This window comes from Acartia tonsa, chromosome 3 (genome assembly GCF_053477335.1).
Source record: "Acartia tonsa isolate MP-2025a chromosome 3, ASM5347733v1, whole genome shotgun sequence".
NCBI lineage: Eukaryota > Metazoa > Arthropoda > Copepoda > Calanoida > Acartiidae > Acartia > Acartia tonsa.
In genome coordinates, this window is record NC_137262.1 from 21,926,318 (window position 1) to 21,998,406 (window position 72,089).

The following is a 72,089-nucleotide window of genomic DNA, read 5'->3' on the forward strand; positions in this document are numbered from 1 at the left end:
AGCTGGCTTTCCTAGTATGGTCGGTGCTCTGGGGATATGGGCCCCTCCAGGCGAGAGATCAAGGTAAATAGATAGATAAACATCTAGAATAAAGATAGATAGCTGGATATCTTAGTATGGTCGGTGCTCTGGGGATATGGGCCCCTCCAGGCGAGAGATCAAGGTAGATAGATAGATTAACAGAGAATAGAGATAGATAGCTAGATAACCAAGTATGGCGGGTGCACTAGGTATATGAGCCCCTATATGGATCAAGGTAGATAGATAGATTAACAGAGAATAGAAGATAGATAGCTAGAAAACCTGGTATAAGTTCAGCAGTTAGCAAGATCTTATCGGAAAGATAAAAATACCTTACATACAAATGATATCCTTTTGATAGGATTGAACGACTAAGTTATAATGCAAACATTTTTAGGTTGCTGGGAATAACAATATCTGGTCTAAGCTTTGGTTCTGCTATTATATTTTTCATAGGTAAACTTTTTTTTCTCGTATACATTCGAATCCGGTGAATAGCAACCGGATCTCATCCATACGAAAAAACTATGTCTAGCATCATATTATATCCAGCTTTCTACGAATATAGAAATGTACAATTATAAGATTAAAACTAGTTTTTTTTAGCCCCGAGGTGCCGAATGCACGGGCTAAAAAAATTATATAATTGTACATTCTATATCCGCGGAAAGCGGTTTATAATACGATGAAAGAAATAACTATTCTTTTTGTTTTTTTGAAAATATACTGATTTTTAATTTTAGCTGGAGGCATTATCAAAAGTTTTGGATGGGAATCAATATTTTATTTTACTGGAGCTCTTTCCATGGTTTGGGTGATTGTATGGTTTTATCTTGTCTATGATTCTCCAGAAAAACACCCTAGGTATACATATTATTTTTCAAATAAATTTAAGATATTAAAAAATATGTTTAGAAATACGACAGTAAATTTTAAACCACCAACCTTATTTTTTAATAATATTATTTAGAATATCCACAGAAGAAAAAGAATATATTCTAAAGAGCTTAGGTTCCAACGGCAAAAAGTATCATTTTAAATCTTAGTTTCAGGTTTTTTTCTCTTTAAATTATATTATGTACAATGCAAAAGTATAAATAGAACGAAAATTATGTTTGCATATTTACTCAGTTTGTTTAATTTTGTTTAACCGGTGTCTGCAAAAGTGCCCTGACGTTCACATTATTAGTCTCATATTAACCATACGGCAAATAGCAAAAACCTTAAGTTTATGTAAATGGAGAGAAAATGAAATGAGATTATGATTTACGGAGTTTTATTTGAAATATATAAAAAAAATAACTTACCATTTATTACAAAAGTTTAGGAAAAATATTCTTTTCTAACAAGCCAATTAATTTAGGAAAAATTTGAAAACTCCCTGGAAATCTATTCTGACTTCAGTTCCTGTTTGGGGTATAATTCTGGCCCATACTTCATTTAACTGGGGAAATTATACCTTAAACCAACAGGTATTATAATATTAAGTTTTGAAATGTAAAATTAATCTATGATAGAAAAGGTCATCATATCACTTTTTTAATTATATCATATCATAACCTAAAGTAACATGAATTGTGTGGACTGTGGATGTGTATTTCTGATAAAATCTCGTATAAAAGGTTGTTATCAGGGAAGTTCAACATCATCCTAGGATTTAGGCTATTTATAAAACAAAAAATAAATGTGGTGAATTAAATTTGAACACTAGGGGCACAGCAACTATTTTATAAGATTCATTTAAAAAATGGCAAATTATACTTAATTTATCTAATAATATTTTTAATTTTTCAGTTACCAACATATTTTACAACCATTTTAAGGTAAATTTATATTTTTATGATATTGGTTACTGTCTAAAAAAAAATAAAAATAAATTTGAAGAGCAATATGTTTGAAGTTTTCCTGTATCAACAACCATTCTAAAGGTTTGTCAGCTATTTAAGTTTAGAGTGAAAATGTTTTTAATCTTATTGATTTATTTTTGCAGATTTGATCTTGAAATGACTGGTCTTCTAACATCTTTGTGTTTCTTGCTGCAACTGTTTGTTTGTATGTTTGCCTCCTGGATTACTGATTGGATAATACACAAACAATTCTTGTCAACTATCTGGTAAAATTTAGATTTCAAAAAAGAACATTAAATTTTACTTTATCAAAGTAAGTGCAATTTATCCCCAAAATACTTAAATTACAGAAAGCTAGGTCCTGTAGAATTAAATTATTTATATCCTATTTATATAAAAAGTCAAATACAAACAATTTATTACCTTTATTTTCTTATTTTTTTCAGATTTTAAAAATCATTTACCTTAAACATTTTTAAAATTATTCTGCTTATATTTCAGTGTCCGTAAGGTCAACACAATTATTGCAACTTGGGTTACTGGTTTATGTTTTGTTTTTGCAGGTATTTTCATTTTAATATTTTGATAATAAGCAAATATTTTTTTAGATATATTGTGGGGGTTTACCTCCTTCCCACCTGAAGATAATCCACTATTTAGTTATATTTAATTAATATTTAAATGTAATTTTTAATTTAACATTTTTATTGTTGAAAAAAGACAATAATCAGAATCTTCACCATCTACCTTTGTCAGTTCTGCCACTGATAAGATGAAATATATTTATTAAGGTTATTCTGGTTGTAACACAGCCCTGGCAACCTTCCTGTTGATATTAATTTCTGGACTAAATATTCTTGTAACTCCTGGCTGTAAAGCAAGTATTGTGGATATTGCTCCGGCCTATTCAGGTATATAATACAAAGCCGCTAGTTTTCAGGGTTGTAATTTCACGTAATTTCAACCAATTTTGACTTTATTTTATGACATTAAAAGTTTTAAATAGTGATCATCATTATATACTACGCGTGTTGTCAAAAAATTACTCAAAATTTGGACAGGGCATGGCTTCAAGCTCGACTAAAACGAAGGACATTTAATTATTTTCTCACTGGTGATGCGTGCCTTTAGCAATAGAGTCGCATATATTTCTTTGGCCCATAAATAGGCAGAACTTATTAGTTAAACTTGCTTACAAAGTTGTGCGATCAAATAGTCTAATAATTGAAAGTAAATCAAACAAATTCATTGAATATTTTTTTATAGGCATTGTGTTTGGACTTTCGAACACAATAGCCAACATGCCTGGATTTGTTGCTCCGCAGGTCGCGGGTTTTATACTCCGAGATAACACCATGCCCGAGTGGCAAACTGTCTTCTGGCTTAGGTAAGGATTACATTACAAATTAGAATATTTGGGTATAGTCCCTTTTGTAACATCTCACCTTATGGGGTAATTCTTCGTATTTTTCACAGTAGCTTTTCTCCTATTGCTAGCCTGTGGGGCAATCACCTAACCCAATATAACCTAACCTAACCTAAAATAACCTATAAAAAGCCAGTTAAAAAATACGACGAATTTAAAATAAGGAGGTAGTGAGTTTTTTCTTTTCTTTATGCTGACGCCTATAAATGGCCTTAGGGAAACCCAATACCCAATCAAACCTCATCTTATATAGCTAAGTAAACAAATATTACCATTAAGACTACCCCTACCCTTATTATCAAATGATATTAACATAAGGGAGGGGGTTGTGTGCTCCACTAAGCTTTTGAGTGAAGTTGCCAGAATACCTTCAGGAAATAAATTGAAAAATTCTCAATTTTTTTTTATTTCAGTGCTGCTGTTCAAATAGTTGGATCTTTTCTGTTTCTGTTTACGGTAAATTTATATCCTTCAATTTATTTTTGTAAAAAATGTTAGCTAATGATTTTTTATAGTCTTTTTTCACCTTTAGCCCTCCACTTTTTAAATTTAAGTATGTTAGATATTATCCAAAGGTCAACCAGCTGATCAAAAAATTTATCAAAACTGTTTTCCAGGGAACTGATGAAATCCAAGACTGGGCTAAAACAGCAGATGACAAAAGACTGCAAGATCAGAAAAATATTCTAGACAAAGATAAACCTAACAATGGTGCAAATGATAAAGAAAACAACATTCCTCACAATATAACTTATGAAAATCAAGATGCTGAAAGTCAAGATAAAATCTCAGATAAGAATGACTTTGAAAAAGATACAACGAAAATTAATGAAGATACAGATATTCGAAGCATTGGTATCATAGATAAAGATGAAAAACCTTTTTCTGAAAACCTTAATGATAGGGACTCATTTAAAAAGACCCATGACCTTGAAGCAAATACTATTGTTGGCAATGAAATAGAAGCTCTGACTGTAACAGATGAAACTAAATCAGAAGAAATAACTAAAAATACAATAAACGCGGATCTATCTGTAAATGACAACAAAGAAATTGATGAAGAAGATGGTGAAATTCTAAGGAAAGATGGAAATGAAGAAAGGTGTAAAACTATCATAATTGCAGATACTACTTCAGTAAACGATATTGATGAACCTTTAGTTGAAATCAAAGAAATCAATATGTCTACTGACTCGTTGATAAAAGATATTGAAAAAGAAAAAGTATTGGCCATTACATATGCTAACAACTTCAAAAATGAAATTGACAATGATGTAAGCAAACATAAAATCATTGACATTGTTGACTTTTCATTTGAGAACAGAGACAAATGCATTGCTTGATCAAGGGATTCAAATAAAAACTTAATTTAAATATAAAATCTAATCAATAACTGTTATCAAAATGCAATTGTACATACTGTAAATAGAAACTATATGTGTTCTTTTTCTATATTAGAAAACATTGTTTTGATATTATTATAAATAAATTTTTAAAAAAGTCTATCCTTGTATATATCTTTCTTTGTCTAAAGTGTCTAAATGTGTAATCCTCTAATTTTATTCCATTTCTTAGAAAATATAAAGAGGGTCAAACCATATGGGTAATTATCAACCTCCCTTATACCTGAGATTGTTTTGTTCATATCCAAAAAACTACACAGACATAAACTCAAAGATTAGAATATTTAAGGTATAAATCAAAATAATTTTAAATAAGGGGAACTTTTGAACACTTGAAGAAAATAGAAAAGTATGTTATCAATGAATTAAAATACTCAAAATGCACCGCTAAATCTTTTACTTTCATTAAAATTCTAAGGAAATTACGAAATACTTAATGTAAATTTGTAATGATATTTTGAAATTCAATCTGTTTAATAGCTAGTTTACCCATCCCTCATTTAAGCTTTTGATTCCTAAAAACTAGTAAGGGGGGGGGGGGTAAGTTCTGACACTTTTGCGTATACAGTGATTATAGGCTTTGGATTTTGCCTCCAGGTTCAGGTGCTGTAGGCCTCCAGGTTGTCTCTGGACAGGTAAAAATGAAAAAAGAATTTATTTTAAAGAGTTAGAAGTCAAATAATAAAACAAGATATGCATCTTTTTGAATGTTATTTGCGCATTTGAAGATAAAAGATACATATTTTGTTTTATAAGTTGAACTATAACTTCTTCAAAAAAAACTTTTTTTCTTCATCTTTCCAGAGACAACCTTGAGGCCTGCAGCACCTGAACCTGGAGGCCAAATCCAATTTTTTTTTTAAATTGGAAAACTACACTCCAAAAATAAACTTTTTTGTTAAATAATCTATTCTCTCACTCCAAAGACAAAGCATATAATCACTGTTTACGCAAAAGTGTCAGAACTTACACCCCCCCCCCCTTATTTTACCAGAACAGCAAAAAAATTTATGTTAATATATATTATTTCGCAGCCGGCTGTAAAAAACACTTTCAAAGCCGAAAAAAGATAAAAATATATGTTGACAGCTTTCGACCCTTTTTTACTAAAAATAAACTTCTAAAACCCTTTTTTCTTCCAAAATTAACCCCAACCTAAAAAGCTCAGAATATATGTAATTTGGCTTCAAGTTAAATTTATCAATTTGATATTTGAGATAAATAGATTAACAAAGAAAAAAATCACTAAACTTTCCATTTGAAAATCAACTTTTCTACCCTTATATTTAACAACCTTTGTTTATAGGTTCCTTTTTACTTAAAAATTTCAAACTGTGAGAAAAGCTAAAGTTTATAATAAGAATAAGAATAATAAAATCAAAATCATACAAATCTCTTGGGGCCAATAGAACTGGAATTATTCTTTTATTAATCATTTATTATCAGTATAACTGTCTTTAATACGATGTGATACATTAACCAATAATGTTAAGTTAAAACTTTTTGTATTTTTGTACAAAAAGCATTTTAAGATTGTTCTATTTGCGCTAGATATAAAATTTATCATAATTTTAAAAGTGAAGCCTTTCTGTAATTAGGGTTGACCCATCTGTACGTCCGTAAGGGTTAGGTCTTTTTTGTTTGGGCATGTTAGAATTGTCCTATCAATTTCAAACCTTGCATGATGATTTATTATATAGGTACAATTTAGAAAGCATAGCAACTATATAATCGTTACCAGAAAGTCCATATATCCATTTAAAACATGCAGGTTTTTTACTTTATTTGAAAACATTATCGTATGATATAATTATTAAAATAGATATTTGCATGGTGATTCCTGTAGTACTTAGGTACGATAGAGAAAGCGTAGCAACTCCTTAATTGTTAGCAGATTGTCTTTATGTCCATTTTAAACATGTTCATTTTTAACTTTTTTAACAACACATTTTTATGTGATATGATTATCCAACTGATCTGATTTTTGGGATTACTAGGACAACAAAGTACAATGTTATAAGCAAAGCATCTCTAAAATCAAGTAAAAAAGTAAGTATGTCCTTTAACATCATAACGTATTTAAGCATTTAAAAAAAAAAAATTACATTGTACTTTGTTATTCTAGTAATCAGTATCCCAAAATTGTTGTTGAAAAATTAAAGATCATCTCGTACTTTATTGTCCTAGTAATCAGTACGGACATTCTGGTAACAATTAAGGAGTTGCTACGCTTTCTAAATCGTACCTGACCACTACAGGAATCACCATAAAATGATAGGACAATTCTAATATGCCTAAATAACAAAAAAAGCTATATATTCCGAACGTACGGATTAACCCTAATTATAGAAATGCTTCGGATTTAAAAATAAAATAGCCTAAATCACCCCAAAACCATATTAAGCTTTCCTAAAAGGAAAACTTAATAAGTTGTTGAAATCGTAAGCTTCAGACAAAAAAAACCTGCCAAGAAATTGGTGTTAATGATATTTAGGTAAAATTGATTAGCATATTATTTCTGGATAATTGTGCTGTATTTGTAACTCAAACATTGATGCATTTTTTTTACATCTATTGATACAAATAGCTTATAGATCTTTTCTATGATTAGGGTTGATCTGTCCGTCCGGATAGCTTTATAATTATATGATATAATTATCCGATTGATCTGATTATTTTGAATACTGATTCCTAGGACAACAAAGTACAATATTATAAGCGAATCATCTCTTTAATCAAGTCCTAAAAATGTAAGTATGTCCTTAAACATTATATAGTGTTTTGCAGTATTTTAACAAATTTACTTACAATTTTGTGTTCACTTTTTTACTCTTATATTCTGATTATTCAGTTCTGTTAGTGTTCGTTTGTCCTCCTGTTTTCAGAGCTTCGCTTTTATGGATGTGGTCATCCTTGATTGAGAAAAGTAACTTGTATAACTATATACAAAGAAAACATTGATTGAGAGTTTGCTCCTTACATTTGGTTTTGGATATTATAACCCCCATAGGGCCTATATGAAATATTAAAGACCATAATTCCATACAATTTGGGGTCGTAGATTCCGATTCTGGGGTCCATTTTAATCTAGCTGACCTCCTTCATGACGGAGGTAATAATAAAGTGAGAGAAAAATAGACTTTTTTTGATAGATTGCAGGTTCTTACGTATAAATTGATATATAAAGATAGTGAGATAGAGAAATAGATGAGGAAGAATTTAAATAATTAGTTTAAAGAGTTTTTCATGGAGTTGCTATTCATGCTTTATTTATTTTTAGTTTTATAATTTGCGATACCATAACAGAGAGAAAGAGAGATAAAGAGAACGTTAGAGAGAGAGAACGACAAAAGGAGAAAGAAAGAGAGAGCGTAAGAGAGAAAGAAAGAGAGGGAGAGAGAGAGTGAGAGATAAAGAGAGAAAGAGAGAGAGAAAGAGAGAGATAGGCAGAGAGAAAGAAAAGGAAAGGGAGAAAAAAAAGGACAGAGAGAGAGATAGAAAGAGAGAGAAAAAGTGAGAGAGAGATAGAAAGAGAGATAAAAAGTGAGAGAGATAAAAATAGTATGTTAGATAGAAAAAGAGAAAGGGATAGAGAAAAAATCCATTTTCTAAGAAAGAGAAAACATACAAAAAAGATCAAATAAAAAGATTAAGCTTTTGGGGATCTAAGGGGCGAATAAATTGATGTACATCCCCAATGATGATAAACAAAATTACTTCTTCTGTAGATTATCCTGTTAATTTGATTTTTTGAATAATGATGTTTATGACAACTAAGTATGATATCATAAGCGAGGCAACTCTATAATTAAGTCCTAAAATCGAATTTAAGACCTAAATAAAGTATCCTGTATTTATGCAATTTTGGAATAAAATTAAGGACAATTTTGCCAATTACAGCTACCGTCGTGGAAATTTATGCTTTGAGATTTCTAATATGAAATATACATAAAGAAAAACATTTTTCTGAAAAAACTGTTTTTTTTAGCTTCAAAAATAAGAAAATTACAGCCGTTTCAATTTTTGAAGTAAAAAAAGACCTCAAATCAAAGGTTGTTAAATAAAAGGGTGATGGAGGCGAAATTTAATAATGACCCACGGAAATTCATTATCAAACAAGGGACTTGCACAACAATTTTTAGCCCTCTAGCTCAAATAGAAACTGAGATAATACCCTCCCCTTCTCCCCCGACTGATAAAGGTGCGGCAAAGGGCCCGACTGTTAATAGTTAAAACACTATAACAAATTCAAATTCTTTAAATTGAATTAAGATAAAAACTGGCTTAATACGCAGAACATTATCATTGAGTTGACAAACAGACAAGGAGTCAAAGAGCAGATATTCAGTTCTTATAAAAATGAAAAAAATAAGAGATACAATATGCAAAAAACCAACTAAATCATAAACTTCAAAAACTAACGTTTTGAAACATGAACGACAGACAGACAGACAAAACAATGTATAGATATTAGATGTTCATATGCCATATGCCATAGAATTAAAAATTCACTTTAAATTTTAGTGGTCTATCTTCAATAGCAGCCAAAAAAATCACATTTCACCTATAAAGTTAAGGAATGACTGACTGATGGACGGACTTACAAAGTATAAAGAACCTGGATCTATATACCCAGCCATTCTTGTTGACAATCTATAGATATGCAATTTTAAAAGTTTATATTTACTTAATAGCTTTAATAAAAGTGTTCGTGGCTTGGCTTACATAATATCGACAATTATGTTTACATGAAAACAAAAAAAAATCTGGATCGATGGTACTTTAATTCCAAATGTCTGTCTGTCCATCAGACACGAAGTGGGGGAAAAGTGATTTTCTCAGGTCCTATTCAAGATACACGATTGAAACTTTTTGTCAACATTCCTATCATTCAGGGTGCTTTTTATTAGTTTTTTTGCTATTATAAAGTTGTTCGGTTTAAACTCTAAAAATTTAGATTTTGATTGATATATAAGCATTTTACTCTAAAGAGAATCTTTTCTTTATACGAGTTGCTTTTCCAAATAGAAACAATGTACTGTAAATCTTTTTTCTTAGACCTTTTTCTAAATTAATATTGAAATTTTTAGATTTTTCTTATACAAAATAGAAGAGTTACCTTAATTTTTCTGGCATAAATTTTCACATAAAGCATTTTTTGAAACTATGTACCTATCATAGAGGCCGCATTTTTAGAGATAATGAAAAACACCTTTTACAAATTTTATGTACCTTTTTACGATAACAAGGACATTTAATCATTTTTTCTGTATTCCTTCTGGTTGTGTCAGAAAAACGGAAAACGCAGTTTTTTTCTGAATCACCATGTACATGTTAGAATTATCCTATCGATTTCAAACTTTGCATGATGTGATGATTCTTATGACAGATAGGTAAAATGTATAAAGCGTAGCAACTCTATATAATCGTTACCAGAAAGTCCATACGTCAATTTAAAACATCCCGATTTTTTAACATTTGACAACATTTTTTTGTATGATATGATTATCCTATTCATCTCAGTTTTGAAATAATGATTCTTAGGAAAGCCATTCAAGTATTATGAGCGAGGCAACTCTATAATTAAATCCTAAAAATGAAAGAATGTCCTTTCACTTTTGCAAGTTATGGACAATTTCGTTTGACTTAGAAATTAATGACCTGCTTATTAAGTTCTGACACTTAACAAGAGTCACTGTTCGTTTGTCCTTCCTTCTGATTTGAGAGCTTTGCTTTTATAGATGTTGTCATCCTTGTTTAATTATTATTTAAGATTTTGACTTATATCTGAGGACTATATTAGCAACCTAAATTGACGACAAAATTCATATGTCACAATATACACGTATTCTATATCCATGCCTGTAGCACATAGGCATAATAGCAACTATATGATATCTGCTAGTTTTACCTATTTAAATACTTAATTATAGACCCAAAGACAATTTTGAATAATGCTAAAACAAGGATTCTAAGGGATAAGACAATGGAGTAAATTGATGTGCAACGTAATTATATATGAAGAAATTCACAATAGTTTTTAAACCAGCGAATGAGCGACTATCAAAAGGATAAGAATTTTTCAATAAATATACATTCCAAATCATTATGAATAAGATTTCCCTGTGACGGCATATAAAAATTATTGATTTAAAAGTTTGGACAGTAATAGTAATTGAAACCAACCAAACAGAATTTATAACAGTACCTAAAGCTTTTGTGCCAACGAATAAGATTACTTGGTTAAAAAACTTTCAGTACAAGTGCAATTTTTTGCCGAATGTCTCCTCCATCCCTCCCTATGTCACTTTACTATTTTTGTTCATATTCCCGTCATTTTATTCAGCTCTGTATTTATGGCTTTTATCATCCTTGTTTCTTAATATATTTTCATTCTTTGGACTTATGTAAAACTTTCCTGTAAAGGAGAACCATAACGGCTCAGTGGTTAGCAATATCCTTATGTACAGACCGACAAACAGGCAAACAGACAGACAGACTAACAGATAGACAAACAGACAAACATCTTGTTACTTTATTGTAAGGCCCTACATTCAAAAAAAAATTCTTTCTTTCACTTAATAATTATCTTCTTCTCTCTTTCTTTTCATCTCCTTTTATCTCTTTCTTTCACTCTCTTTCTCCATCTCTTTCTCTATCTCATTCTCTCACTCTCTCTTTCTCTCTGTTTAGACGTTTAGGAAATAAATAAAATAATTATAGCTTTTAATCTAACTATTAACTCTCTTTTCTTTTATGAATGTTGTCATACTTGTTTATCACTCTTTTTTTTCTCAAGGATTAAATTCTGAACGCAAAGGAGGTCTGTGTATGTGTGTGTGTGTATGTGGAGAGAAACAAATAATGAAAGAAAAAGCAATGAATTAATATCACAGTTTTACTACAGAAATTAAATATAAATGAATAAAATATCAAATTATCACACATTCTTTGCACTTCTTTTTATCAGGAATTATCTTCTAGTTTAGAAAGGAAGCTACCCTGTAATTACTTTAACTACTCTTTAAAAACACGCACACAGCATTGATTAATTTTTAGATTTTATGCACTTCTTTTTATCAGGAATTATCTTCTAGTTTAGAAAGAAGGCTACCCTGTAATTACTTTAACTACTCTTTAAAAACACGCACACAGCATTGATTAATTTTTAGATTTTATGTTCATGTCCAAAAGGTGTCAAGTTTTATGATTTGTTTTCTTTTTTGAAGCACAGCTAATTAATCTAAATAGTCCAACTGTTTTTCACATGTAGACTATTGAAATTTGCTTCACTTTTAAAATCTTACAGCTGCGCCCCTAGCATAGGTTATTGTAGATATTGACTTATTACAAGCCTCTGAAATTAAACAAAATTGCATTTTTAATAATATTTTATTTAGTTTTTAATAGTTTACAAGAAAGGTGAAACAAATAAGATAACAAAGTAGCAATATATGTTTTGCTTTCCCGCATTTTAGTAATTGTTCATTAGCGTAGCTACTCTATAGTAAGAGATTATCAATACAACCAACAGTCTACATTCATTAAGAATACATTGACTGACAGTCAAGAAACCTTAGAATTGACGCAGTCTAAATTGCCAACTTTTCGGTCTCTTACATGCTTTTTCTTTATAATAACTTCTTTTACTCAATCACTTTGTCTGTTCGTCTGTAACGCTATCTTGATAATTAGATTTACACAGCTGCTATTAAACAATTATATCACTGTGGGGCACATTTAATAATATAGCATCACTAGTATCTGAATATTTACGAGCTTTACCTTTTTCAATTGTAAATCCATGTTTTTTTTTGTGCTTTGCTACTTATGGATGTTGGCATCCTTGTTTACTTTTCTTGTAAAACTCAAATAAATACACATTTAATCTTTAACATAAAACAGTAATCTATGATTACGGTTTTGACCCACTAAAAAACGTAATCTGCCATTCCACTTTCCCATCTCTTGGTGATGATATCACCAATGCCAATACGATTTTTGAAATGTACCATTCCACTTTTAAGAGAGGCGAAACTGGAATGGTGGTTTACACTTTTAACATCGACATGACTGAAATCATACATACTATTTCTAAATTATGCTAATCGTAGTGTATTAAATACTATTTATAATTCAAAAATGTTATGTAAAATAAAATAAAAACTAGAATATACCATTACTATTATGTCGATTTAAATAAGGAAATCAATGTTTATGAATACACTGATAAATGTACCCTCCAGTTTCGCCTCTATTGAAAGTGGAATGGTACATTTCAAAAATCGTATCGGCGTTGAACTTGATGATATCATCACCAAGAGAGGGGAAAGTGGAATGGTAGATTACGTTACTTAGAGAGTCAAAACCGTAATCATAGATTATATTTCTGCTTATATGAAAATGGATTCAACTCCCTAACTGTAAAATCTTAAAATTAACCATTTTAATTATTTATCATTTGTTTCAATATTAATGTATTTGAAATTTAAAAGAAGGCTTTAACTTATAATTATAATAAATTATTTGCTTAGTAATAAAACAACAAGGATGACAACATCCATAAGTAGCGAAGCACAAAAAATTGTGGATGGGAATACATAGAAGTAGATCTAAAGTGAATTTATTAAAATCAAGAATAGATTTATTGAAGAAAATAAACACGAAATCTTGTTTTATTTTGTATGATGAAGACGGTTAAAGTAAATTACATACTAGATGCACAAAACAATGGGAAAAAATATTTTGAAACTTTTAATGCAAAAAAGTTTTAAAAAGTGGACAAAAAATACCAAAGATATGGGGAAATATGTCAAACATATAAAAATAGCCAAAAACCTGCTAAAAGGCAGTTTGGCCGCCATTGTTTCTTTTTTAAAACGCAAGAAATTTAACTTTAATATCTTTAACTGAAAAGTTTTTGAAAATTGGACCATAAACACCAAAGATATAGGGAAAAATGTGAAAAGTATAAAAATAGCCAAAAACCTGCAAAAAGGCAGTCTGACCCCGTCATTGTTGTTTTCTTCAAATGATGGGAAATTTAATTTTGATATCTTTAACTGAAAAAATTTTGAATATCGACCACAAACACCAAAGATATGGGTTAAATTTGGAAAATATTGTAATAGGCACCAGTAATTCAAAAATTATATTAATCGGATGATTTAATCACATAAAAAATTGTTGTTAAAATGTTAAAAAATCTACATGTTTAAAATGGACGTACGGACATTCTGGTAACGAGCATAGAGTTGCTTTCTAAATCGTACCTAACTACTACAGGAATCGCCATGCAAAGTTTGAAATCGATAAGATAATTCTAACATGTATATTTCAATAATTATATCATACAAAAATGTTTTCAAAAACAGTGAAAAACCTGTATGTTTTAAAACGATAAGTTTTGACAAAATAATACGTAAATTTGTTGCAAAACTTCTGTTTAAGGACATACTTACATTTTTAGGACTTAATTATAGAGTTGCTTCGCTTATAATATTTTACTTTGTTGTGCCAGGAATTATTATACAAAAAATCAGATCAATCGGATAATTAGATCACATAAAAATTTGTTGTTAAAAAAAGTAAAAAATCAACATGAACGTACGGATATTTTGGTAATGATTATAGAGTTGCTACGCTTTCTAGATAGTCTAACTACTACAAAAATCACCATGCAAAGTTTGAAATCGATAGGACAATTCTAACATGCCTAAATTAATGAAAAAAGCTATCCGTTACGGACGGACGGACTGACCAAAAATGTAGAAAAGCTTCACTTTTAAAAAATCAACATGTTTAAAATGAACATACGGATATTTTTGGTAATGATTATAGAGTTGCTACGCTTTCTAGATCGTACCTAACTACTAAAGAAATCACCATACAATAAAGGTACTAAGAAAGAGAGGTAATCAGGCTCCGCCAATAAAAATTCCCTGTGAGAACCCAGCAGACCTGCTATTGGGTAGAAACTGTACACATTTTGGTATGAAAGGCCTTATTTTTTTTATTTCTTCCCAATAAAAAAGTCGGCTATAAACGGTCGAATTTCTTAATTAAAACCCATAGATCAATTCGTTTCAATAGTTTTCAAATTTAGTGCGAGAGTGATGTTAGGAACACTACTCCTTAGTTAGTTCTTTATAGATTTTTATACATTAAAAAAATAGAAAAAAATAGGGGAAAAACTATCAAACTTAAATAATAAAAAACGAGTCTAATCCCTTTCCATTTTTTATAAGTGCAATTTAAATTTTGAAATTAATTGTCACGATGCATTTTTTAAAAGCTAATGGCTTTAGTCCAAGTTTTTAGAGGATTCGCTAAAAAGGTGGATGAGAGTAACCCTAATATGAAAGATTAAAAAAATATGGCATAATTGAGTGTTTTTTCTTTCATTTTTTCTTTCGTCGGTTTATATTTTACGCACTGATATCTTCCAATATGAAAAAATAACTACAAGCCGATATTAACACTTCCTGAAAATTGAGCATAAATTATTATTCTATATGTTGACGAGATCTTAAAAGACATACCATGCACAAACCTATTTAATTTTCTTTAAATATCTTCTTTTAATTAAAGAATCTGGTTTGCGTACACTTAAGTAATCAGTTCTTAATTAACAAATATTTGATTACATTTTTTTAAAAGATAATGTTGGAATCTGAAATAATTTTCTCAAATGCAGAGTAAAAAAATTAAATTGTTATGTGCATTATTATTTGTAATGTTTATAAAATTCTTTAATTAGTCAAAAAATCTGTTAAACTAGTTTTGGTTCTGAATAAACATGCACGCGGCGATTAAAACTTTTTAAAAAATAAATGATTTTTAAAACCGTTTAAGATTCTACCTTACCTGTTTTTTTATTCTTTTTTAACAGAAAGATTTTAGCTGATTCTAATGAGGTTTTAACTGTTACAATTTCTTAATAAAGAAACCATCTAATAGTTCCTTTATCACTATGATCAATTTCTTTACTATACATTAGTCTTCTTCCCTCATAGTTCTATTCACCATACAAAGTTTGAAATCGATAGGACAATTCTAACATGCCTAACTTAACGAAAAAAGACGGACGGACGGACCGACCCTAATTATAGAAAAGCTTCGCTTTTAAAAACTGCCTGCCCATTAACATTAGATTTTTATTCTGTTTATATCAATGAAAAAAGTCAACAGTAAGCTTTGCTACTACATATTTGTATTTGCCCCAAGAAAATTGTAATTTGTGTTTTTTAACAGATTTTTTCTGAGGATTTTTAGTGGAAAGGGTTTATTTTTCAGGAAAAAAATGATAAGCAATAAAAAGAGAAAAGGGGAGATTTATAGGTATGTAAATAAAGTAATTATAATATTTAAAACAAAGGTTGTTAAATAAAAGGGTGAAGGAAGCAAAATTTGACTTTGACATACTGTGGGTCTGAAATGAACTGAGATAATAGGGGGGGGGGGCATTCACCCCCCCCCCCCAATGACCGATTAAGGTGGGACAAGGGACCCGTCAGTTAAGAGTTAAATGAGATGCCAATTAGGTTATATTATGAACAATGTAAATATATTCAAGTTACTAAATATTATGCAATTATTCCTTGTCCATTTACTCTTCTCTATATCCATGGATATCTTTTGAGAAAAAATCTTTTAAAAGTTACCCTCTTGGGAATTAAGTGACATCTTTTTACAACCTACATCCCAAGTAACTGTTAAGCAATTAATCAAAGCATTGAACAAATTCTTTATTAAACATATTTACATTCTTCTTCTTTTTAAGGCGGGTTTTAAGAGCAACAAAATGCTTGACTTTTAGTTTAATTATTACTTAATTACTTAAACATTTTCCTGTATTTAAGTAGTTTTAAAAAAAAATACTTGCAATTATGCATTGACTTTTATACATTTATGATCTGAATATTCAGATCTGGCCTCTACAAGTGTTAATGTTCGTTTGGTCTGCCATTGTCCTTGTTTTTTTGGAATAGGAGCCGAGAAAAAATCACGTTGGAGATTGAGTTTTGGATTTATACAGTAGCTTTCCTGCTAAAAATACAAAAATGTTGTTTGTTAGGCAACCTGATTTTTTGAGCTTTGCTTTTATTGGCATGACTGTCCTAATTTAACAAAAGAAAGAAGGGAAGGGTCAGTTATTTTTAAACAAGGATGACAACATTCTTTGTCCTAAATGGTAATTTTTCTTATTTATAGCCCCTACATGGAGGGGTTAACTCTACAGGGCACTGACCAAACCTCTTTCCTAACACTGCGTGGTAAATCTTATTTTTACCTAACCTAACCTATCCTTGAAATTAGTCCATAAAAAAAGGAAATTGTGTTAAGTGGTTTCGAAAATCATTTTAAGTAAACTATGATATCAGAATTAGAATCGTCAATGATTTTCTTGGTGAAAGAAATTTTTATTTGTTGAAATCAGTCCATAAACAAGGAAGTTGAGTTTAGTGGTTCAGAGAGTCAATCTAGGTAAACCACGATATCAGATTTGTAATCTCCAATGTATTTCCAGGTAAAAGAAAAAAAATGGTTGAAATCAGTCCATAAACAAAGAAGTAGGGTTTAGTGGTTCAGGGAGTCATTTTAGGTAAACTACGATATCAGATTTGTAATCTCTAATGAATTTCCATGTGAAAGGAAAATTTTTTTGTTGAAATTGGCTAATAAACAAGAAAGTTGGATTTAATGGTTCAAATAGTCATTTTGGGTAAACTACGATATCAGATTTGTAATCTCCAATGAATTTCCATGTGTAAGGAAAAAAAATTGTTGAAATTGGCTAATAAACCAGAAAGTTGGATTTACTGGTTCAAATAGTCATTTTGGGTAAACTACGATATTAGATTTGTAATCTCCAATGAATTTCCTGGTGAAAGGGAAAAAAATGGTTGAAATTGGTCAATAAACAAGAAAGTTGGATTTAATGGTTCAAATAGTCATTTTAGGTAAAATACGATATCAGATTTGGAATCTCCAATGAATTTCCAGGTGAAATAAAAAATATTGGTTGAAATTGGTCAATAAACAAGAAAGTTAGGTTTTATGGTTTAAAAAGTCATTTTAGGTAAACTACCAAACTAGAAGCGATCATGACAAGTTTAGTGATTTTTTAACTTAATAATTTGAAAAATTTATTTTTATTGATTTTCCCTTATTTAAAAAAAAATTTATTTTCCTCGAAATCTGAGAATGGTAATTAATCAAAGGAATTTATTGAAATATATATGTGAAAAAATCACCAAAAGTTCCAAAAATCTTGCAGCCGGCTTTAAATTTATATATGGAGTTTTACTATATAAATGCTAAGAAATTTTACTTAATAGCATATATTCTTTCATTTTCGAAGCCACTTTTTTTCACAGCCGGCTTCAAAGTAATATATGTTGGATTTTTAATGTTACAAATTTTTGGCATTATACTTTTCTATATTCACTAAAAGTAGCATATTCAACTTGTTCTTAATAATCTTTGGTCTTGGTAAATTTCTTTTTTTATTTGCCAGGGGTATGTTAGTCTGTACAGCCTTTCTATTATTTTCCTATCTCTATAATTTATTTCCATAAAATATCAGTCTATCCATAATTCTTTATTATCTATCCTTCAAATGTTCATGAAATATTGAAGGTCTAAAGAAATATATCTTGTAAAAGTAAATTTGCAGGCTCGGTAGCAGCAATCAAGCCAACCAATTCCTGTTCATAATAGCTCAAAGAAGAATTAAAATACAAATATCGAAATTTAGGATATACAAAATATACGTACAAAATTTTGGATAAAATTTCTTGCTTTTTATTACATTAATTTGATAAAAGTAAACTTAAATTTACCAAACTATACAATACTGAATGATTCCATCATTATGCCCATTTTTTAACTTTAAAAATATGGGCAATAATGGCGGTTATATATCAGCTTCGTGACTTCTGGTGAACCTTGTAAATTTGTTGTACTATTACTGCAGTGGCAATCATAACACAAACTTTATTAATTTCAAGGCAATACTCTCCACCCAATTCTGAAACAACAGTGGGAAAAAAAAAGATTTTTGATATCTGCCATCAAATAATAATATCACCTGATTATTTCCCTCACAAATTATCCTACGACATAAAGAAACAAGGTTACATGTTTTTTCGATAAGAACTCGCTGACCACTGAATCTTCCGAATTCTTTATTTTATCGGGATGGGCTTAGGTTCTTTTATTTCAAAATTTAGATCTTCGGGTGGTTTTCGACTATTTTTTGCCCTCTTCTTCCCCCTTCGAATAAGTCATATTGCCTAAAATTATTATTAGTGACGGAAATTTTTGCACTACAAACCCTGGTAACCAAAATAAACGGGACCAGCGGAAACCCCCACTGAAAAAACAGAATTGGGCAAATTGTTGCCTTTGATTAAAAATTGATTATAATGATCAATTACACTATAGTAATTCTAGTAAATAAAAACTGTGCTTGTAATGTACTGTTCCTACTCTCTTCAGTTTTCTCTCTTTTCCCTCATTTAGAACTTTTTTAAGGTGACGAGAGATTGGCATTAAAAATAAATAATAAATGCCGCAGTTTTTTTTAGAGTTGTATAGCTACTCTTAACTTTGTTGGTCCTATGGCCTACCTGTTTGTCAGGCAGTCCGAAAGTTGATAATAATTCTTATGTAAAAGTAACAGTATGACTATGTGCTTGTTTGTTAACCTGTTTCTCTGCATGTCAGTCTTTCTGTCTGTTTGTTTCGAAGGATCTCGTTAACCACTGAACCAATATGGTTTTTTAATACATTAACCCTTAACGGTCGGGGGTGGGGGGGGGGGGGGCGTTGAACGCCCCCCCATCCGGTTTTTTCTATCTCATTTTCTGTGTGTGAAAGATAAAGAGCCCAAACTGCGCGACTTTTTAAGTTTGGGTATGACACATAACCGAGAGTTGGAATTTTTTGAATATCTCCATCCTGGCAGGCACAGGATGCCAGCAAACCTGGCAGGGTCATCCAGGTAAAGAGCAAAAATATTTTTTTGACTTAAAAAAAGCATTTTTATCTTACCAAAATACTAAAATACCCTCTAGTAGTACATCCTCATATTAAATACAGGTGTTCAAGTCAATTTCAGGTTCCAGGTATGATCCTGCAGGTCCTGATCCTCCAGGTCTCCAGAAATCTTTAAATGGCTGCTGTGGCCTTAATTTTTGACTTAGAGACTTCAAATTTTAAACTTAAGCTTTTCTTACATGTCTAGTAGTCTACATAACGTATTAAAATAAATATCCGCCGCTGTTTTCCCGCCGACCGCCGACTGCGGCGGCTGGCAGCTGCCAAGTACAGCTGCGGCCGCTGAAATTTATATTTTGATATTTGAAATATAAAATTTACATTAAGATTAACATTTTCTGCAAAAAAATTTTTATTCTAGCTTCAAAAATAAAAAAATTACAGCCGTTTGAAATTTTTAAGTAAAAAAGGACCTAAAAACAAAGGTTGTTAAATAAAAGGGTGAAGGAAGCGAAAATTGACCTTGACTTACTTAGGGTCGGAAATTCATCATAACACAGGGGACTTACACAAAAATTTTTAGCCCTCTAGCTCTAATAGGAACTGAGATAACATGGGGGGGCGTTGAACGCCCCCCCCCCCCCCCCCCGACTGATTAAGGTGACGTGCGGCAAGGGGCCCGACTGTAAGGGGTTAATAAGTTTATTTCTGTTATTGGGGAGGGTACAACCACCCTCCAAAGAGAAATCGCCTGCCCCTTCCAAGACAATGATTCGATTGCTTTCTCCATTTAAGGATAACTTCACATAGGTCCTGGCTGTCTGGGGAGCGGTCGAATTCAGAGCCCTAGATATTGGCATTCATATCAGCAATTCAAAAATGTCATAAGTATATAGGTATGTCAGCCATACCTAATATGATTTATTGCTAAAGGGTAAACATAAAATTGCAATGATTTAATATTCCAATATTGTTGTAAACTCATTGTTTCAACGAGCATCGCTACTTTTGAAAGAATTCGATCCTGTTTTTTACCTAACCTCAGGTCAAACTTAAAAATTATGGTTGTAACTTTTGGTCAAGGAAAATCAACCTTTGAAGGATAAGCACAAATTAAATTTAAGTCTAGCTTTTAGTTTTAAGTAGCTTTGATAAAAACAAAGCTTTTAATGATTATTTATCAAATTTGCGACACATAATCAAAGACACTTGTGCTAAAAAAGACACTATATTATTTTTATAAACTTGAAATTTGAAGGCATATAAATCTAAATTGTTTTTGGTTGATCCTCAAGCTTAGCAATATATAAATTTGGTCTTATTAAATGCTTAGATTAAATTCATGGGTTGGATGAACTTTGATGATTTAGAAGATTATAAGAATACTGGCTACTTGTCTGTAAAGGCTTTGATTTATAGGAGAATAAGCTGCACATTTGGATAGCCAAATAAGATGTTTCTGAGATAATTTGCTCCAGATACTTTTTAATTAATTTTACTAAGATTATATTACAAAGAATTATTCGTCTAGATTAAAAGTTCTTAGCCATTTTCCGAAAAGTCCCTTCATTACTCAATAAACTTTGTGGAGGCCCCCCGAGGATTTTCCAAGCAATTAATAAATCAACAACAAAGTCAAAACTCTTTCCATAAAAATAAAGTAATAATCATATTTTTTATAGAATGGCACATAATAATGAAAACAAAGAAAATATGAAAATTAAATAGTTTTTTGAACAAGGAGAAACAAATTAAATAAAAGTAATGACAATAATATCCATAATATTAATCAGAGCAACAAAACATACAAACAACATTTTATATAAAAAGAACAAAGCTAAAGTTTTACAACACATTATCATAAAGTAGCTCCCCCTCCCCTCTCCAAAAAAAAAATTTAATTTTCCTCAGCGGGGAGGTATCCTAATTTCTACCCATAATTGTTTGTCCCTATTCTTATTTTGAAGATTAATCTATAATGAAAATATATAAAATAATTTCATTACAGAGATGAATGCGTTAAAACCAACAATGAATTCATGAATTTTTGTCACTGGATATTTATGGTTTGCTTTAATTTCTTATATTTACACAAAATTAATGTAGCGTAATTTTTAGCATAGATAAGATAGCCGCAAATATACAAAATATAAAGATATCTCATAAATATAATACACAACCTAAAATACACAAATAGATCTTACCAAAAAAACTTTTAATGTCTTTTTTTATAAAACATTAAATAACTTCATAGTTAAAGAATGGATTAAAACTAGACAAAATGAATTTGACTTCATCCATTAAATTTTTGTGCTAAAGTCATTAGATTATAATATCTTTCTCTTGTAAATTCTTTTTGCTTCTTAATTATGATAATATAACCATTTTCAAGGGACAAAGATTCTTGATAATAATTTTAAGTGAATTTCTTTCTCAACGTTGCATCACAAAACAAGTTTACCAATTACAAAATATTAATATAGCCATTACAATAGTTTTGTTCTGAATAGAAGCAAATGTGAAGCAAATAAAAGGATATTGAGAGATATAATTGTACAAATGTAAATAAAAAGTAGCTACGCTACATAAAAAAGGTAGTCAGGATACATCCCATGAAAATTGAATTTGTGTAATTGCAAAAAAGTGTTTCTAAGAGAGAAGGGTTCATTAAGGAGGGGGTGAAACGATAAAAGTAAACAGATAGGGGGAATATAAAAAGTTTCATGAGATTTGGACATTGGAATGGGGGATCTGATAAACAAAAAGGGGAATGGGGTAAATTTATGATTTTGTTGCTTTGGAAAATGATAGGACACTATCGTTGCTTTCCACATTTCTTTTCATGGTGGAGCTATATTTACAAATATTTATATTTATCAAAATAATTATTTAAGTTGGAAAGGTCTAGCAGGTTCCGTACCCTTAAAAAATGCCATTTTTTGCAGGGCCCGCAGACGAGCTCTTAAAAACAAATTTGGTTTCAGTTAGGAAGATAATTTGCCTACAGGACTTATATAGTTCTTTATTTATTAGCTATATATTCTTTTTAACGCAGTTTGACATTAGAATACGTTTGCGTACAATATTTCATTATAATATATTTAGAAAAGATATTATTTCTAAAATAAACGAAATAGTCATATTTTAAGACTGAACATATTAAAAGTGTCGAACTATGACGTCAATAAAAATTAACAATTAACCAATGAGAGGCCGCTATATATTTTACCATTCTGAATACTGGCTTCTCATTGGTTAATTGTTAATTTTTTCTGATGTCATAGTTCGACACTTTTACTATGTTCTTTAAGACTTGATCAAAGAAAAATATTTAATTTGTTTTCCCTCCGCCAAATGACTTGTTATGCTGACAGAAATGTGCAAAGCAACTACAAGATATAAGAAGAAGAAGTGAGGGAATAATGAGTAAATAGACAAACCCACTTCCCCTACACCTAAACCCTTGCCCCTCCCCCCTCCCCCTGCAGACCAACAGTAATGTCAAGATAGCATAAACAGTTGTAACAAAACTTTGAATTATTCATCAGCATAATATTTTCTAAATTTGTCTATTGCTTGGTGACCAAAATTTTGGTTGTGCTTCAATGTATCTATTATTTTTATCTTAAAAAATTAGGGTTTATACAAGATTTCTCTTGGAATTTACGTTTTTAATGTCTAAATAGACCAGTATTTATACTTTTTCTTATTTTCAAAGTTAGAAATGTAAACTTTTTGTTACTAATCAGGTATTTAAGTTAAACTCTTACTTTACAAATAAAGCACCAATAGTCAAAAGTATTTTATATACCTCCCTTAAATGTTTTACTTTAATGAGTTGTCTAAATTATGTTTCATTGTTTTGGTTACTGGGGAACAATTTTGAAAAGTGGCATTGGGATCTGCCAAGCTAATTGATGGAATAAGATAAGTCTGACCAGAGAGGGACAGTACATTCAGCTGTTTATTACCCTAGTCTAAGCTTTCATAGTAACGTTTCTTTTTCGTTGGCTTAACAATTTTGGAGACTTTCATTTAATTTTGATTGGATGTTTCATAGAGTTGTGTGTCTAAACGTTTCATCTACTAATTGTTAACCAAAACAGGGGTACTTTGTGTATCATCATTGCAAATGTACATAAATTTATCGGCATTGTCCCTATAGATCCTTGGAGCATAACAGACAAACAGACACATGGACATAATAATTTTTTTAGTATAGATGCTCAGTGGTCACATAAACCTTCATACAACAGTTACTATAAAAGCTGAGAAAACAGACATTTTTTCTTAAGAAACTGTATGTCCTCTTGAGCATTACAGACAGAATGACCGTTTGACGGACTTAGTGATTTTTAAAATAAAAATTATTTGGTAAAGGGAATGTTCATTAAAAAAATTAGCCGTCTATAGCAATTGCAACCGAGTAAATTAAATTGTTCCTGAATCATTGATTGCTGGAAGACATATTAAAAGGAGAAAAATCGTCTAAAACTTTCCTGGGATATATTTGAACCTATCCTAAAATGGAAAACTCCATCAGTTCAGTTCTAGGCGTGTCTTTGCTGCAAAATAAACTTTTAGACCTTCTAATTTAGCTTCTATTGACTTACAGACAAAGACTGCGTTGCCAGCCGTTTGGTATCTACTTGCAATCAATATTATTTTGTCGAAATATGTCACTTTGTTACTTAGTAATGAAATTTCCCATTATTATTGCTTTGAACATAAAAGTTATTAGACCAAAATTTGTAGAAAATTGTGAAGTATTTTTCTGATATGAAACTCCCCTAAAGCCAATGAAAATAATATAATAATGATTAATTTTTTGTTAGGTGGTTAAAATTAAACAATACTTTTTATGTGAAAAAAAACACTTTGTATTCAGTGTATTTTAAATTTCATACTGTACGACAAAAGTTAGTGTAGGTCAGCAAACAATCACCTTTCATTATTTTTAAAACTATTTTACTTAACATTGTTTTAAAAGAAATCATGTATGAGAAAATTGGAAAAGTGAGTCAAAGATGCTTAGTGGTAAAAACAAATAAAACAAGGATGACAACATCCATAAAAGTGAAGCTCTGAAACGGTAGGACAAACGGACATTAACACTTGTATAGTGCCTGAACTGAATAATCAGAATATAAAAGTATCGAAAGAGTCAATGCAAAATTGTAAGTAAATTTGTTCAAAAACTGCTTGATACTTGATAATGTTTCTGGACATACTTACATTTTTAGGACTTGATTATAGAGTTGCTTTGCTTATACTATTGTTCTTTGTTGTCCAATGAATCAATATACAAAAAATCAGATCAAACGAATAACTAGATCACATAAAAATTTGTTGTTAAAAAAGTAGAAAAATCAACATGTTTAAAATGGACGTACGGACATTCTGGTAATGATTATAGGCTTCGCTTTTAAAAATATGTGATTAGTATAAAATCACGAAATCTTTCTAAAAATAAACACAGTAAATTGTTTACTGTATGGGCTTTAGTAATTGGTATTTTGAATAGAAGCCAGGAAAATTTTCCTCATACAATTACAGACATACACTGTAAACTATAGAGTAGCATCGCTATTAAAGAGTTTAAAAAAAATCTGGTTTATTTTGTAAAATAGAATATCAATAATATCTATGACGATATTTCCTTTCCTTCATTACTCTGCTACTTCTTCATTATTCAAGGGTGGAGAGAAATCTTTACGCCCATTGAAAGATATTGAAAGGGAATGTAAGTGCCTTAATTGTGAGCCATCATTTATTCCTGGAATATGTGAAAATCCGCGAACAGGATTATATAGAAAAGATTTGAAATTGCTAGGTACACAACCACTATTGTGCATTTTAACAGTGCAGTAGTTTTAACGAAAAAAAGTTTCTGAGTTGAAATTTTATGTAATAATACCTCTCTCTTTTACTTTTACTTTTTCTTTCTCTCTCTCTCTCTCTCTCTCTCTCTCTCTCTCTCTCTCTCTCTCTCTCTCTCTCTCTCTATCTATCTATCTCTCTTTATTTTCTGAATCTTTGTTGTTATTATGAGTTCCTGCATAATAATAATTTGAGGAAGGTCATATGGAAACCCTGACTTGTCAACCTCATTATTATAACATTTACCCTTTTAAAAAAAAAAAATACTCGATTTTTTATGTTCACAATTTAAGAAGTTTATGAAATCTGATGAATCATATTTTCTGGTGTAGTTTAAATACCCTAATTTTCTACTTTAAACTTTTATTACAATTGTCCTACAATGAAAAATATTTCGCCTGTTTATATATTCAGGATGTTTGGTTTAGTTAACTATATGTTCTTGAGTTTAAGTTTAATCAGCAAAAAGATCCACATGGTTATGACTTTTGTACTTAAAGATAAGAAGGCGGTTTTCCTGGACCCTTTCCCCTTTATTTTGAAACAAATTGAAATAAAAGGGGCGAAGCCTCGAAAGAAGAGGAACAAAGTCTCTAAAACTGTAAAGTAACTTTCTTCCCTACTGACTTCAGAAAAGCATTTAATCATTATTAAAATACTCTAAATAGATCATGTATTTATATATCATGAAAACTTCTGTAAAGAAATTGTACGCAAAAAAAGCAGGAAAAATAATTTAGCTTCCTGTAATAAAATGAAATTATTCAGTAAGAGTACACTTTCAAATAAGTTGTAAATAATTCCAATAGTGTAATAAAATATATTGATAATCTATAGCTAAAAACAATTATTACATAATACGTATCTAATTTCATTCTTGTAGCCAGCCCATTGAAGTTGTAATACATTTTCTTACTTTAAAAAGATTTAGTTTTCTGGGGAAATGGATAAATAGGTTTTTATAAGTACTCCTAGATGCGGCCAGGGGTGGTTTTATCCTGCACAAAGTTGACCTTCCCCATAAAAAGAAAAACCGTGAGCTCCATGATCTAGAAAAACTAGCTGTAAAAGGTTTATATAACACATAAATTTTTTATTTAGAAAAAACTGGGGTGCTAATTTGTCTTAGACTGTATCTCCCCCCGGCCTGCTAAATAGCCTAAAGCCTGGCCTGGAACGATACAAACAAAAACTAACTTTATAATAAATACATAAAATAATGTATAAAATATTTTCAGATGAAAAAGATTAAATTGGTGGATATGAGAATATTTCTACCAGTTATCTCCCTACAGGAAAATTATTTCATTCAAGTTTTTTTTTGAAGCGAGGCTTTTCAAATTTTTTATACAGCTGCATTAAAAATGCATGGCTGCAAAACCTTACTTTTTAAATCAATTAATGTATTTCCTAATCCTTATACTAAAGTAACAGGATGTCTGTGTGTTTGTCTGTGTGTTAGTACCGAAGGATCTCGCTTACCGCTGAACCGATCGGTTTCTCCTTAACAGGGTAGCTTCTCATAAGTCCCGGGAAGGTTTATAACTATTTTGGGGGAGGGTACCACCACCCTCTCAGGAGAAATCGCCCCTAGAAAAAAATTACCCCTCCCGAAAAAGAGACTTTAACGAAACATAAACCAATTATTTCTGTAATTAGATATTTTAAATAAAAAAAAACATTCAAAGTGCCACTAGAGGCCTCTAGGGGCGTAGCCGCTAGTAAATTAATAAACTAAGATCTGGCTTTTGTCTTCTTTGATTAATAATATTTTTATTTGGAAACTAAGATTAATGTATCATTTACAAACACTTACAACAGCTTTTTCTATTTTTATAAAATCTTTGTTATTATACTTAAGTTTGTAGCAGAACGCATTTTTATCTAATTTTAGCCGCCTGTTTTTCATTTAAATAGGAAAAGTTTATTTTTAGAAATAGGTTGAACGTCTGGAAGTCTAGTCGATGATAAAATATGTATTTTTAAAATCGAACCTTTTTAATAAGTGTTTTCGGTACGTTCATCTATACGTAATGGATAGCTTTTGTAGTAAATTTAATCATGTTAAAATTGTTCTATCGATTTAAACTTTGTATATTAATTTATGTTACATTTAGGTACGATTTAAAAACGTAGAAACTCTAAAATCATAACCAGAAAGTCCTTATATTCATTTTAAACATGATATTGTTTACTTTTCAAAAAGCAATATTTTATATGATATGATCATCCAATTTACTTCAAATTTTAAAATTAAGATTCCCAGGATTAACAGGCATGTTATTTGAAAAGCATCTTAAGTTTTAAAATGTAAACTAAGTATGTTCATACTAAACATCTTGAAAATGCCTTTTAGAAACCCTACCCTGTTTAAATGAAGTTATTATGATGGATTATAACACACAAGTATAATTTGTCAAAAGGGGGCGGAGATTTTGGAGATTAAATCCAGTCTTGCACCAAATATAGAGGAAATTCAGGGGGAGGGGGTAAGACTTTAAGTAACAAGATGAAATTTTTCCGGTCATGAGCTGGTTTTCCGGTCATGGAGTATTAAATCTTAACTGGTTGTATAAAAAAATCGGAAAACTCAGTTTTTTCTGACTCACCCTGTTTATAAGTAATTTTAGGATAGATTAATAAAAAATTTTGTTGAGATTTATCAAGAATGTTGAAAATTAATGCTGACTATTAGATATGTAAAGATTATTCTTGTTAGTTAATGACGTTAGTCACTGTGAGCTAAAAATAGATTTTTAACAACGATTATTTTACTTTGTTAACTAGATTTTATAGAATTGTCAAAAGCTTCAATCAACGATAATATTAAGTGTGACGTACAGGTTGGATTACGGACATACCATATTTATAGAAAAGCTTTTTAGTAGCGAAGCTACTCTATAATTCACTTTGTCCGTCAGTCAGTCCGTAACGCTATGGAGGAAATGGGATTTACTCAGCTCCTATAAAAGATATAATGCTGAAATTTTTTGACAACATTCCTATTAATAAGGAGCACAATTAACTATAAAACATCAATGGCGCTCGGACCGCTTTTAAGCAGGTTTTAGGCTATTTTTGTATTTTTCACATTTTTCTCCATATCTTTGGTGTTTATGGTCCGATTTCCAAAATTTTTTCAGTTATAGAAAACAAAATTAAATTTTCTGTCTTTTAAAGAAAACAACTATGACGGCCAGACTACCTTTAAACAGGTTTTAGGCTATTTTTGCATTTTTTTACATTTTTCTCCATATCTTTTGTGTTTATGGTCCGATTTCCAAAAATATTTCAGTTCTAGATATCAAAATTAAATTTCCTGTCGTTTAAAGAAAACAACCATGACAGTCAGACTGCCTTTTTTGCAGGTTTTTGGCTATTTTTAATTTTTTTCTTATTTTTCCATTTCTCTTATGTATATGTCCGATTTTCCAAATTTTTTAAGTTAGGGATATAAAAATTTAATTTCCTGTCGTTTTAAGAAAACAACCGTATTCCCATCCATGAATTTTTGGTCTTCGCTACTTATGGATGTTGTCATCCTTGTTTTAAAAATAAAACACCTGAATATTTTATTTATTTATTTACTTTTTTTCTAAATGAACGAGCTTGCTTTGAGATACAGTGATTTTGTTGCTCTATCACAAATTGATATTAAGTTATATAATACCCATCAGAAAACTAATTCTTTGGTTGCATAGACTTTGTCTTGAGGATCCTAACTGTGAATGTTAATGAGTTACACCTGATTGTCAATAGGTTTATAACATCTTTAACTATAAATAACTGTAATTTTGACTTAAACAAAATATACAATCCCATAAAGATTTGAATGAGAGATTTTGATATCCAGATATTAAGTCTACACTGTGCAATAATAAAAGAAGATAATGGAACCACAATTGATCCCATGGCTGTTTCAAATATTTTAAAAGCATTTCAGGTAATCTTATCCTGTGTAACCTTAACAAATTACAGTTTTTGAAAGAAAAAAAATTATATTAGCTTAAGAGTGTAAAGATGCATCTACGCAAATCATAATTTGATGTTAGGAATTAACATATCAATGTAACATGCCAATAGTTTCAAGTTGTCATTGATTCGATGATATTGTCTTTAACCACTTAGTAATCAGTTTATAACTTTGAGATTTTGCTCATTTCTCTATTTATTTAATGTAAAATTTAGCTAATTTGAAAATATAACTGCGTATTATTCCAAATTTATATCTAAATAAAAAGCCAAAACTTTTTTTTTAATATTGTTTGTTTAAAAAAATGGGTAAGGTTTGAATGTTTAATGCAAAATCAATTTTTTTTTAAATTTTGCAAATATGTCCTTACACAGCACTCTTTTACAAATGTTAACCATATTTTTGCACGTGAAATAAACTTTTAAAAAAGTGTTGAATTTAAGTTTTAAATCAAAAAACTTCTAGAAATATATTTGACAATGTTTTTTATTATAAATGGTCCATAAAATATCATAGCTTTAAGGATCTCAAATCAGTACCTCCCCTTCCCCCCCCCCCTTAACAGATTTAGGCATGAAAAAAAATACTTGATTTTTTAAAAATAGGGGGGGGCAGGGGCGTCCAAGCTTTTTTTTTGGGAGGGGGTAAAAAATTTTAGGGGGGGGGGTAATTCGTGTTTGGGGGGAATTATATAACATAAAGTAGTAAGTAAGGTTTATTTGACTATAGCTTCAGATTTCATTACTTTTAATACTGAGTTCTCCTTTTTAGGAAAGCTTCACATAGATCCCATGATGGTTCCACACTATTATAGGTCAATCCTTTGAGTGGTTTTAGGCTATTTTTCTCCTCCCTTTTTACCCTTTAGAAAACACGAGTTTTTAGATGCTAAGGGCGCCACTACTATCTATAATACAAAGTAGTCTATAATACAAAGTAGAACGATGTCTGTCCGTCTGTCTGTCCGTCTGTCCGTCTGTCTGTCCGTCTGAAGCTTAAGATCTCAGTAACCACTGAACCGATTGGGCTCTACTCTTCAGGGAATATACCTACTGGTCCTGTGATGGTTTTAAGCTATTTTCTTGGGGGGTGGGACACTCCCAACCCCCCCCCAAAAATGAAAATACCCCCCCCCCCAAAAAAAAAAAAATTTTATTTTACTTTTGCTTTTTCAATCTAAAATACTTTTTTACTTTTTCTTTTTAAATCTAAAATACGAAAAATTAAGTTGATCAAACCTCTTGGGGCAAAGCCCCTAGAGGCTAGGGGCGAAGCCGCTAGTTCAAATATATAGTAGTATCTCATTCTTTAGAACATAAAAATACAATAATTAACTCACTAACCAATGAACCAATATGATTATACTTTAAAGTGAAGCGTCTTATAGGTCCTGGTAAGTTTTATAACTAGTTTTGAGACACCCTGACATCCTCCCAAAAGAAATCGCCTATAGAAATTCTTTTTCATTATTTAATGAAATGTTTAATTTAGTTAGGTATCTATTTTATGGAATCTTCAGTGCTTTACAATTACATCATAGATCCCCCCCCCCAAAAAAAAAATTTTCAGTAAAATTTTATTTTTAAGAACATTCAATTTGGGGGGGATAAATACCCCCCCAAAAAAAATTTTTTTTAAAGAACATTTATTTTGGGGGGGGGTAATTACCCCCCCCCCCCAAATGGTTTGGGGGGTAAATACCCCCCCCAAAATCGTTGGAGGTGCCTACGGCACCCCCAAGATAGGGGTAATTTTTTTTTGGGGGGGGTATTGTTCAAAAAATTTTGGGGGTGCCAAATGGCCCATTACCCCCCCCCCCCCCTTGGACGCCTATGGGGGGGGGGGGGGGGGTGATCATCCGGCACTCTAAAAAAGCACCTATTATTTTCCAGGATGGTAACTTTAGTTTTTATATAAAAAAAAGTAATCATGCTAATATTAATTTTGGTTGAAGGTTGGTTATGATAAAAGGGTGCGGCCAAGATATGGCAAGGAGCCAGTACAGGTAAGATTCTTTTTTTTGTCTTAAAAGGATTGTATATGTAACCTTTAATAAAATATAATATACTAATGGATACGCCCCTAGAGGCCTCTTCTTTAGTTTCAAAACACTTTGGGCTTAGAAAGAAATAATAAAAAAATATGGGGGGTAATTATTTTCTAGGGGTGCTAGTGCCCTCCTTTCAATATAGTTATAAATATGATCGGTCCAGAACCTATTAAAAGCTACACTGAAAAGGAGAACCGTATCGGCTTAGTGGTTAGGGTACAAACATACAGACATCCTGTATTTTTTTTAAAGATACAAAATACTTTTTTGCAATACGAAAAAACATGATTGTTGGACAGAAAAAAGTAATAAATTTATAACAAAAACTTTAAAGGGTGCTAAACTCTAAACTGCTAAACTCTAGCTGACTTCCATTTTTTGCCAGATTCAACTTTATCATGATATTTACTTTTAGCGTATTAAAAAAATATTTGTGACTTTATTAAGATAGTAAATTTTAACATCAACAAGGATTTAAAATAATCTAGGTTGGCGTTACAATGTACGTGCTTTCAATAAGCGATATTTCTGAGAAATTCATGGACTACACATTTGATATGTACTTCAGGTATAATTATTCATTTGCTACGCATTAAACATACCTATCAATCTTTTATGTTTACTTAAAACTCTAATAATGATTCTTATGTGTGTAGCCATAGTTTCTTAGTGTTTGGACCTAAGTAGTCATGGAGTAAGACGACACACTTTTGTCCAGCCAAAACAGCTATCAAGCTCTACGTTTAAGTACATTTTGAGTTGACCAACTTTCTCATGGTAGCTTCTCTTTATTACCTCACCCTAGCCGAGTATGGCAGGTGTCCCAAATCAAGTTACCGTAATGAATGACGCTCTCTGCCAAGGAGCTAGGGATAAGGGCTGTATTGGTTTATGTACGTGACTATAGGGTAGTCAAACCACTAAATAATCTCCCTTCTTACACAACCAAGGGGAAGTTTTGGGAATGTATTCTACTGAGAATTTCGAGTTGCCACCTGTTGACATCATTGCAGCTATTCAAATACTTTTGAATTACTGACCTTGATTAAATTGATTTTTATATTCTTGTTGTATTATAACAATGGCAAATCTACATAAAGATAAATATTTTCTAATCCTTTATGCATTTTTTACATAATTGTGTTTTAATGATAATATTTATTATTGTATTTTGTTTAGACAATTCTGGCAAGATGATCGACTCACATTTGATAAATCGGTAAGTTTTCATAAGCAAATTATAGTTGTATAATCTTTTTATATTTGATGTTTCTAAAATAAACAATAAAAAACAAGGATGACAAAATCCATGAGAAGCAAAGCACAAAAAATTATGTATGGAAATATGGATATAGTGATTTAAAAATTGATTTTAAAAATCATTAAACCATTCATATTTTTGAAAAATATTTTACATTTTTGTCATACAGGCGGAACAATCAAATTATATACTAGATGCTCATTGGTATGTGGAATCTTCATACCAAAAAATTTAGCAGCTTATCTTATATACCTATGTATAAAAATCACATATATATGAAAATTTAGTTATAGGGACATAAATATTAAATAAAATTAAGAAAAATTTTAATCAAATATATTTTTTGAATAAATTATATTTATTGAAAACCATATTTTTCTTTTTCTAAACTTAATAGAAAAATCATTTAGTAATTATTAGGTTTACCAAATTATCTGAAACAATAAGAAATAACTTTTTAAACTGTTTATAATCTAAATTATAAAGAAAGAAAAATAAACATAACACGCAAAGTATAGATTAATAAATAAAAGACGATTAATAAGAAAAGAAATAGTTTTTTACAGACTTTCAACTTTCTCATAACTTTTTTATTTTTAAGACAAGAAATAACCAGATATAAGGCCACAAAATAATATTTATATAAATAGTTTCTTATATAATAAGTAATTATCATAAACTAATGTTAATTATAAATCTGTTATGTAATCAAACAAAATGTATTTTTCTCGTATTTATTCGAATCCGGTGGATAGGAACCGGTTCTCATCTATACGAAAAAACTATGTCTAGCATCGTATTATATCCAGCTTTCTACGAATATAAAAATGTACAATCATAAGATTAAAACCAGTTTTTTTTAGCCCGTGCCTACTTCACCTTGGGGCTAAAAAACTGGTTTTAATCTTATAATTGTACATTCTATATCCGCGGAAAGCCGTTTATAACACGATGCGAGAAATAACTATTATAACTTTATATGATTTTGTATATTATGTCGCATTTTTTTTTATAAATTCTTAATTATTAATCCATTTATTTACATCAAACCCTTTTAAAAAGTGTCAAAAATCTCTTATTAATGGATTTTTTAAAAAGTGTGAAATAAAATTTTATGAAATATTAAAGCTGATCATTGGTTAATGTATTTAAAATCTATCAGCTTTGTATAAAATCAATCTAGTTAAAATGACGCCAAAAGTATTGTTTGCGAAAATAAGTTTGATTTACCCTTGGTTGACCTAGAAAATGATTCCCTCTAATTATACCTTATAATCCCTCCAACCATCCAAAGCACATTTTTCTCTTTTCTTTTCAGAGCTAGGCAGAAGCATTCAGAGCCGTTAATACTTTAATTGTTTTTTTTGGTTTTTTTTTAGCAAAAACCAACTGTAATAGCCATCTAGACTTTCTAAAGTATGCAGCTGCCTAGTCAAACTAATTACTACTAGCCGCGATAGCTATACAACAGCCGCATTGAATCCCATCTATTTTTTATATAGCTGTAACCGCTAAATGAATATTTAACCACATCCCCCTCTTACCTAAATTTCCTCATCTTCATCTGCAGTTGTTCAAATCTGCAGCCGTAGACTCTTGATTGGCGGCTCCTTGACCCGCCTGTTTTTTTTCTTACTTTTTTCCAATAAATTCCAATTTTAATCAGTTATACTTTATAACCTTGTAATTTAAAATTTCAGAAAATAATATTTAAAAAAGAGCTATTCTTACAAAAAAAACTTCAGGCAATAGCTAATAATTCCAATTTTAAGTCATTTTGTGCTTATTTGACATTAGCAGCGTGTTTGTTATATGGAATTATCTTGAAAAATAATTACTATTTTTTCTACTTTCCTACAATTATTTTCCTGCTTCTAATACTTGGTAAATAATCAAAGGAATAATAAAAAAAAAGTAAAGAATGAAAGAAAATAATAAGTATAACCAAATTAAGACAACCTAGTTACAGTGGCAGTAACAAGTTTTATTTTGATGATAATTTTGTTTCCTAGCTCGGCACAAACATGCATTCACAGATTTTCTTTATGCTTAACCATGGGTTCCAGGGGTAAAGAAAACAATAGGGGAAATACCTATTTTGTCTGTGGCTTCTTAAATTCAGTTTTTGTCAGGGTTATTTAGTAGGGTTTGTTTTTAAACGTAGTCTTGGTTTTCTCTGCAGGGTTATTCTAAAGGCATTCATGAGAACAAGGTTTTAAATATAATAAGTGGGAGTTAATACAGAAACAATAATTAATTTTTCAGTATTAGGCTTTTAACCAAAATGTTTGGCCTATGTTTGTGTTTATTGATTTAAAAGGTAATAAATTTTAAATAAACATGATTTTAAGGTTAATTAATTTAACCAATTAATACAATAAAAATCGAATCTTCTTCATATTAGTAAATTCTTAGATAAAATGATATTTTTTGATAATAAACACTTTAAGCATGTATTTTTTAGTATTAAAATGATTAAAGAAAGAAAAATTTTACAGAGATTTTAGATTTATACTTTTCCCTTTATTTGTGTTGTGATCAACTTGAAAATATTGCATTGCTATCATGTTTGCCAGTTTAGGTAGGGATACAAAAAAAACAATTAAATCTAAAGATCATTTTTTTTAATGTATAAATATGTTATAGTAACAAATTGAACTTTCTAAACATTTAAATTGAAACATAAATAAATTTTCAAGCTGGAAAAACACCCCTTAATATCAGTGGATCAGTAAATCAAATATACAGTTCATAGGCGTGCAAGTACTTTCAAGAGGGTTAGGGAGCATTTTACCCTCCTCCTTTAAATTCACATGACTCCTAAGGGGGGAATTTTGATTAACATTATAATTATTTAATAAGGCCATTTCAAGGTAAAGGGGTGGCCTGATAAAAATATGCATATCAAGCCAATAAGTCAATAAATTAAAAATTTAAGTGTTAGAATGTTGTTTGATAGATGAAAGTATTTGATAGCCCTACCTATGTAGATTTTAAAAAGTTGCAGTTAAACTGCAAAATAGCATACGGGAATAGTAGAAAAGAGAAAGGAATAAAAGGGAATGAAAGAGAAAGAACGAAAAAGAGAGAGACTTGGAGAGAGTTATTGATATTTGGGACTGGGTTTACCTGAGTTTATTTGGCACTAATTCTTGTGATTCTAGTTCCATTATCACAATAGAGTTCACACACATAGTTAGATAAAACGTGTAGACGATTGCGTCTAACCTTTTCAAGTATTTTTTTTATTGCAAATTATTTTTTCTAAAACCTTTTACTTTTTAATTTTCTTTGCTAAAACTTTCTTGCAGAATACTAGATTTTTTTTGAAGTCTATTTTGTTTAAAATGGCGGGAGTTAGTGAAAAACGAATTAAAGTATTTCGTACATATTTCTTGAATTTCTTCAAATTTTAGGCAGAATTACAGACACAAACACATACATAACAGCCTCGCTACTACAAAGTTTGAAGTTATTGATGCTGATTCAATGTCTGACCTTACGATAATAGTCGTTTTTAGCATGTAATTTATCCTAAAACAGTTTTATTTGGTGTTTATAATGATAAAGGTTATGCAATGAAATGGGTTAATATAAAGACTTCCAAATATATTTTGATAAAATTTTAACTAATCCTGGTAAATTTATGATTATTTACATTTCCTTGGTCTAATACCATGACCAAGTCATGAAAGTTTTACTCTTTAAACTCTTTCTCCATTTTTGTTCCTCTTTCTTTCTTTCAAACTTTTTTTTCGCAACTGTTTCTTATAAATCTAAAAATAGTCCTGACAATATGCAATTCTCATGGCTCTCAGGGAGGCAAAGGACAGTAAAATTAATCTACACCCCTGTATCCTCCCCCAATGTTTGCCGGCTAACAAGGGTACTAATATATGAGAATTAGGTGAAGTTAAAATAATTGTTTATTGCATGGCTCTGTGATGATAGTGGACATAGAATGAGAAATAAAGAATTCAAGAAAAGTTAGATTTAAAAAAAAATATAATTATGATTCAAATTTTTTCACGTTCCATGACGTCCTATAATAGTTTTTAGCAAAAAAATGTGTGCTGTATTTTATTTACTTTAATAGGATGTTTGGTTAAAGTTAATAATATATTCCATCCCAGTAATATGAGCAGGAGAAGATAAAGTGTAAAATTACAACTCTATGGATACCAAATACGTATTTTTATAGGTTGGTTTGAAAGTATAAGTTGATTATGTATAACAATTTTATGTACCATATACTTTATTTATCATGATATTATTATTCTTTATAGGTTGGTATGGATAAGTTGATAGTTGGAGCTGATTATGTGAAACAGTTATGGGTACCAGATACTTTCTTTGTCAATGAAAAAGTTGCCAGCTTTCATCAGGCCACTCAGGTATTTTTTATTACATGTGGACAATTCGTTATAGAGACGAAATTTCATTAGTAGCGCAGAGAGAGAGAGATATATCTTTGTGCTACAGATGAACAGATAGATATCGTCACTTGAAAGCTTCATAATCAAATTCTACAATAGTCATCACTTAACTTATTGAAATAAATATTTTTTCTTCAGGAAAATCAATTTCTACGTATATCAAACCTTGGAAACATTTTGAGAAGTATGAGACTGACTGTAAAGGTAATTTTTAAAAAATTTTGATTTTACCCTTTTTGTGTGTAACCAGATCTATCTATGTTATGTGAACAATCAACATCCTATGCACAACCTCTATTTCACAACCCATTGTGCACAGTAATATGCATATCAAATACTCATATAATTATTTTACGGAACTGTAGGTATAATTTACAACTGCTTTTGTTATACCTTTCAATGACGAGCGGAACGTTTACACTTTGGTTACAGTCGCGGATTTATTTTAAATGTTGGCGTCACATACTAATGTATGTTAACATACCTTACTAGCAGCTACGCCACTAGAGGGTTCTAGGGAGCCTCGAAATTAGGGGTGGGGTTGGGAAAACCACTTTCAATTTTGATTTTTTAAAAAGAGGGAACAAACTTTTTTAGGGGCGATTTCTGTTGGGAAGTTTGTGGTACCCTCCCATCAAATAATTAAAACTCTTCCCCTGGACCTATCAGCAGCTTTACTGTAGACAGTAAACCATATTTGTACAGGGGTTAGCGAGATCCTTCGGCACACATAAACAAAAAGGCATCCTGTTACCTTTATATAAAGATTTGTAATATCTGAAAGTAACTTTGCGTAATTGTCTATTATAGAAATTTGTTTTTTTGAGAAAGAGCCGTCATGACGACATTTAGAAAATTTCAATTTTGTAGGCAACCTGTCCCATGGATCTAACACTTTTTCCTATGGACAGCCAACTTTGTACATTAGAGGTAAGAATAATAACTTTTAAATAGTCAAGACAAATTTCTGAAATTATTCCTTGTAAAAATCAATCAATAGTTTAATAATTATCCCCTTAGAACAAAAAAAATTTTTGATGATACTTTTAATTCTATCTTATTATTTATGAACTAATTTAAATTTCTATGTCTAATCAAAGTAATGTATGAGGTCCTTAATATTCTTCAGCATAATTTTTTTAAATCTAATTTTTTGACAAGAAAAATCCAAAAGAGCTAGAGAATCTTGGTAAGAGCATCCATACAGAATTTCACCTTTTTTTGGGGTTAGGAAAACCTAGGCAAAAAATGATATACCTGATATATTTATATTTATAGATAGAAAGTTATGGTTACACCATGGCTGATTTGGTGTATGACTGGAATGACGGAAAAGCTTCTGTACAGGTAAAGCAGGCAGATAAATAGGACAGTACTAGCTATAATTTCAGTTTATTCAAAGCCAAATTGTAAATATATTCAATTAAATTTTTAACTCTAAAATTACAAATCTAACTTTGTTGTGAAATTGTGTCTGGTTGAGAATTTGTTTTATGTAATTAGAATGTGTTATTCTTTTTAAAAAGTAACAGGATGTCTGTGTCTCTGTGTATCTTGAGATGGTTTTCCTTTTTAAGATCCAGGAAAGTTTTAAGATTTTTTGGTAATAGGTACCTAAACCATCACAAGAGCCCCTGTAAAAATGATCATTCTGACTTTTCTTTTTTAAAACTAAAATTTAAAATACGAGGATCGATTTACCCTCATTCCCCCCCCCCCCCCTTCACTTAAGTGTCCCAAAAGGCCTCTATGTACATAGCCGATAATAGACAATAAAGCTACTAGATTCTATATCATACATTAAATATATTCAATATTTATCAGATCAGGGAAAAGGGAATGTGATTCTGACAAACAATTCTTAAGAAAAATTTTCCCAAAATCCTCTTCCCTCTTTTCTCCCCCTTCTTACCCACCCCTCTTCAGTTACATAAAAAAACATTTTATACTCCAACTTTACTTAAACAAAATATTAACTTTCGCGGCAATTTCAATTGGAATTAATTGGCTGATTAGCAGCCCCTGAATATTTATGCTCTATACATTTTTCAATCTAGGTTTCCCCAACAGTTGAGCTCCCAGAATTTTTTGTTGTTGGTTACAGACAAAGAAGGTAAAAACAATTTAAATATAATTTACTCCAAATCAGCGACAATTCTTCTCTAAATTTTTTTTGTTGGAGTGTCAATATCTTGAATTGTAATTGTTGACTAAAATTTCACTAATAAAGAAAATAATAATTTTAGAAATGTCAAGTAAAAAGTAGCCTTGTATTTAATCATTGATTTTATTTTAGAGTGTTAGAAGTGTTATCATCTGGAAACTATTCACGTCTGTGTGCTGATATTTTGTTTACTAGATCTATGGGATATTATATTATACAGGTGAGTTGAATATTCAATATTAAATTTCATTATTACATTTGTCTACTCCAATCACATTTATTTACTTTATTATTTTAATTAAGATAATTATCATAGGTAAGAGTTTATATATATAAGAAATATTAAACATCTTTAAGTAGCGAAGACTATTTATAGTTTTGGTATGTCCGTATGTCACTTCTGCCTCAAATTTAAAGTATATAGATTTTTTGGGTAAACTGGTTCTGAGACGTAATCAAAGGGAAAAGGATATGAAACTAAAAAATGATGAAGTGGACGTTTAAAAAGTTTCAAGTTTGAATAGAACCATATTTTCTTGTCCCTAATTGCGTAAAAATGACTTATCTTACTTATCTATTTGAGGATTTTAAATATTAAAAATATCGTATCATCTTTCTGAATTTTAGTTCACCTATCTTCAAATTATCTGAAAAAGTAATTAAATGATTTTATTTAGATGCATGTAATTATTTTAGATATTCTGTGTAGTAGTTCTTTGGGTTCCCATGGAATTGCACCCACACAGGATTCAAACCACTTACAATGCTTTGAGTGACAATTGCCGTAGCAATACCGTTGGTAGGGGCTAACACAATTTATTTATAATAAATAGTAAGAACCAGACCTAACCTAGCGTATTGGTGTAATACTGCGTGGGTGCAATACTGTGCATGTCAAATATTTACCCCTCTAGCATGAATATATTCAGGTGTATGTACCCTCCAGCATGATTGTTGCCATGTCCTGGGTCAGTTTTTACCTGGACAGGGGATCTGCACCCGCCAGGGTCGGCCTGGGGGTCACCACTGTCCTTACTATGGTCACCCTTATGGGTGCTGTCAATAGGTATGGCAATAACATACTATTGTGTGTTTTTTGGTTTAATTGGGTTAGTGTAACAATTGTTGTATTATTACTTCTTTATACTAACCCTAAAAACCAATTTTAATGTATTGTAAATTTTTTCCAACCCTTTTTTGGGTATTTTCAGGTGTATGTCCCGTCCAGCCTGATTGTGGCCATGTCCTGGGTCAGCTTCTACCTGGACAGGGCTAGCGCGCCCGCCAGAGTTGGACTCGGGGTCACCACCGTCCTAACTATGGTCACCCTGATGGGCTCTGTAAACAGGTTTGCGTGCACGCGTGCGCGTTAATGTGTTTAGTGTGTGTGTAATGTTCAACATAAAACGCATGATTCTTCTTTTGGATGTGTAATGTTAAACATAATACGCTTGCCCCGTTTTCATGGATTTAAAAAGTCATAGACATTTATTTCTTGGTTGAGATGAAAAAAACTGAATTAAACAAGTTGCAAAAAACTAACACTGAAATCAATGTTTAAATCGTTTAAGTGAGCTAGATGTCTAATGTTATAATTATTGCTATCTAGTAAAAATTTCTTTCAGAAGGCAATTGGTTGTATTTAGTAAACTACGGCCACTAAGCTCTAAATAATTAGAAATAATGTCTGATGATTTTTTTTAACAACCATGGAAAGTAAAAAAGTAACAACAAAGCTTTTAATAAAGTGGGATAGAGTACTTTATTACCTTGTTTCATAGAAAAATTCTAGAAACAAAGTTTATACTATACAAAACTCTTGTCACTTTCCTTATAATTTTAATAAAATTTGAAAATACTGTGTTAACTTGTTAAAGATTAAGAGAATCCTTTAGTAACCATTATTAAATTAAATTATGTGGTTAAAATCACGCAACCTTTAAACCAATCTTTTTATAAGTAAAATTAAACATTGTAGTGTGTTGATTTAACGAATGTTTTATGTGTAGTGAAATAATAAAAAGAATGGACATAACAAATATATAAATGTAATTGTTTTAAAAAGTAATTTTAAGGTTTGTTTTCTAAATTTCCCAAATCCTGCTGAATAAGAATTAATTAACATTACCCTTGGATTTAATTCAAATATTTCTTATGCATCTAATATTTTGTTTAATAGGATTATTTGTAACATATGTATATAAGTTTAGAAAAGTAATATAAAGTCAGATATAATAAATTGATTTCTATAATATGAAAAAATAAATAGCATTAAATGATAAAATTTTAACGTCTTTTTTAGTGCCCTTATTTCATCGTCCGGTGAAATACAGGTTGATGAAATTAATGACTATGAACTAGAATCCATGTATGTACAAAGTATTTAGATCAAATATAAACAGGCATGTCAAAATTCACTGTAAAAGTGGTCAAAATATTTTTTAAATAGATTCTTTTCTTTACGAATGGTCTAGGTAAGAAAATTTTTTACCACTTTATATGGTGAGTCTGAGTATATTAATGTGTAAAATATTATAAAAAGCATTGAATTAAAAATTAAATGATTTATGTCATAATACATTAAGATTGATCCTAAATTTGATTAATACAAGTTAATCCATTTTTTTTGCTTTTGGAGGAGAAAATAATTAAAAGAGTGAGATATTCACCAAGTCTTAATTATTTCAAATCTGCTGTCTTTTTTTAAACAAAAAATATCTATAATTTATTATTATTTCGATTTACATTTTCAATACTAGGTAGAACAAATTAAAATATTGAGTTATAAAAAGAAAATCTTTAAAGAGGTCTCGGCAGCCGAACATAAGTTGCCAAATTAAACGGCCGTTAGAAAGATTGATGAACTATACTGAAAGGAAAAGTTTGGACATCCAGCCATCTTTTGAACTTACATTCGTCATTTTTCCTGCGGGATTTTGGTGACTTGTTAGCAGCTGACCAGAGCTGCCTTTAAAGCAAAATTTTGCAATCAAAATAACATACAAATAAAAATATAGGTTAAAAGTTTATTTGTCAAAACTGAAAATCTTATATGGAAGAAATATATTTAATTAATATGCATGTGTTTTAACAAATACATTGCTTATTGTAATATCTTTAAGATAATCAAGTAGAGAGGCTGTCTAGTCTTTACAGTTTTGTGAAACTTTAAAAGAATCTTTCCTAAAATAAATTACCTAAAGATCCAACATTTTTTACTCAATCTTTTAAATACTAAAAAAATATAAGAAATATTTCAGGGAAAATGTTTAATTTATAAATGTTTTAGATCACTGCCAAAGATCTCGTACATGAAGGCCCTGGATATCTACCTGGCCGTGTGCTTCTTCATGGTTTTTGGTGCTCTGCTAGAGTATGCCTGTGTCAGCTACACTGGAAAGAGGATTAAACTACACCAAGCCCAGTTTGAAGACTTTAAGAAGAAGGTAATGTAAATAAAACTATGTAGTTGCTGCTCCACCTTTGATAATTATCTATAATACAAAGTAGAACGATGTCTGTCTGTCTGTCTGTTTGTTTGTCTGTCTGTTTGTCTGTTTGTTTGTAGCGAAGGATCTCGCTTACCGCTGAACCGATCGGGTTCTCCTTAACAGGGTAGCTTCTCATAAGTCCCGGGAAGGTTTATAACTATTTTGGGGGAGGGTACCACCACCCTATCAGGAGAAATCGCCCCTGGAAAAAAATTACCCCTCCCGAAAAAGAGACTCCAACGAAACATAAACCAATTATTTCTGTAATTAGATATTTTAAATAAAAAAAAAACATTCAAAGTGCCACTAGAGGCCTCTAGGGGCGTAGCCGCTAGTTTTAAAAAAGAAAATAAAGGTGGAACGTTTAGCCTGATGGAGAAAGAACCTGCCAACCGCTAAACTAATAATTTGCATTCCTTTCATTTAAAACTAGCGAATACGCCCTTAGATGCACTTATTCGACCACAACATTTTTTAGTTAATTTAGATCATCCCCTACTTTAATTTTTTTCTAAATTTAGATAGGGATTATATTTTTCTCTGAGTGATTTCTTTTGAGATGGTGGTGGTACCCACTCAAAAAATAGTATAAACCTTCCCAGGATCTATGAAAAGCTACACTGTAAAGCAGAACCATATCGTTTCAGATCCTTCGGTACAAACAAACAGAGAGACATCATGTTACTTTATTTTAAGGATAAAAGTTAAAACCTTTTATTGCAGGTAGAAGCTATGAAGGAAGAATATAATAGACAACATGATAGTCAGATACAAATAGATTTAGTTGATGAGGATGATGAAGATGAATGTGAGGGAGCTGACTGGCAACTTCATTCTGAATATTGTCCAAGAAAGGTAGATCACATTCAAATTATTTTTCTGTAAATGAGAAATTCTTGGCTGGGTAAGTCTAGAAACAATTCTTATCTGAAAAGACATCTGCTTTGCAATTTGATGTGGGAAAATAGATAAAGGGATAATCAGATAACTAACTCTTTCATTGCTTGACCTTTATCTTGAAAATCCAAGCAAGTAGCCAATAGCTGTTTTACCTAATAAGCAACTCAATTAAGTATGCATATAAAACATATTAGTCAACCTTTTGCTTTAAATTTAAAGGGACAATCAGTTTGAATTAATGCAATATTGATGGGAGGGTTTTTAATAAAAAAAAATATGCAAGGTAACTACAACTGAACCAAAGATGGAAGATAAGACGTACACGCCAATGCCTCCTGGCTCCAGAAAACACTCGATGGCCTTGTCCACATACCTCCCCCTCTCCACACCAGCACAGTCCACCCCTGGCGGTCAGCCCTCGCCACTTATTCTGGAGGGTTTAGCTCCACCCACAACTCTGTTTGGTTTCAGAGCAAGTGATATTGAAAGATGGGCCAGGTAATTCATAAACAATAATATATTTTATATAGGTAGATTATTTGGAAATCGGTCCTAATCGGTCAAGGTTTTAACTAAAACAAACGCACGAATATTTTATGTTATATTAATATTTTAACTTACTTTCCAAATAAAATAAATAAATATTTTGCAACAGCTGATCTATCTTTAATGTAAGATAATAGGAACATTTTTATAATGATTTGATAAGATTTTTTTAATTTATTTAATTTCTAATATTAAAGTGTTTGTTAAAACAAGCACAAAAAGATATAAAATTATTTTTCAAAACATTTTCACCCTAAGATAATTTAAATATTTAGACTTTCTTCAACCCCCTTCCCTAGCCCTTAACCAGTAACGTCCATAGTGTGTTGCATTGTAAATTTTTACCTTTGTTTTGGTGTCCAACCACTCACTTACATGTAAAGAAACACATTTTAAAAAACAATTGATTTAAAAAACATTATGATTTAAGACATTGTTTACAAGGAGGGTATATCAGGGGCGTGTAGACCGTAGACCCTTGAAAAGAGGGTGTACGCCTCTGCCTCCAACCTATTTCTATAATACATCTTTTCTCCACCTTTGTGTAATTTTTTCAACAAAGATAGGAAGAATGATATAAACGCGTAATTAAAGAGATGCAACGCATCCCAAAATGACATGTCAAAAGCAACCACATGAGTGACAATTACCAAAAAAGGGAAAAATTCTGTCATGCATAAAAAAAGTGTTGCTATTATAATATTAGTTCTAGAACTATCATGCATTTTTTCCCAAACAAAATGTGTTTTATAAATCTTTGAACCCCTCACACTATGTGAAATAAAATATTTGTCATCTAGTGCCCTGTTACCTGTTAATTCTGTAATTCCCTAGCAATGTATCATAACAAAGACTATATCACAGCTTACTCACAGCTCACTCTAGTTTAACTCTGTTTAGTTGTCGGAAATACCTTTTTCCAATATTTTTCCAAAAATTGCATGTCAGGGGAAGAGAGAGAGAGAATGAGAGAGAGAGAGAGAGAGAGAGAGAGAGAGAGAGAGAGAGAGAGAGAGAGAGAGAGAGAGAGAGAGAGAGAGAGAGAGAGAGAGAGAGAGAGAGAGAGATGGGAAGGAAAATCATACCATGTCATTAAATAATTACAATTAATTTAAGATAAAATTATATTCATACATTATCAATTTAAATCTAAATTAAAATCTTTATAATTTTTATAGTAGATTTGTCTAATGTAAATTAAAGATTTCATTCAAGTTAAGCCGCCATTTTACAGCTGCGGTGAAGATGTATTATACATATTTCTACTACAAATGCTGGGGAAAAGGCATTTGTGATTTAATTGAAAGGCCGGATTAGCGGCGGCTTAAACACAAATTAAGCAGCTGGTTAGCAAAGAATGTTTCTTATTTAATCTTTTTGGGCTTTTTTGCAAATTAGATAAATCGGCAGCGACTGCGGCCTCGATATGATTTATTGCATATAACTTGACTTGAAAGTGTAAAACCAACCGCGATACATATTAAATATAGAGGGATGCATCAAAAAGCCATAATAGATTATGCTTTGAATTTAATTATATGATATTTTGCATGATTGCGTTAATAACTAATATTTATAACAGTGTGAATTTTTATTTAAAACAAGAACAAGTACATTAATATTTATATATTTTTTACGTTAGCTTCTAGTTTTCTTTATAAACCCCTCTAGTACAAACCATTCGGACTTGAGAAAATAAATTAACATAATGTATTAATATATCTTTATCTACTTTGTTCCTTTATGTATTTACTAGCGGCTTCGCCCCAGCCCCCACTATTTTCGATTTTTAGAAAAAAATTAGGGGGATTTTTTTTTTTTGGGGGGGGGGTAGTGTCCCATCCACCAAGAAAATAACCTCAAACCACAGTACCAGTATGTATAGTCCCTGAAGAGTAGAATCCGATCGGTTCAGTGGTTACCGATATCTAAAGGGACAGACGTACAGACGGAATGACAGACGGACCGACAGACATCAAGCTACTTTGTAGTATAGATATGGTTTTTATTTCGTTAGCTACAAGTTTTCTTATAATTTTTGCTTTTAAGCGTCTCATCTTGATTTTACTTTACCATTTTGTTTGTTTGTCTGATTGGTTCTTAAAATACGCGATAAATACGAATTGGTGAACCATAAGTGAAATAGATTAGCAATGAACACAAATTATAAAGTTGCTTCGCTCTTGATAATCATTAGACTGTAAAATCATACTTCCGGAAAAATTGTTCTAAAAGTATCAAATGCTTAGATATTATAATGATAAACAGATATTGGCACAATTTTAATTTAGAAGCATAAATTTGAATAATATTATGTTTTACTACGTGTATTACCCTTCAGAAACTATTCATCTTTTCACAACAACTTTTTAGAAACAACTTCGTTTTCTTTACATGATCGATTAGTTTTAAAACACACAAACGGGCATCCTTAAATAAACTAGAACATTTTCGAAAGATTTGTCAATGCCTTATAATTGTTAAAAAATGCTTTTTCTTTAAAGAAATGTAATTCAAAATCAATAATCCTAAAATTAACCTCTGAAAGTTATCTTTCTTGTTAACATGCAAACATTGAATTTAAAACTGAGCAAAAATGTAAATAAGACATCAAGCAAAGCACTTATTAAGTTATCACTAAGCCAAAATAGGAATTGATCAGACACATAGATTAGAAAATTTGCACAATAAATTGCAGTGTTGGAGTTGCCAACAAATTTAACGGTAGATTCTGGAATTATGTAATATTGCCTAAAGTTTATTTCTATTTTTTTAGTTTATCTGAATATAGTATCTGCATATATTGCAATATTAATCAAACTACACAAGGTTTAATGACACAATTTTAAAATTTTAAAGATCCATTACAATATTTATGATATGACGGTTAAGATGATAGGCAATCCATGAGCAGTTAGTTCTTGTTTCTGTTATATGTGGCGCACAGCGCAAAAAAATCAACATTTTCTTTTTGTTTGTTAATTGAATATTATTTTCTTTTGGGGTTGGAGGAGAAATGTACATTCGCCAGGTCTCTATCGTTTGTATTCAACACTTGAATATCTAAAAAAAGGTTTGCGTAATGTGGGTGTACAATCCCTCCGTCAAAATTATTGGAGTTGATAGAAATTTGCGCGCTTCGCGCATCAATTTTCCAATTCACGTCTTTTGAGTGTTAGGGTTGACAACTAGGGATCTGTTGTGTAACCACCCCTCTCACACTAAAACTACACCCCTCTTGTTGTCTGCAATACATACAACCTCCAAAAAGCTCACAACCTTTTGATTTTGAAAGGGTGGGTCAAAAATCGTAAAGGGATTGTCAAAATTTTCGGATCCAATTTCAAGTCATTTTATTTAATAACTATTTAATGTATTACATTTTAGAGTAATGTAATTTTGTCTGTTGTTTCTGTGCCATAATAACGGATATAAAACTATTGGCATAAGAGAGATTTGTGCCAAAATAAAGCTTCATTTTTCAATTCTATACTTTAAGCTAATGAATAAATTTATAAATTAAAATTCAATTTTCAGAAGCGAGTCTACTCTTTTTAAATATTGATTGGTAAGTTGTTCGGTGATATCATTTTTTCTTTTCAAAATAAAAGTTAAAAGAAAAATGCCCTTAAACTACATCAGGACCAATTGAAAGTTTCAAAAAAAATCACTAACTAATTCAATTAAAACTTTAAAACAATAAACTTTTGTAAATCGCCCCTGAAAATGCCCCTATATTTTCTCAGGTATTATCCCTTTGTCAATTAAAAAAAATGTTTTGGCATTGTATTCCCAACCCCCAGATAAGAAGTCATATTTTTTTCTGAAAAACAGAGCCCAATGAACAAGAGTTAGTGAGATTTTAAGCTTTGTCCGGACGGATAGACAAACATTGTTCTTCTTTGTAATACAGATAAAAAGTTTGCTGCTAATATTGGAATTTGGAAGTTCTAATTTAAATAATTATGCTTTTATACAATAATTTATCATTTTTAAATGATTCTTTTATTGTAATAAAACTGTACTTCAAATAAGGAAAAATTTGGAGACAAAATAGAGAGAATATAAACAAGGATGCAGGGTTCGGAAGCCGCAGCCTCAGCCTCAGCCACCATCAGCCGCGCGGCTTACGAGAAGCCTCAAAATCAGCCGCGCGGCTTTCTCAGCCACCTAATAAGCCTCAGCCTTAGTCGCAGCCGCGCGGCTTAAAGAAAACATAAGTCACTGTAAGCCTCAGCCGCATTCAGCCACTGTAAGCCTCAGCCACTGTAAGCCACAGCCACAAAACTCCAATTCAGCCACATTAAGCCTCAGCCGCACTAAGCCTCATTAAGCCAATGCCCCTCTAAGCCTCAGCCAGAATCAGCCGCGCGCCTTATAGTTGGGGAAGCCTCAGCCACACTCAGCCGCGCGGCTGTTAATAATTTGAAGCCGCAGCCGCACTCAGCCGCGCGGCTTCAAGAAAGCCTCAGCCGCAGCCGCAAAGTTTTGATTATGCCTCAGCCGCAGCCGCGCGGCTTGATATTTGTAAGCCGCAGCCTCAGCCGCAGCTTAAGTTTTTTAATTCAGCCGCAGCTTTGAAGCAGCCGCGCGGCTGAGATATTTTTAAGCCCCAGCCGCAGCCGCAGGTGCAAGTACAAGCCTCAGCCGTCAATTCAGCCGCGGGGCTTAATTTTCATATTATTTTGTCTGTCTGAAGCTTAAGATCTCAGTAACCACTGAACTGACAAGGTTGTCCTCCACAGAAAATATATATATGGTCATTGGGTGGTTTTGAGCTAATTTTGGGGTGGGGGTCAGACATTTCCATACCCCAAAAAAAAAATTTTAAAATTTATTTTTAAAAAATGTTATCCTATTAAATTTTTTTATATTCTTTAAAAAAATTATATTTTAAGTTTTTTTTTTTAATTACAACATAGAAACCACCATTTCGAAGAGCTACAAAAAGTTTGAACCTGTAATGTAAGAGCTCCAGTGGCGCAATCGGTTAGCGCACGGTTCTTTTAAACTGTTATGCCAAGGTTATAAGTTCGAGTTTCACCTGGAGCAATGCGTTTTTAAATGTTGATACTTATGAATATTTTTGAATACTATGTATAGGGTAACTGCCCTACTGACGTTTGCCTAATTTTATTGTTTTTAAAAGATACAAATTTTTTTTACTTTATATTCTCTGTGGATTTGTATTATCTTAAATTTTTTTCTTTGTTCTTAAGTGGCCCCTTTATCTCAATGGTAGAGCACTCGTCTCGTAAACCAGGGACCTTGAGTTCAAACCTCACAGGGGGCAATCGACTTTTGTGATACTCAAGTTATATCGTAGCTTCTCTATTATTTTTCCGTTTAGGTACGCAATAAATGTTCTATATAATTTAGCTTCTCCTACTTAGATATTTCTTCAATTTTGAATGTATTTAATACTTTGTGGTTGATATGAGAGACACTGAAAAAGTTATGCAAAAAAATAGATTTATACATATACATATTTCATTTTTCATAGTACTTTTAAATTAATGAAAATAATTAATTAAATTAAGATTTGGGGAGGGGGTAAGGGTGTGTGTGTGTGTGTATATTTTGAACCAAAATTATCCTAAATATAGTTTTCTAACAAAAAAAATTAACAGCGATGTATTTTACTTTTTAAAGTTGGTTAAAAAAAGGTCTGTAAAATGCAATAAATTGTCCTTTATAATATGCAAAAAAATATTTATAAATAAAAAGTAATTTGTAAAGAAGTTGTATCAACTTTTTTGCTTTTTATTTAAGATAGCTAGCCGGTTCTTTCAGTAAGTTCTTTCAGAAAATAGCCAGTATGAACAAAAATAGTAAGATCTTTAATTTGACACCTTACTTTTAAAATTCTGTTGAGTAATTGTTGAAAAAATCTATTTTTTTAACCTCGGTTTAATCAAAACATAAAACCTAAATATTTTCTCATACAGACATAAAAACATGGGTTCATATATACCTTTAGAATCAGAAAAATATTACAAATCTATTCTAAGCAAAATTGAAAAAGTTTTATAAAACTATAATAAAAAAAATAAGTTGTTTTTAAGAATCATAATTTTCGGCTTTAAAGGGTTAGCTTGAACCAAACCTGAACAAAACCTAAACAAAAGACAATGCAATGTAGCAGATATTTTCTAAACACAAGAAACAATAATGTATTTTTTACTGCATTGTTTTGAAGTTTATAAACAGACTGATGCATATTTGTTCATAATTTTTCATTCTTTACATGTTCTTTAATATCACTATATTTATTGTAGTATCTATTGTATATATTGTATGAACGTTCTCCTTTTTTTCTGGCAATTCTATAGGTTAATCTTATAGGTTAAGCTTCCCGATTCGTCAATTTTTGCGATTTGTGATTGGCTAGTTTAGTAGTTACAATTCTTAAAATAAACTTTTTATTTTTTCTATTTTTTATTACAATTTTTTAAAACTTTTTCAATTTTGCTTAGAATGGATTCATATTATTTTTTTCATTCTAATGGTATATATGAACCCATATTTTTATGTCTGTATGAGAAAATATTTAGGTTTAATGTTTTGATTAAACCGAGGTTAAAAAAATAGATTTTTTCAACAATTACTCAACAGAATTTTAAAAGTAAGGTGTCAAATTAAAGATCTTACTATTTTTGTTCATACTGGCTATTTTCTTCTTTTATTTTGTTGCGTTTTAGTACCTTAAAACCGACTTAATTATTTTTTAAAAAAACTTAAATTACTTAAAAAATAAGAGGTCTACAAAAAAACCGATTGCATATCTGAATTCTATGAAAAATTTTACATCTACTACTTACTGAAAGAACCCGCTAGCTATCTTAAATAAAAAGCAAAAAAGTTGATACAACTTCTTTACAAAACTATACTCTCCATATTATCTTCATAATCTTTAAGTACTCGATAGATTGAAATAGTTAAATGATTATCACATATCATCCGATTTTGTTTATTTTACAAAGATGCCTACTAAAATTAATTTTATTTTTGAAACTGCAATTATTATAAAAAAAATGTTTCTTTATCTTTATCATTATGTTATACAATTTCTGAATTTATAAGCAATACATGAATCGATATATGTTGTCCATATTTTTATGTACTCTGATAAAGAAATAATCTCAGCTGGCTAGAATAACAATAACCCCCATACACCCCCTTTAATTCATCTCTCCCCTCTAATGGGATATATAAATGAACTGGCCAATAAATGAGGTTCATAATTTTATTAACATATTTTCTTTTTTTTTTTAATATATCCACTTTTTTTAGTAGCGAAGCTACTCTATAATTCACTTTGTCCGTCAGTCCGTCAGTCCGTCCGTAACGCTATGGGGGAAATGGGATTTACTCAGCTCCTATAAAAGATAGAAAGCTGAAATTTTTGACAACATTCCCATCATTAAGGAGCACAATTTACTATAAAACATCAATGGCAATCGGACTGCTTTTTAGCAGGTTTTAGGCTATTTTTTTATTTTCCACATTTTTCCTCATATCTTTGGTGTTTATGGTCCAATTTTCAAAATTTGTTCAGTTAGATATATCAAATTAAATTTTCCGTCGTTTGGAGAACCTACAATGACGGACAGACTGCCTTTTTGCAGGTTTTTGGCTATTTTTATATTTTTTACATTTTCCCCCATATCTTTGGTGTTTATGGTCCGATTTTTAAACTTTTTTCAGTTAAAGATATCAAAATTAAATTTCCCATCGTTTGAAGAAAACAACAATGAAGGTCAGACTACCTTTTTGCAGGTTTTTGGCTATTTTTATATTTTTTACATTTTCCCCCATATCTTTGGTGTTTATGGTCCGATTTTTAAACTTTTTTCAGTTAAAGATATCAAAATTAAATTTCCCATCGTTTGAAGAAAACAACAATGAAGGTCAGACTACCTTTTTGCAGGTTTTTGGCTATTTTTTTATTTTCCACATTTTTCCTCATATCTTTGGTGTTTATGGTCCAATTTTCAAAATTTGTTCAGTTAGATATATCAAATTAAATTTTCCGTTGTTTGGAGAACCTACAATGACAGTAAGACTACCTTTTTTGCAGGTTTTTGGCTATTTTTATATTTTTACATTTTCCCCCATATCTTTGGTGTTTATGGACCGATTTTCAAAATTTTTTAAGTTAAAGATATCAAAATTAAGTTTCCGGTCATTTGAAGAAATCAACAATGACGGTCAGACTGCCTTTTTGCAGGTTTTTGGCTATTTTTATATTTTTTACATTTTCCCCCATATATTTGGTGTTTATTAATCGATTTTCAGAATTTTTTCAGTTAAAGATATCAAAATTAAATTTCCCGTCATTTGAAGAAAACAACAATGACCGTCAGCCATCCACGAAATTTTGTGCTTCGCTACTTATGGATGTTGTCATCCTTGTTCTATCATATTAAGTGGTAATATTAAGCTTCTTATTGGTCCAGGGAAGGTTTATAATTTTTTGGGGGAAATGTATCTTTTCCCTCACAAAAAAAGATGACCCTCAAAATAGATTATTATCGTTTCCCTTAAGTATTCCTAGAGGTTTTGGGGGCGCAGCCACTAGTATCCTTTATCCATTAACTAATTACTTATTAGAACAGGTTTTAAAAGTATGTACATAATAGTTATACCTACGAAATTTAGCACCCAATAATTTATTATAATTGTGATATTAAGACCTAAATTTTTGTTCAAAATTTCTTTTCACCTTTGGTCTAGGGGTTAGTGTGACAGTCTTGTGTTGGAAAGGCTTTGGTTCAATTCCACCAAGAATTGAATGTGATTAGAGTTTTTATTCTGCAATGGACAATAGACAATTATTTGGTGTTTCCTCTCATTTATAGCTATTTTCCTCTCAAGTTGAAAAAAATTTAATGGGTGGATATAATGTGTAAAAAAGATTAGAGGAGATTTGTTCTAAGTAAACTTACTTTATTTGTATTATTATTAACTAAATTTTTATATAAAATTGCTTTACACCCATAGACTAGGGGTTGTGCACCATAATATGTTAGAAAGGTTTTCGGTTCAATTTCACTAAGAATTATATATGATTATTTTTAAAACCTTGTATAAAGTATGGAGAGTTATTTTGTCTGTAGATTAAGAATTCGATAACTACTGAACTAATTGAATGCTCTTTTTAAATTCCTTTTTCCAAGTTTTTTAATTTTTTTAAAAACTAAAATTAAAACTGGTGGGTGCTCAACCAACCCTCCCCCTTCTTTTCCCATAAAAAAATTAATAAAAGTCACCCTTCATCCTCCCAATTTTTTTTTCTTCTGGGATTCGAACCCGGATGATAGATGGTTCAAAGCTGTTACCGTACCAAAAAGCTATCAGAGCTTCAATATTTCAAAATGAAAATTTGTCTTATTTTTAGATCATTAAGTATTATGATGTCTGTTTGTTTGTCTGTCTATCTGTTTGTACTACAGGAGCTCGCTAACTACTAAACCGATATGGTGCTCCTATTCAGGGTAGTTTCTCATAGGTCCTGGGAAGGTTTATAACTATTTTGGGGGAGGGTACCATCACACTACCAGAAAAAAATTGCCTTAGAAAAAAAATTAAACTCCACCTCAAAACTAAAAATGGGATTTACTCGCCCCGGCCCTCCCCACCCAATAAAAATCACCCTATCCCCCCCAAAATTATTTTAATTCAGTTCTTCTTTTTCCAGTACCTATTGTTCAGTATTTTTTATCATAACTTCATAATTACACTTGTCATTACGATTATGTGACATAAAAAATTTGTCATAAAAATTATACTTGTCCCATGAACAATAGTAATAAAAAGTACGTTTGTAAAAAAAACATTTTTCATAAGAGGTAAGTTTGTATGAAAAATACACTTATTGCAAGTGTACCTTTTATGATAAGCCTTTTAAAGACAATTATTTTTAGGACAAATTTAACCTGCGTACAATGGCTCAACATGAAGCAAATCTGCTTGTCATCAGGGAGGTAGTAGGTTCGAATCTTGCCATACACTGAGTTATAACTGAAGGCGCTACTGCTGCTTTGTCAGGTGTGCAACATTAAAAGGTAGAGTTGGAGGAATTCCTTGGCTCATAAACAGGTCTAACTCATTACCATAGGAATTTCAGGCAGGTAGTTCAATAAAGAAGTCGGTTGCTGGATATGTGTTACTCAAACTTGTACAGAAAAGTAAAGAAATAGTTCCCCTGAGTTATCCAGGATTCAACACGTTGCGCATCTGCTTGTCATCAGGAAGGTAATAGGTTCAAATCTTGGCCAGACACTGCGTTATAACTGAAGACGTTAAATGGTTCCTACTGCTGCTATTACAGGTGTGAGTTAGAATAGGAGGAATTCCTTGGCTCACAAACAGGCGCAACTCATTACCATGAACAGTTAGAACTTTCAGGCAGGTAGTTCAATTAAAAAGTTGGTTGCTGGATAAGTGTTACTTAAACTAATATAGAAAAAGAAAGTTATCCAGGATTAGTGGACCTTAAGTTAGTGTCATAGAAGCTCTCGACCGTGGCTCACCATGTAGCGTATCCGCTCGTTGTCTGTGAGTTGATAGGTTCAAATCTCGGCTTTGCATTACATTCTGCGTCATTATATTTGTCATGGGTACCAGTATAAAGCTTTGGGTACTAGTATAAAACTTTGGGTACTAGAATAAAACTTTGGGTACCAGTATAAAATTTTGGCTACCAGTATAAAACTTTGGGTACCAGTATAAAACTTTGAGTAACAGTATAAAACTTTGGTTACCAGTAAAATTTGGGTACCAGTATAAAACTTTGGGTACCAGTATAAAACTTTGGGTACCAGAATAAAATTTTGAGTACTAGTCTAAAACTTTGGGTACCTGTATAAAAACTTTGGGTACCAGACTAAAACTTTGGGTACCAGTATAAAACTTTGAGTACCAGTATGAAACTTTGGGTACCAGTATAAAACTTTGGGTTCTAGTATAAAACTTTTGGTACCATTATAAAACTTTGGGTACCAGAATAAAATTTGAGTACTAGTCTAAAACTTTGGGTACCTGTATAAAACTTTGGGTACCAGACTAAAACTTTGGGTACCAGTAAAAAACTTTGAGTACCAGTATAAAACTTTGGGTACCAGTATAAAACTTTGGGTTCTAGTATAAAACTTTTGGTACCAGTATAAAACTTTGGGTACCAGAATAAAATTTGAGTACTAGTCTAAAACTTTGGGTACATGTATAAAAACTTTGGGTACCAGACTAAAACTTTGGGTACCAGTATAAAACTTTGAGTACTAGTATAAAACTTTGGGTACTAGAATAAAACTTTGGGTACCAGAATAAAATTTGAGTACTAGTATATAATTTTGGGTACCAGTATAAAACTTTGGGTACCAGTATAAAACTTTGGGTACCAGAATAAAACTTTGGGTACCAGTATAAAATTTTGGGTACCAGTATAAAACTTTGGGTACCAGTATAAAACTTTTGGTACCAGAATAAAACTTTGGGTACAAGTATAAAATTTTGGGTACCAGTATAAAACTTTGGGTACCAGTATAAAACTTTGTGTACCAGTATAAAACTTTGGTTACCAGTAAAATTTGGGTACCAGTATAAAACTTTGTGTTCTAGTATATAACTTTTGGTACCAGTATAAAACTTTGGGTACCAGAATAAAATTTGAGTACTAGTCTAAAACTTTGGGTACCATTATAAAGCTTTGGGTACCAGACTAAAACTTTGGGTACCAGTATAAAACTTTGAGTACCAGTATAAAACTTTGGGTACTAGAATAAAACTTTTGGTACCAGAATAAAATTTGAGTACTAGTATATAATTTTGGGTACCAGTATAAAACTTTGGGTACTAGAATAAAACTTTGGGTACCAGAATAAACTTTGGGTACCAGTATAAAACTTTGGGTACCAGTATAAAATTTGGGTACTAATTCTGAATCAAAGATTTGAAAAAATCCTGCTGTCCTCCCCCCTCTTCCCTCCACTCCTATTCTCACAACCCCTAACCACCCTCAACTCTCCAAAAAATGTCCTAGAATGCATTTTAAAAATTTAATTTAGCCGAAGCCTCAGCTGCAAAGCTTATTTTATAATCAGCCATAAGATCAGCCGCAAGGCTTAATATTGTATTCAGCCGCAGCCGCATTCAGCTGCGCGGCTGAATTTAATTCAGCCACAGCCTCAGCCGCGCAGCTTTCAGTAAGCCGCAGCCTCAGAATCAGCCGCGAGGCTTAATTATGTTATCAGCCACTCTCAGCCTCAGCCTCACTCAGCCGCGCGGCTTAATTTTCCAATCAGCCACTGTAAGCCGCAGCCGCTCTGAGCCGCGCAGCTTTCAGTAAGCCGCAGCCTCAGCCACAAATCCTTCAGCCACTGTAAGCCTCAGCCACCCTCAGCCACTGTAAGCCTCAGCCGCTCGAAGCCTCAGCCACAAAATTCCAATTCAGCCACTGTAAGCCTCAGCCACCCCAATTCTTATTAAGCCTCAGCCGCATTCAGCCGCAGCCACTCTCAGCCGCACTAAGCCTAAGCCACTCTCAGCCTCAGCCACTTCCATAACTATAAGCCTCAGCCACGTCAGCCGCAGCCGCGCGGCTGATAGCGCGGCTTCCGAACCCTGCAAGGATGACAACATCCATAAGTAGCGAAGCACAAAAATTGTGGATGGGAATATGTACAAGTAGATTTAAAGTGTATTTATTAAAATCAAGAATAGATTTGTTGGAGAAAATAAACATGAAACCTTGTTTTATTTTGTATGATGAAGATGGTTAAAGTAAATTACATCCTAGATGCACATAACAATGGGAAAAAATATTTTGAAACTGTTAATGCAAAAAAGTTTTAAAATTGGACGGAAAATGCCAAAGATATGGGGAAATATATCAATATATAAAAATAGCCAAAAACCTGCTAAAAGGCAGTTTGGCCGCCATTGTTTCTTTTCTTAAAACTCCAGAAATTTAATTTTAATATCTTTAACTGAAAAATATATAAAAATTGGATTATAAACACCAAAGATATGGGTAAATATGTGAAAAATATAAAAATAGCCAAAAACCTGCAAAAAGGCAGTCTGACTGTCATTGTTGTTTTCTTCAAACGACAGGAAATTTAATTTTGATATCTTTAACTGAAAAAATTTCGAAAATTGGACCATAAACACCAAAGATATGGGGAAAAATGTGAAAAATATAAAAATAGCCAAAAACCTGCAAAAAGGCAGTCTGACCGTCATTGTTGTTTTCTTCAAATGACGGGAAATTTAATTTTGATGTCTTTAACTGAAAAATTTTTGAAAATCGGACCATAAACACCAAAGATATGGGGAAAATTTGGAAAATATAAAAAAATAGCCTAAAACCTGCTAAAAAGCAGTCCGACCGCCATTGATGTTAATTGTGGTCCTTAATCATGTGAATGTTTTCCCCAATTCATTAATTACGGACGGACGGACGGACGGACAGACGGACGGACAGACGGACGGACAGACGGACGGACAGACGGACGGACGGACGGACAGACGGGCGGGCTTCGCTACTAAAAACAAGAATCAATTTTAAGTTAATTATTTAAATAAAAATAATTATTTTTGAGTAAATTAACAAAATAGTATTTTTGACATTATTACTGTTGGGTCATTAAATCATTTAGTTTATAGTCATTTATATTTTAAGAATAACTTCGTTACTAAACTTAATATGCATGAAAGCTAAAAAGTTTGTTTTTAAGAAAAAAAGTAATAAAAGATTTTGGTTACAGGCAATACAAACTTTTTATAACTTTAAAGTAGAAAAAATTGTAAAATTTGAATGAACAAAATTTAAGTTTAAAATCTTAACAAGAACGATAAAGCTGATGAGCAAATTTTAATCATCCTATTAATAAAGTATTGAATAAAGTAGTAAAGTTTTTTTTATTATAACCTAAGATTTTAATCACTCCTGAAACGATTGAGTTTACATTTTCGGGAGGCTGCAAGTAGGTGGTCTTGTATGGTCTTAGACTATTTTACTTTTTGATTTAGGTTTTGGGACGGTTTTAGGCCATTTTTCTTCCCTTTTATATCCATTCAAATACAGAGCCCCTAGATGCTAGGGCACAGCCGCTAGTTAAAGATACACCACTTATTCACCTAACTAATATAACCAAGGGGTATCATTTTAAAAAGTCACACGCTCTGAAGAAGATGATTAAAGTCCCTCCACAGATTATGACGTCATATGTTAGAATATACAATGAGAGACCAGCATAAATTTTACCATAGGTCAATTACAGTGTAAACTGGCCTTTCATTGGCTATTCTATCATATGTCGTTATAATCTGTAGAGAGACTTTAATCATCTTCACTCTAAAAATTAGAAAAAGTGTAAAATTATGCAATTTATTTCTAATAAACTTTAATTTCTGTACATTTGCTTTTCTTAATGAATCTCTAAACTATGTAAATGTCACTGTCCCTGTTAAAAACCTGTGCACGCAACTAAATTGGAGAGAGACAAATGTTTTTTTTTTCTTACCAAATGTGCGCCATTTTTATGTTTGTAATTCATATTTTGTATTCATGAGTATTATTTACTCTATTGAAAATATTTTTTAACAACGTTTCATTTTCAGATTAATTTTCCCCATAATCTTCCTGACCTTCCACCTGATGTACTGGAGTGTTCTCTTCAGCATGAGCGCGGTTTATTTTGAAGGAATCATTCCACTTGGATCTGCTTAATATATACATTTTCTGTTCAAAAATATGTGTTTAATTTTTAAGGAAACTTATGCTTGTTCCTGATTTTTCTACAACAAACAAATACGGAAAATTGTATTACTAAAAAATCAACATTTACAAATTTAATTAATAAATGCAATAAATAATTAGGAAATTAATCAAAATATTTTTTTCTTAGCACATTTATTCTCTACAAATCGTAATTTCTAATTTCTTGATGAATATAATCTATGAATATAAAGATAATTTTTGTAAAATTAGGTAAGATTTTTCTAGTAGTTAAAAACAGTTTTAAAAAATAATATAAGAAACTATTGTAACACTTTACATACAGAAATTGCCTTAAACATTTTACAATATTGTAATATTTACTTTGTAGCTTATTTTTAGAAATAACTTAAAATAGGATCAAGTCGAAATTGTGAAATAAGGTCTTTTGTATAGATTTTAATAACTTCATAAATGTAAATCAATTCATTGGCATATTCCTTAAGGAGTTAAGATACCTAGATTTCAGGCTTTTCTGTCTTGAACATTCCATATTATTTAATGCCCATACTGTGTTGGGTTTTAATTATGAACTGATAAACGTTAGCTTTTGACCAGCCGTTGGTTTTTAGCGCGCGTTGAATTTATTGAATTCTAACTTTATTCACCAATCAGACTTGATTCTAAAAAAATATTTTCTCGTTAAAGTTTAAATCTACATATTTTATGAATTATTTCAGTACAAACTGCTTAAAATATATTAAATTATCAATTATTATTAATTCTATAGTTAGTAAAACTAGTTATGTTATATTTATCTTACAAATTAAATTTGCCTTTCTGCTGTATATTAAAATCACTTTTTTGTAAACATATTTTTTTATTTGATATATAGTACAAATATAATTTATATGTACATATGAATTTTTAGTTCCGTAGCATCTTTATAATAAGTATCATTTTCTCCCTCTCACTAATTGACTGACTGACTGATTTACCCAATCAAACAGAAAAGTTGTGTATATCCTTTTGTTATATTATTGTCTGTATTTGTATGAACATAATTTTATTAATTTTTATTTACACTTATCCATCTATGACCGTTTTCAGTCTTATTAAAATATATTTTGCTCAATAATAGATAATTTCCTATTTCATTTCAAAAATGCGTTGATTTTTAAAATTCAAATTGCGTGGCTTGTGTTAATAATAGAAAAATGTTACGCATACCGTTAGAACCGCTAAGATGTCTATTTTTTGGAAATATAAGAACGAATCCTCTGCTACGTATAGTTAGGAAGCTACGAGTTAAAATGTCCCAACTGACGTAAAACTGGACTTTTAAATTTTAAAATATAACTAAAAATTAGAGATGATATTTTGCAAAAAGATATGCCAACATTTTTAAATTTGAAATTGCGCGGCTTGTGTTAATAGTAGAAAAATGTTACGCATACCGTTAGAACCGCTATGAACTGTATTTTTTGGATATATACGAACGGTACCTATGCTACAAATAATCTAGGAGCTAGGTGGTAAAATGTCCCAAAATTTACTAGCAAGTAAAGTTTTAAGTCAGTTGGGACATTTTAACACGTAGCTCCTAAACTATGCGTAGCACAGGAATTATTTTTTATATTTCTACTATTAACACAAGCCGCGCAATTTGAATTTTAAAAATCTACGCATTTTTTTCACACCCTTTAATATGTTGATATTATTAGTATTATTAAGTATTATTAGGGCTCGGCAACCGTGCATCAGCCGCTTGTAAGCCTAGGGGAAATCAACATTTTACAATATTAAAAATCAGCTGGAAGTCTAAACGTGACCCAAATATGACAATCCGTCTTCTAAAAAACATTTTCAAGCATCCAAACGGGTTTAAATTTAGGGCCTAGTCGCGGCTGAAGCGCGGCTGCCGATCTTGATTATTATCTTAAGTAATCTTTTATCTATAATACAAAGTAGAACGATGTCTGTCTGTCCGTCTGTCCGTCTGACCGTCTGTCCGTCCGTCTGTCTGTCTGTCCCTTAAGATCTCGGTAACCACTAAACCGATCGGATTCTACTCTTCAGGGTATCTACCTATTGGTCCTGTGGTGGTTTTAAGCTATTTTCTCGGGGGGTGGGACACCCCCAACCCCCCCAAAAACCAAAAAATCCCCTCCCATTTTTTTTTTTTTTTTTTTTTTTTTTTGAAGGAGTTTCCATGGTCCTTTATGGTCTCTCGCAATAATTTTTTTTATCACCTCTTGGGCAAAGCCCCTAGAGGCTAGGGGCGAAGCCGCTAGTCCTTATAATAAAGTAACAGGATGTCTATCTGTTTGTCCGTTGTATTTGTGTGTTTGTACCGAAGGATCTCGCTAACCGCTGAACCGTTCGGGTTCTCCTTAACAGGGTACCTTCTCATAGGTCCTGGGAAGGTTTATAACTATTTTTAGGGAGGTTACCACCACCCTCCCAAGAGAAATCACAATAAATTGAAATTTTTATTTTAAGTATAGAGACTCCTACGTAACATTGCGAGGTATCGTAGAAAGAGACTTCTACGAAACCTTGAACGCCACAAAAAAAACTGAACATTTAAAGTGCTACTAGAGGCTTCTAGGGGCGTAGCCGCTAGTAATATATAAGTTAAATAAGGAGCATATCATCATCTAATTTGGATTATTTGTTTGATTTTCCGATGCTTCTGCAAATACAATTTTTTTCGAAGAATAAAAAACTACATTTTTGCTATAAAAAATCAATTAATATTTCCATATTTGAACTACATTTGTGTTTTAGATGATAGAGGGTTGCCTAAAATGAGTTAAAGTTTAATTTTTACAAAACAAATATTTGATCTTTGAGAGAACTTGTTTGTGTCTAACCCTATAGAAAAATTTGACTTACAAAAAATACTTATTTAGAAAAATGTACATCCCATTATGTAAATACATTATCAAATACTTTTGCTGGTGAAAATAAATATGTGACGATTAGAATTTTTAGTAGAAAACCTACTCTATAAGTAATGTATGTAAAACTGGCAAGACCCTAATTTTATTAGAAGTGCGTATTCACTTCATTATCTCTTGAATCACTAGAAAACAGAGCCAACCTAACAAATTAGCATAGATTATTCGCAAGTCTAAAAATATTAATGTTCCCTTCTTTTAATACTTTTTTAGTAGCGAAGCTACTCTATAATTCGAAATGTCCGTCCGTCTGTCCGTCCGTCTGAGACAAAGTGGGGGAAACGTGATTTTCTCGGCTACTAGAAAAGATAGAAAGCTGAAATTTTTAGTGAAGATTCTTATAACATATGCCCATCTAATCTATACATTATTTTGTCCATCTGTCTGTTGTTTTGGGTGCTAGATCGATTCCTAGATTTTCATGTTTTTGTAATTTTTTCAACTCCTTTTTAAGATAATAGGCTGAAATTTTCAGGGATTGTTAAAATTTACATTCTACATATTTTCTTTAAGTTTTATTACGATTTTTTTAAATAGTTGGGGTGCTAGATCGATTCCTAGATTTTTAGGTTTTCTATGGTTTACTCGATTCCTATTCATAATTTGTGGCTGAAATTATCAGGAATTGAATATGCTCATATTCTACATATTTTTATCAAGTTTCATTAGGATTTGTCTATAAATTGCGATGCTAGATCGATTCCTAGATTTTAAAATTTTCGTGTTTTTTAAGGTTGCATGATTTTAAGGTTGCTTTATTTCCCTATTTTATCAACATTAATGTTTATTGTATGAAACAGCTTTATAGCATTTTTTTTCCGATATCCATTCATAATTTTTGAGCTTCGCTACTTATGGATGTTGTCATCCTTGTTTACTTTTTTATCCTTGCTTACAATGATTTATCAGATTATTTTATTCTTTTAAAATATTCTATGTTTTACTCATGTCTACATAAAGCTTTCCTAAAATCGAATTAAATGATTTTTCTCGTATTCATTCGAATCCGGTGGATAAAGCTGTTTATAATACGATGCGAGAAATAACTATTACAGTATTTTTCATGGATGATTAAATCATTAATTTAGCCATTGCAAATATGTCACTTGAGAGTAAACAATTAATTCTCAATTTAATTGGTCAAATAAGCTGAAACAGTATACAGAAAACAGAAAAGTCTAGGAAAAAGCAAAGATATCCGCAATTTCAGTAATGATAGTTATTAAAAGTAATCCATTTTTTTTATTGTTTTAAATTTAATTAAGTTTTAAATGTAAAGCGTATGAAGAACCATCTTTGTTTTTCAATTTTGTTAATTTTATTATGAATAGACTTTAGTTAAATATTAACATACAAAAACAAAACAAAATAATTTTTAAAAACCATTCTGAAAAGTAGCGATATTTAACGGATAGATAAAAAAAAACCTTATTACTTATCCTTATTCTAAAGTAACAGATGTCTGTGTGTTTGTACCGAAGGATCGATCTCGTTAACCGCTGAAACGATCGGGTTCTCCTTAACAGGGTAGCTTCTCATAGGTCCAAGGTAGGTTTATAACTATTTTGGGGGAGGGTACCACCACCCTTCCTAGAGAAATTTTGTTTTTTTTATGTATAGAGACTTGAAGGCAACATAGATAGGTATCGTAGAAATTTGAATGCAACCTAGATAGGTAACGTATTATTAAAAAAAAACATTTGAATTGCCACTAGAGGCCTCTAGGGGCGTAACCGCTAGTTTAAGTCTATAGAACTAAACTATCATTATATTATCTGGTTCCAATTTAAGGAAAACATATAAAACCTGTTATTTTTTTAAAGTTTCTAAAAATTGAAATGATAATACACTTTCAAGTACTTTAAAATTTGAAATTTATATTAAAATTAACTCTTATTTTAAATATCCGCATTTTATAACAAATTTATATGTATCATGCAAAGTAAACATAAACAGTAAAAAAATTTATTTATTGAATGCTGTAATAATTCACAAATGAGAAGTACTCTGTCCAAAAAAGCGCAGTTTTAAAAATTTAGAATTTGTTTATTTTATTTTTGTCCCATGTTTGAGGACGATTGGAGATATATTAAAATTGCACCTATGATGATTATAAAACTTTTCTTGATAGCACAGATTTAGCAGACTAAACATGAATACGATCAAATAAAAATTGATTATATATTAGCTACTCTGATAAAAAATGTGTTCCTGTTCCAAAATTTGCAACTGTTAAAAAAAAATATTACATAACCATAAACTGTTATAATTTCATTAAAAAATCATTACAATAATATTTTTACACCCATCCATCAAAAAAATATCATCATTTATCTTTATTGCTTTTTAATCAAGTAACGTTTAGATTACACTGCGTTTACTACAAATTTTTAAGCTTTAACTGAAACCCTTTTTCTACCACCAAACCCTTATTTTAGTTTCAAACCCTACAAGGTCCTATCCCTGCAGGTCTCTACTGACCTATATCTAACCTAACCTTACTTGAATAGTTTTAAAAACATGGAAAATATTTTACATATTCTAAAATATTTATTTTCAACCTTGATTCTTAGTTCGATTTGACACAAATAAGAGAGTTATCTCGGTAAAATTAATTCTTAAAATGATAGTACTTTCATATTAAAAGTGTTGTATTCGAAATCTATAATTTCGCTTTAATGGATATTTTATACTAGTTTAAATATTTCATATGATCTTTCTAATGAAATAACTCATCAGATATTAGATTTTTTAACAAAACTAAGTGTGCCCAATCCATTTGGTTTGTCCAGATTTAGTCGAATGGAAAATGAACATAATACAAAAATATAATTGTATATCAATAAAATATAATCTACATTGCATTTCCCGGTGTTTGCGAGTGAAAAAAAGTGTTTTTTTTTCTGCAGAAAAATTCCGCAATGCAAAAATGATTACGCAACCTCTTTGACGCATTTAATTTGATAGGACCCGGACAATGCGTCAAAATTTATGACGCATAAATTTTAGTTTTTTTCTCACAGCGCTGCTACCTTCTTGCTCGGCCCTCAAACAAATAAGGAAAATTATTTTTTGAAGATGGAAAAAGAGTTTTTAAGAAAAAACTTTTATATTGAATTTGAGATTCAATAAAATATCAGATAGGTGAATCAGCCAGTTTACAAAGCTAACATTATTGAACTTTGGTCTGGTCGTTTTAAATACATTTTTTACAATAACAGAAGCACAACTTTATCATCAGGCATAATTAATGTTATTTAGGACCCAATATCATGACATAGTATGTATTGTTGAGATAAATAACATCATAAAACATAAAACCGCAAAAGGTAAATAAAGTTATCATTGATTTCTTAGTTATTAAAAGCATCTTTTTTTATATACATATAACATACATATATGATGTTATTCTTGTTCTTCACAAAACGTTATCAAATCCTATCCAATATCTACCCTTAAAAGACGCAAATATTTGTAAAAACAAGGATGACAACATCCATAAAAGCGAAGCTCTGAAACGTTAGGACAAACGAACATTATCACTTATAGTGTCAGAACTGAATAATCAGAATATAAATGTATAAAAGTCGAACGAAACAAAATTGTAAGTAAATCTGCTGAAAAACTGCTTAAATACAGGATATTGTTTAAGGACATACTTACATTTTTAGGACTTTAGTAAAGAGATGCTTCGCTTATAATATTGTATTTTGATGTTATAGGAATTAGTATTCCAAAACTCAGAACAATCGGATAATTTTATCACATAAAAATAAGTTGTTTTAAAAAAATCAACATGTTATAATCTAGTAACGATTATAGAGTTGCTACGCTTTCTAAATTGTACCTAACCACTACAGGAATCATCATGCAAAGTTTGGAATCGATTGGACAATTCTAAACTGTTTAAATAAACGAAAAGAGCTAACTGTCTGTGACGGAAGGACCGACCCTAATTATAGAAAAGCTTCGCTTTTAAAAACAGGTATCGGTCATTTAGTTTTAGGTTTCTGAGGGAGTTCACCAAGATATGAATTGATGATTATTATCCTAAAATACAAATTCTTTAGAATACAATATCCTTTTCACATCCCTGAAGATTTTCGGATTTATAACCAACATACCAACTATATAGATAAACTACCTACAAGATATTTAGCTTTAATTAGCGGTTTCAGCCTTTTTTTCTCAAGAATTTGGGGATACAAACCAGGACGTCCAAGAGGAGGGTTGGATGAGGGGTTTCAAAGACAAATACTATGTGTGTATTTATCCTTTAGTTACTGCTTAAGGAAGAGGGAAAGAAGGATTTTAATGAATATTCTATATACTTTCATATTAATCTTAATTTAGGTGTTATACCAAGGATCTGTTGTTGTTTTACTGCCTTACTTTAACCCCTGTAACAAATAATTATCATACACACTTGCCGCTTCCCAGAGGCAACCAGTTTCAGTAGAATTAAGGAGACAAATAAAGTTATATCTATTTTTTTACCAATTTAATAGCGATAACTTTAGATAGATATGAGAGTATATATTAATTTATTAAGAACATAAAAAACGAATGTTTCTAAGAGATTGGTGTATTCAACTGTGATTTTCATGGTAAAATCATCAGGGGCGCCCAAGCTTTTTTTTTGGGGGGGGGGTAAAAAATTTTAGGGGGGGGGGGGGTAATTCGTGTTTGGGGGGGTAAAAGCGCGCCGAAATTTTTTTTTACCCCCCCCAAAATTTTTACCCCAGGGGTAAAATTTGATTGGGGGGGGTAATTACCCCCCCTAAAGTCTGTTGGGGGGGGGGGGAAATACTCCCCCCAAATCTGTTGGGGGGGGTAATTACCTCCCCCCCCCAAACAATCCTTTGAGTGGTTTTAGGCTATTTTTCTCCTCCCTTTTTACCCTATAGAACACACGAGTTCTTAGATGCTAAGGGCGCCACTACTATTCAAATATATAGTAGTATCTCATTCTTTAGAACATAAAAATACAATAATTAACTCACTAACCAATGAACCAATATGATTATACTTTAAAGTGAAGCGTCTTTTAGGTCCTGGTAAGTTTTATAACTAGTTTTGAGACACCCTGACATCCTCCCAAAAGAAATCGCCAATAGAAATTCTTTTTCATTATTTAATGAAATATTTAATTTAGTTAGGTATCTATTTTATGGAATCTTCAGTGCTTTACAATTACATCATAGATCCCCGGGATGGTTTTAGCCCTTATAAAGGCCCAAGCAAATAAAACATGATCAAACTATTAAATTTTTTGTCATCATGTTTAAGAACTGTTTTAACTGGTTGGACTATATTGGGGTATAGTCCCTTTTGTGGCAACGCTCTTTAAGGGGCGTTTCTTCGTTTTTTTCACACAAGCTTCTCTTCTATTTCTAGCCCCTGCGGGGGGCCAATTGCTTAACCATGTGGGGCAATCACCTAAACCAATATAACCTATCCTAAAATAAACTATCAAAAGCCATTTTAAAAATACGACGAATTGCCCCTTAAGGTTGCCACGATGCAAATTATGTAAAAGACAATAAAAAGAGAGAGAAACTAAAGAAAATTGGGATTTTAACAACAATTAACCAAAACAAAAATATATTCAAGATCTGATTTAATTGAAACATTAGGATATACTTTTCATTAACTATTAGGAGACCAAACGAGGAACATAAAATATATTACACCTCAAGGCTCGAGTCACACTATGACTTTTTTTAGGGGGGGGGGGGGCGGGGATTACTCCCTCCCCACCAAAAAAAAAATTCTCAGTAAAATTTTTTTTTAAGAACATTCAATTTGGGGCGGGTAAATACCCCCCCCAAAAAATTCTTTTTAAAGATCATTTATTTTGGGGGGGGGGGGGGTAATTACCCCCCCCCAAAATGGTTTGGGGGGGGTATTGTTCACAAAATTTTGGGGGTGACGACGGCACCCCCAAAATCGTTTGGGTTCTAATTACTTAGAAATGGATTGATAGTTTTCAAAAAAAATGATTTCGCTTTACGTCGATAGACCCTTTTATTTCTAGGCCTTGCGTGCAATCAGCGCGTGATCAAAATATCCTACTATTTATTTTTTTATTTATACGGTCCACCGAATTTTTAAATTCAAATCACAGAACCAAATTACTGAAACAAAAGGGGGGTGGTGTGTCAAGGAAAGGGGGAGGCGGAGGAGGGGTAAGTAAAAGCAACAAGGGGGTTGGAAAACTTTGCTTTTATCATTTAGTTTTAATAAAGCCATTGAAGTAGATAAAGCAATAAGAAAGCAAGATAAACTTTTGAGCATATGATTTTGTGAAAAATTCATCAAGATGGGTTTTAGAAACGAAACTTTATTTGCTATATTTGTTATAGTGATTTTAAAGTTGGATATATTATCTGCTTACAGTTTTAGGTAAAGTTCTGCTTTATTTCAAAAAACTAGTGTTTTCGCCCCTAGCTTCTAAGACGTGATGGGAAGTGACCCCCCCCCCTCCCATTCTTGTTTAGAGTGTTATATTCTTTGAAGAGTAGAGCCCAATCGGTTTAGCGGTTACTGATATTTTAAGCTGTATATGGACAGACAGACAGACATCGTTTTACTTTGTATTATAGATATCATATAAATATCATATTTATTGATTTATAAACTTTCCCACAAAACAATGACATGAAATTGAGGGGCAAAATGGCCATGGATTAAAATTAATTTGTTTTTAATAGTTTAAATAACTAAAATGTAAAAAATTATTTTGCCTATATTCATAAATGTGATAAATAGTATTTGTTCAGCTGCCTTTCTATTCAACATGATATCTCCAAGTAATAAAACGAAAATTACTTAAAACTTCCACTAAGTCTGTCTTAAGGGATAGACAATGGAAATTAGAAATTGCTGTACATCCCCTTTGATGAAAAACAAAATTAATGATAAAAAAATCTAAATTTAATAATTGTACATGATGTTTTAAGTCAATAAAAAAGAAAACATGATTATAATACTGTGTGTACTAGTGTAATTAACATTCAAATGTCCCCTTCCTCCCTGAAAGCAAATGACTGTTCGTACACTTTACATAAGATAACTTATATTTCCCTTACAAATTAGGCCATCCCTACATATCCTATTCTAATATTTTTGTTTTTCTGCTGAGATTCCGCTAACTTTTTTTTTTGTTGCCACGTATTTAGACAATTTGGCTATTTTTGTGTCCCCATATTCCCTCATATAAGAAGCCATATATGCTAAGCTAAGCATTATGTAGTGGTATTGGCCAGTACATCTTTAGGGAATAATTCAGTATTCATATAAGGTTCATTTTCTTTTTAAAAGCTGTTTGATGTGTAATAGTTGGCATAATTGTTCATCCAAAATCTTTTGTTATTAATATTTAGTCTGTCAATAATTGGTATTTAAACTTTAATTAGATAAATTGACTGTTTAATGATCTATTTGAAACAGAAGATAAAGAAAAAGTTACTAATTATATAATTTTTTATATTTAGGATTTGAAAAGGTGCTGCTACTAGTTTATAAGTAGTGTTTTTTTTTCAATATAAATACAGCAGACAATATAGCATTTCTAGGCAATATTCTAACTCATGCGGGTGGGGAAGAAGGAGGTGTTTTAGCCATTAGGAGGGGGGAAAGCAATTTTCCAAAATGTCACCTTCGGTTCGCACGACACTGCCTATTTTTGATCTTGAAATTGTAGCCGTATTAGAAAATGAACCTATTTATTTTTTTCTTTTACTGTCTGTGGAAAACGGTTTATATTACAATGCGATAAATAACTATTATAAAGTTTCCAATTTATAAGTTTAGATTGCGTAACACGCGCTATTTGTTCATAATGAACTTTTGTATCTAACCAGTTACAGAGTTATGTAAAGAAAAGAAAGCGCAGTAAAACGCATAACCAAGAAGCATAGTACCACAGCTTTCATTCATGATGTAACTCTTTTAAACAGCGCTGTTTTCTATAATTGAGATCGGTCCGTCAGTCAGTTGGTCAGTAACCCTGTGAAAGAAATGGGATTTTTTCGGCTGATATTTAAGATAGACAGCTGAATTTTATTGAAGATTTCTATGACCAGTGCGATGCTAGTCTCTACATTGTGTATCACTTTGTTTATATCTCCATGCTACGCTACTTATGGATGATATCATCCTTGTTGTCCAAAAAAGTTTCGCTACATTAAAACCTAATTACCCCTGTCGAAAAAAATGCATCTTGTTTGAACAACCAAAATGTTAACAACATAATTTCCATAACTGTGAGATTTTAATCTTAACATAATTATATTCATTTAATGCAAACCAAATTCAAGTTATCATATGTGAATTAATAGCTTAAAAAAACAAGAATGACAACATTCATAAGAGAATGGAAAATATAAAGATCAAAAGTTTAAGGTAATTTTTTTTTAATTTGTAGCTTAAAATATGAGGTATGCATAAAAAGAATGAATAAAAATTATCATATGAAACTAACTGCTTCGTCCCTACCATCTAGGGGCTCTGTATTCAAAGGTGTGTTGGATGAGGGGGGGGGGGAATTGAATCAGAATCTCTTCCAATTATTAATAACTAAAATTTGAATTATAATTGCAAATTAAAACTTTATTAATTATTTATAAGAACAATTTTACAAGGAATCAAAGAGATTTTACTTTTGCTGAATGCATTATTTGTTTTAAATTGTGTTCTGAAAAATAAATTAGAAAGCAAATATATATTTGGTGAGAACCACAAAACATTTCAATCGTGGTTGTAATACTAATCTAATATCTTAGTTTCATTTTTAACATTTGACATTGAAATATAAAACACCAGATAATTAATTCTCAATGCCGAAAGATCCCTCTAACCGCTGAATCGATATGACTCTCCTCTCTCCTTTACAGATATTTGCTAACAATGAACATAAAAAGGCTAGTAAGAAAGAGGTAAAATTATGAAGTAGCTCTGCCCCAAATATCCAATAGTCCCTACATTTTGTTTTAAAATTATGTAAAGAACCCATTTCTGCCAAAGGCATTCCAAAAATGCCATCTTATGAAACGATATTATTATATCAGAACTAAGCCTCTTATATATGCTTATAATAAAGTAAAAGGATGTTTGTCTGTCTATGTGTCTGTTTGTTTGTACCGAATTCTCTCGGTAACCGCTGAACCGATCGGGTTCTCCTTACCAGGGTGGTTTCTCATAGGTTCCGGAAAGGTTTGTAACTATTTTGGGGGAGGGTACCACCACCCTCACAAAAGAAATCACAATAAATCGAAATTTTTATTTTAAGTATATTTGAACAAAAAAAAAACATTTAAAGTGCCACTAGAGGCCTCTAGGGGCGTAGTTGCTAGTACTTCTTATGGTAATAGAAATAGAAGAATAGAAGCATATTCTGAACCCTTTTTTCGTCAAATCTAAGAAGGAACATTTCTAGCAGACAAAAGTATTGTTTACTTTCGACTCAAGCTGATGTGGATTCTTAAGAAATTATAGACTCGCTACTCGATAGTGAGGCAAAATTATTTTTGTGAAAAATCATCCAAAAGCACATTAATAATCTACAAAAATTAAACAAAATCATATGTTAATAACCCTTTTAAGATTTTATTTAATTTTTGTAAATTTTTTAATTCGATTTTGAAGTATTTTTCACAAAAATAATTTTGCCTCACCAGCGAGTAGCCAGCCTAACTTTTTTTTTTAAGAATCCACCTCGTTACTAAGCTTTCAAATTTAAACGAAATTTTTGGGCAATTAATTTTGATTTCGCAAAGCTTTCTACTAAGAAAATATACTGTTTACAGCTGACTTTTATCTAAGTGTGAAATGAAAAAAAACATGCATTCGTAACAAGATGTGTACAAAATTTCAACCAATGAAATTAAATGTATGTACCGATGCGATTCTCCTATTGGCTCAATCAGACATTCCCTCTCTTTCTTAGTACCTTTATTCTTATGGTAACAATATTAAATCTGGTTTAGTTTGGGTTTTTGTT

The 72,089-nt window shown here is 31.1% G+C and overlaps 3 protein-coding genes across 3 annotated transcripts in view; all 3 read left to right on the forward strand.

The window, feature by feature from the left end:
- The window catches only part of LOC145313626 (sialin-like), a 9,954-nt gene extending 5,114 nt beyond the window's left edge, over nt 1–4,840 (forward strand). The window contains exons 6-17 of the mRNA XM_080153113.1: nt 1–63; nt 419–477; nt 765–885; nt 992–1,048; nt 1,385–1,493; nt 1,816–1,844; nt 2,012–2,134; nt 2,370–2,431; nt 2,660–2,779; nt 3,135–3,255; nt 3,708–3,750; nt 3,912–4,840. The exon at nt 1–63 is cut by the window's left edge and continues 54 nt beyond it. Coding sequence (XP_080009239.1) covers nt 1–63; nt 419–477; nt 765–885; nt 992–1,048; nt 1,385–1,493; nt 1,816–1,844; nt 2,012–2,134; nt 2,370–2,431; nt 2,660–2,779; nt 3,135–3,255; nt 3,708–3,750; nt 3,912–4,637 — 1,633 coding nt within the window. The 3' untranslated portion in view covers nt 4,638–4,840. The remainder of the gene's footprint in view (nt 64–418; nt 478–764; nt 886–991; nt 1,049–1,384; nt 1,494–1,815; nt 1,845–2,011; nt 2,135–2,369; nt 2,432–2,659; nt 2,780–3,134; nt 3,256–3,707; nt 3,751–3,911) is intronic.
- Nucleotides 4,841–29,412: 24,572 nt separating this feature from the next.
- On the forward strand, nt 29,413–60,039 carry LOC145314797 (gamma-aminobutyric acid receptor subunit beta-like). The gene is made up of 15 exons (XM_080154876.1): nt 29,413–29,523; nt 31,508–31,558; nt 32,092–32,171; nt 32,783–32,822; nt 37,151–37,258; nt 37,439–37,504; nt 38,171–38,230; nt 38,579–38,647; nt 39,358–39,413; nt 39,597–39,684; nt 40,676–40,812; nt 42,754–42,910; nt 43,679–43,810; nt 44,139–44,353; nt 59,027–60,039. Exons 1-15 carry the CDS (start codon nt 29,413–29,415, stop codon nt 59,133–59,135), a joined length of 1,479 nt encoding a protein of 492 aa, XP_080011002.1. The 3' UTR covers nt 59,136–60,039.
- Nucleotides 60,040–68,270: 8,231 nt separating this feature from the next.
- The window catches only part of LOC145313628 (uncharacterized), a 9,815-nt gene continuing 5,996 nt past the window's right edge, over nt 68,271–72,089 (forward strand). The window contains exon 1 of the mRNA XM_080153114.1: nt 68,271–68,491. Coding sequence (XP_080009240.1) covers nt 68,409–68,491 — 83 coding nt within the window. The 5' untranslated portion in view covers nt 68,271–68,408. The remainder of the gene's footprint in view (nt 68,492–72,089) is intronic.

What these genes read in the sequence shown, in the direction of transcription:
- LOC145314797 (XM_080154876.1), top strand. Translation starts at nt 29,413, where the DNA reads ATGAGAGATTTTGATATCCAGATATTAAGTCTACACTGTGCAATAATA. An exon ending in GCTTTCATCAGGCCACTCAG is followed by an intron (nt 37,259 to 37,438) that starts GTATTTTTTATT and finishes TTTTTTCTTCAG; the next exon opens with GAAAATCAATTTCTACGTAT. An exon ending in GTATGAGACTGACTGTAAAG is followed by an intron (nt 37,505 to 38,170) that starts GTAATTTTTAAA and finishes TCAATTTTGTAG; the next exon opens with GCAACCTGTCCCATGGATCT.